Source organism: Lycium barbarum, chromosome 11 (assembly GCF_019175385.1).
Source record: "Lycium barbarum isolate Lr01 chromosome 11, ASM1917538v2, whole genome shotgun sequence".
NCBI classification, from domain to species: domain Eukaryota; kingdom Viridiplantae; phylum Streptophyta; class Magnoliopsida; order Solanales; family Solanaceae; genus Lycium; species Lycium barbarum.
The window spans coordinates 5,662,479-5,734,567 of record NC_083347.1 but is presented as its reverse complement, the minus strand read 5'-3'; the positions used below and the strand labels follow the sequence as shown (position 1 = coordinate 5,734,567).

Sequence of the window (72,089 nt, the reverse complement as noted above, 5' to 3'; positions counted from 1 at the left end):
TAGTGGCGGTCGGTGGATGTAGAGTACAAGCATCGAATTCACGTGAACCTAGTGTTCTCGACACGGAATCGATATACATATGTGGAAATCACTAAATTTTTAATACATATTAGATTTTGAACCCATAATTTCAGCGGGGAAAAAATGGTATCAGAGTTAGTTCTGACAATCTAATTTTAAACCCATCGAATTTAAAATCCTGAACGCACAAGTGTAAATAGATATTCTAAAGGGATCCCTATTCTAAATCAGTAAAATTTTATCATTAGTAGTGAATTTTTTATTTTGCAATATACTCCCTCTGTCCCAAAATAAATGTCACTTTAGCAAAAATTACGCCCATTGTTGATAACACTTCTAAATTTTTGTCTTGAATTCTTAAGGTAACACTAATTTTGAGAGTTTTTTTCTTCTAAGGTGACACATATTTTGATACGGAGGGAGTATATTAGTGTATAAAAAATTAAATTAAATTTGCCCCATACCATATAAAAGAAGTTGGGGAGTAGAGGGGGGCTAGCCAGCCAAAACTTATTAACCAAACCAGTTTCCAGCTGATTTTCTGTATTCTTGTACTGCTAACACACAACACATGACAAGTTGACAACACACACACACACACATTTCTCTCTCTGCTAAAGCTCCGAAACTGTAAAGCAGAATTTTCGTACCATTCCAATTACTCTTCTTTCTTGTTATTATTTTTATATACTTATATTATATAGTTCTATGATTAGCTGACTTTGATCAAATATAATATTTTGAATTTTGTGTAATGGAGAGTACTGATTCATCAACCGGCTCTCATCAGCAACCTCAACTGCCACCTGGCTTTCGTTTTCATCCAACTGATGAAGAACTTGTTGTTCATTACCTTAAGAAAAAAGTAGCCTCTGTTCCTTTACCTGTTTCTATTATTGCTGAAGTTGATCTTTACAAATTTGATCCTTGGGAACTTCCTGGTATGTGTACTCTCACTTTATAACTATTTTTATTAGGCTTACAGTCTTGTGGTATTGGCAAATGAAACTGTGAGTTCGGTTCTCGTAATTTTTTTTTTTTTAATTATTTCTTCTCCCCTTCTCCTCCTCTTCCTCCTCCTTCTTCTTCTTTCATGTAATAAAATGGGCAATTTTAATTTTTATCATGGCTTATAGTTCGGTGGTATTGACCGATGAAAGTTTTTCACGCGATAAGTGTGAGTTCAATTTTCGGTGTTCTTTCTTTGTTTATTTTTCCTCCCCTTCTTCTTTTCCCATGTAATAAAATGGCAATTTTGTCGGGGACTTTTGAGTGTTTTGAGATTTTTTTCACAAAATATGTGTGAATTCGATTGTCGCAATTCCTTTTTTTTATTGTCCTTATCATCATCTTCTTCTTCAGTCCCATGTTAAAAATGGCAATTATGATTTTTTCGGTGACTTTTGCGAATTTTTCACGCGATAGGTATGAATTCAATTCTTGTGATTCCCTTTTTATTGCTCCTTCCCTTCCTCTCCTATCCCATATAATAAAATGGCAACTTTAAAATGTTGATGAATTTTGAGTGTTGAAGAATTTTTTTCACATAATAAGTGTGAATTCAATTCTCATTGTTCCTTTTTCTGTTTCTCTTTGCTTCTTCCTCTCCTATTTCATAATAAGTTTGAAATTTTTTCAGCAGGCAGTAAGTGTGAATTCAATTCTTGTTATTTCCTTTCCCTTTTCGACAATTCTTGAATATTTGAGGTATGTTATTAAATTTTCATGTTCAGCTAAGGCAACGTTTGGAGAACAAGAATGGTACTTCTTCAGTCCAAGGGATAGGAAGTATCCAAACGGGGCGAGGCCAAACAGGGCAGCAACTTCAGGTTATTGGAAAGCTACCGGAACCGACAAGCCCGTGCTAACCGGCGGTGGGACTCAAAAAGTTGGTGTTAAGAAAGCACTAGTTTTCTATGGAGGCAAACCACCAAAAGGGTTGAAAACAAATTGGATCATGCATGAATATAGACTTGCTGACAATAAAACAAATAATAATAAGCCCCCTGGTTGTGACCTTGCCAATAAAAAATCCTTAAGGGTAAGTCTTTGTTTTTATTTTTATTTAGTTGTAAAACTTGTCCTGAATTTAATGTTTTCATAGCACACCATCTATTGGAATATTATTCCTTTTGGAGACGATCACATCTGGTAAAGGTTGTACCCAAAGCCCAAAGACAGATTCATATTTAAATTTAATTAGTAATTTTAACTTTCATATTCTTAAATTTGAACCGAATATACTTTTATAACATGGAGACATGTTTAAATATTTGTTGACTTTTTTTTCTTTTTTTAGATTTTTAACAAATTTATCTATGTTTTGAATAGTAATTTATTAGATTTAATTAAACTTATGATTATATATTATGTCTACCCGTTGGTGATATATTCAGTGACGTAGCCACATAGAGTGAAGGGTTGTCAATTGAACACGCTTCATCGAAAAATTATATTGTGTATTTAAAAATATATATATATATAAATCTTAACACCGTTAACTAAAGTTTTGATTTCGCCGCTAATACTACCTCATGTAGCCGCCACACACATGGCAGATTCTTGTTAACAAAAAGAAATAGAATGGAAGAAGAATTGACTTTTGAAAGTGCTACATTTGATTGGCTTGAATTGACTAATGAAAAATTACTTTTTTTTGGTTTTTGGTTATGCAGCTAGATGATTGGGTTTTATGTAGGATTTACAAGAAGAACAATACTCAAAGACCAATAGATCACGAGAGGGACGATTTGAATATTGATATGATGATGGGATCATCATCAATTAATCTACCATGCCATCCAAATTCAATGTCAATGCCAAATCCATTTGGTCAACCAAAAATTCCACCACTAAAATCCTCAAATTTTGGTACACTGTTTGAAAATGACCAAAATTTATATGAAGGAGGATCCCAATTTTCTTCAAAGAGACCATTGGCAAATTTGTACTGGAATGAAGATGGAGCAGCTAGTAACGACAATTCTCAATCAACAAAAAGGTTTTTAACGGAGAATATGGAGGACGGGTTAAATATGAATGCTCGAGCAGATGAACAGAATGGATCTATCGTAAGTCTTCTGAGTCAACTTCCTCAAACTCCGTCACTTCATCAGCAACAAGCTCTGGGGTCTCTTAGTGACGGAGTTTTTCGACAACCTTATTCGGGGATGAACTGGTACTCTTAGACATCAAATCAAAGAAAACAAATATTTTCAAGAAAAAAATTGATATTGTGAAATCATATTATATACCCTAGAAAGATGTTTCATTATTACAGGTTCCCTAACTAATTATTATTGGCTCAGTATTTTCGCAGATTATTAACGACGGTATTAAATTAGATTAGTGGGAATTGCTGGATTTGGGTATTGAGATTTTGTTGTAGTAGCTATATATATAGTAGTAGCTAAGTAAGAAGAATTTTAGATGATTTACAGTTGGTGAAAAAAGAATTTAGGCGAGACCCTGTACCTTTATTTTATTAACCGTCTGTCTTTACTTTATAGTATATAAAAATACATAGATCTCCAAGGTTGGTATGTGAATAGAGATGCATAGAAACAAATCTTGTAATCATATATAATCTATATCTTATTGGAAAAGAAATATTCTGCACATTGTTTTCTTGTTACCTTTCTCTTTTTTTTTTAAAACTTTTGTTGCCTTTAGATGAATTTAATTGAATAACATGATCAATTAGGATTTATATAATGAATCCTAAGTCCCATCTTATTTGAAATTGAAACCGAGTTATTGTCACAACCAGAAAGAAAAATCAGCCTGGTAATAAGTATTTCTATATATACATTATTATTTTTTTGCAACAATTTGTTTAAAGATTCCCAAACCCTAAATGGTAAAGCTCGAGTGCTGGATTAATTTGTATGTCTAGTTATTTCAGTAGGAGATTATATTTACTAATGCTATAATTAATTAATTATCTGATAAGTAGCTTGTAAGGTAGGTTGTTAATTTTGGTAAAGAATTGGTTTAATTTCCCAAAAGCATAAAGTATGATTAATTAAGCAGTGAAATTTGCTACCTTGAAATAAAAGAAATCCTGTTAAGGGAAAAGATAAGAATCATTTGTTGTTGTGAAAAGCCTAGTAAATGGTGACATATTCTAGATGGATCATACAACTAGCACATTGCATACATGACATGATTGTTGTAATTATTTATGGAGGAATCAAACATACTAGATCCATAATCTTAATGACTATTCGGTTGTTGTATCCAATATAAGTACACTTTACTAATTAGATTAATTTTCTTTCTAATGCATACCCTTCATAAAATAAATTAACAAAAGAGAAAGGAAAAAGGAATAAAATGCCCTTTCCATTAAATTTGGCATGATACTCTTTTAATTGCGATGATATCCGAGTTAATTTATTCGCATTTCAACTATTTCATAAAGTACTTATAAATTCAAAACAATTCATCCATTCAAAACTAGCTATGGGAAGAGGCATATGTATCCTTTTGACTATGGGTTTATTTGAACCTCTTATTTTTGACGATGAGTAAAAATTTCATATGTAAAGATCTATTGAATATATCTAAGCCTATAGTTTTAACAATACAGTGAGTTCAATACTAAAAAATTTAAAAAGTTGAACTCATCAAGTTTAAATTCTAAATTCGCCTCTAGCTAGCTATGAAAAGAAATCACCTAGATCTTCCATCCCTACCAAAATCTAAATCTTAATTTTTTAAGATTTTTACTCATTTCATTAATGGTCAGGTCACCATGATAATACTTTTGAGATCATATATAAAAGGATCTTTCGCTTTTGCACTTAGGGGAAAATAATAAAATTATTAAAATATGAAATTCCATCAAACTTTGCCTACATATAGTTCCTGGGATGTCATACTTTTTTCTTGATTATATCTAAAGTCTCAGTTTCTTGGATTAGACACGAGCAAAGTATATTCCAAGAGGCATAGGTCCTCATAATATTGACAACAAGATGCTACCTCACAATTACCTTTCTTTCTTTGCTGACTTGGGACCATTTCACTATCATCAAAGGGGAATCATTATCTCCAAAAACCAATAATCTTTTCTTTTTTGATTATTATTTTAATTGCATTTCCTTTTCAAGGAAACAGAACAAAACTACTTTAAAATTATTTCATTTCCCTACTGCTTATTTGAGCAACACATATTTAAAGGATACCAAATGCATGTATTAGAATCATGGCTTCACATCATTCTATCTACATACAAATGTGAACATACGTATATTTATTTGTCTTTTTTACTTGACGTAGGTTCAACGAAATACCTAAATTTAAGTATTATTTTTTTTGCATTCACAAGATGCGTTGTAGCATACGTATGTATAGGTATTGGCAAGTGTACGAGAAGAGAATATAATATACATATATATATATATGTATTCTTACTTGTTAGATTAAAATAGTTCATATAACGACTTAGAGAGTAAGAAATTCTTTTTTCAGTAAAAATTAAAAAATTGGATCTCAAAAAAAAAAAAAAAAAAATTAAAAGTTCATTTGCTGGAAAGGAATGGTCAGTCTGAATTTATGTGTCTTCAATAAATATGTTGAATTCTTGTTAAGTCCACAATTTAGTAGACGATAACAGAAGAAGGTGGCCTACTTGAAATGATAATATATTGTCATAAACTTTCTCAACTGATTTTAATGATATTGAGGTGAATGCACAATCTTGATAGATATATATAGTATATACTGCCAAAAAAAATATATTATAATTCACAATCACTAAGCCTATGACCAAAGATTAAGCAAAATAATAATTGCGAGAGAATTGATTGATTTGGACTCCTAATGGTAGTAGGTTAGAGAAAATTGACTATATCATAGCCGTTTCTTCTCACATGCATTTGTTATTGTATATACCTGGCGTTTTTTTTAAGAGTAACACAACTACTCTGATCCAAAAAAAAATTGTTGGTGGATTTCAGAATACAATGTAAACACGTTTAGTTTTAAGTGTTAATTCAAATATTAAATTCTTAATGTCTTTGAAATAACATATATTTTGAAAAACACATAACGTTCCATAAATTAATTATTTTATTATTATTAGCTAAATAAACATTTTTTTGATTTTTCCAAATAATTGTAGTGCCTTCTGTGTGTGTGTGTGTGTGTGGAGAGGGGGGGGGGGGGGGGGGGGGGGGGGCGTTTGTTGATGGAATATTTTGAATTGGATCAGTTGGCCCAGTTTAATCCTCCGAACTTAATTCATTGTGTTACTGGCCTCCTTTGGATTTGTAAGCCCAATCGTCCAAATTGTTTCTGTTCTGCTTTTACATTTCAAAAGATTCCGCGGATTGTTCTTCATATGGACTGGTCTTTAATTTTTGTCCCTCAAATCGGTAGTCTTTAATTTTTTCCCCTACTTCTCATTTAATGAAAATTTGTGGACCGAAGTATCCTTATTCGCTCGTCTATGAAATCAGAGATTCAAGTTCAAAAAAACAAACAATTTCACAAGACAGAATTTTCATAAAAACTATGCCTATTCGGGTTGAAGTTATGCCTTAAGGCATAACTTCTATAGAGAAACTATGCATTAAGGCATAGTTCTGTGGGATAACTTAATTTCTACAGAACTATGCCCTAAGGCATAACTTTACCCTGAATAGGCATAGTTTTTATGAAAATTCTGTCTTGCGAATTTTTGTTTTACACTGCTGGGATACTACAAAATTATGCCTTAAGGCTTACCCCTACCCCGAATAGGCATACTACGATTTTTTGTTTATTCAGTTGGGTTAGAAACCAGAATGTTAAGGTATTTCTGGTCACCTTTTTTAGCCGAAGGACAAAAATTAAAGACTACCCTGAAATAAGGCCATTCCTGCGAATTGCCCTTTTGATTTTCAATTATTTTATGTTAGACAGACCTCCCTTTAATTTGACTACTTGAGATAGAATAACCTTTTTTTTATAAGTGTTGGGGAGAAATAGAGTAGTGACTAGTGAGTATGATTTACCTTTTTTACTATACTCAACCGAAAAGAATAAACTCCAACAAAGAATGAAAACCACTTCTGTTTATCTTTACTCTACTTCACAATTAGGAAGTTCATTTTTTAGCAACGTGATATTTGTTTGCTAGTACTTCCGTTTTCCTAATAATCTTTCAAAAGGAACTTTTGAATTCTGAACATTTTGAGGAAGAAACTTGTTGTTGGGCTAAACAATCCATGATATTGTCCACTTAAGTTCAAGCCCATACAATTTTCTCCAAAATACCTCTCACCGTTAAAATTAGGGTCATTTGCACGATTGTCTTTCAAAGGCACTGGTCTTTAATTCTTGTCCCTCAAATTGTTGGTCTTTAATTTTTATCCTTCGCCTAATATCCCGAGGTTCTGGGTTCGAACTTCGGCTCAGTCAAAAAAAAAAAAAAAACGCAACGCGGAGATCTGTAGCAAAATTAGTCCTATTCGGACAAAAGTTAGGCCGTTGCCTTAAGGCCTAGCTTTTGCCCAAAATTAGGCCTGTTCGGACAAAAGTTAGGTTTGCCATAAGACAGACTTTTGCCCAAACTCTGTCTTATAAGGTTCAAACGTTACCTTAAGGTAGCGTTTGAATCCAAAACTCTGTCTTGCGATTTTTTTTTAATTTTTGACTGAGCGGGGGTTTGAACCCAGAACCCATGGGTTTTTAGGCGAAGGACAAAAATTAAAGACTTTGAGGAACAAAAATTAAAGACCAGTGCCCTTGAAGGATATTCCAACACACTTGCGCAAATTCGGGTAAGGACATCGTCAGCAAGCGGCAGCCTCGTATCGGTACTTTCCACGCGGAACTTTGTTCTCAGTTCTCACACACAGCTTCTTCATGGTATGAGAGGTTGACTAGTTGTTACATTTTCCAAGATGTGAGGGGCTGAAGGCTGTAGTATAATTTGAAGAACTGGAGGTGAAAACTTTAATATTTGTTGTAAAATTAAGCTAAAAGAGTAACAATAGTAACGGATGTAAACAATAGAAGTAGAAAGACAAGAGAGGAGAGATTTCTTATTCATCCAAATGTGTTCAAGTGTGTATTCATATCACATCACATACCTTTATTTATAATATTACATAGAGGTAGAGTTACAAAAGATGTCTTAAAGATGACATTAACGAATTGACATCATGGGATAGTTATGGGGGAGATCATGAGGTGTGGGAGTAATAACCACATAATGATGAGGAAGTAATGGAGGATTAACTATACATCATGGAGAAGAGTAGTGGGAGTTAATTCTTTAGGAGTTGGACATCCACCATATTATTCTAATATTTCATAACACTCCCCTTTGGATGTCCATATAGATAATGTGCCTCGTTAAAACCTTACTAGGAAAAACCCAGTGGGAAAAATCCCAGTGAAGGAAAAAGAGTACACATATCTTGTAATACGCATTGCTTGCTGCCTCATTAAAAACCTTGCAAGGAAAACTCAGTGGGACAAAACCTCAACTAAGGGAAAAAGAGTACAACGCTTATTATACTCCCCCTGATTAAAATATCACTTAATTCTTGGAGACGACACCTCCAAATCTTGTTTACTAACTTCTCAATTGTTGAGGTTGGTAATACTTTAATGAACACATCCATCAAATTATCAATCAAACATATTTGTTGAACATCTATTTCACCTTTCTGTTGAAGATCATGTCTGAAAAAGAACATTGACGAAATGTGTTGTATTCTGTCTCCTTTTGTTATATCCTTCTTTCAATTGAGCTATGCAAGATTCGTACAATATTGTTGAAATCTTCATTTCCAATAAACATCATACTATTGCAACATATGTGGAATTATTGATCTCAGCCAGACACGCATTCCTTACTTGCTTTGTAAGTAGCTATCACCTTGGCAGGACTTGAATAAGTATCAATAATTGATTGTCATAGAGAACGTCATAGTGTGATAGTATCCTCCTCACATGCAAATCGGTAACTTGTTTGAAGATCAAACTTCATGTATCAATAAAAATAATGCTCTGCATTTTACACAACCAACAAAACCTTGACAATATTTATTAGGATAAACAAATCTATATCAATAATCTATATAATCGTTCATGATCGAATATGCCCATCAATTTCATGAGGTCTAAATTATATTTATTATATCTAACGACATCACAACCATCGGGGTACCCAATGGAATCGCACAATATAAAGATTTGCTGAAGCTTTATTTTCGTAAACCTTTTATGCTTCAGAACAATTTAAATCCCTACGGATTTTCTTTCGTTTGACAACAATTAATTATACACATTCAAAATTTTCATGTATTGCCAGAATGATAAGAAACCCCATTGCATCCACCACAGAAGAATACATACATCTCCATACAATAATGTCAGGACTTTTGCGAAAAACCTTTATGCCACAAGACACAAGCCGTACTTTATATTTACGATTTTTATTTCTCATTTTACTTTTCGTACAAGAACCCATTTGTAGCCCCACTGACATTGTACCTTGAGGTCCTTGGACTATAGGTCCAAAACATCACTTTTCCAAGTGAAACAAATATACTTGAACTGTGTATTTTATTTGGCCAATCATTATATCTGTCCACATTCTTTGACAGATTTGAATTCAAGATCCTCATCGCCATTATAATGTTGAGCGCTACATTATTTCAAAGATACCGTCGACAGTCATTTGATATCGGTTCCAATGCGACATAACTTATCGAGATCTCTTCATTTTTTATCAATTTCAGGTACTTGAACCTTTCCCAAGGTTTTATGAAGGTTATGTCGTGGTGCTCTTTAAAATACTTGCCTCATTATATGACCATCTTGATCATTTGCTCCTCTCCTTCTTCAAGAAGTTTATATTTGGACCCGATCGGTCTATCGTCATAGACTCTGTTCTTCAAGGACATTAATTCTAATTGGAATTGGAGCATTTACGGCTGAAATATAATATTCACTTTTGGGTCAGAAAATGCATCTGACAGTTAACTTGAATTATCTTTTTAACGAGAATCATACCAGTGATAATTCATTACATATGCCTTATTTTCCAGCTGCTATCATCTCTCCCTCTAATGTTAGGAAATATAACATTTACCTCCCAACCCTCTTTGGGACCCATCTTTGTGCGTTGTGGTGGAGCAATTAAATCATATACAGCACATTCAAATTTTTAGATGGGAATTATTTGGTTCCTGACCCTAAACCAATTATGATAGGAGAACTTATTATAACTTGTTGGCTTGATGAGTACAAGTGCTGCTACATATAACATACCTCATCCCAAATTTCATTTTGGGAGTTTCTTTTCATAACCAATTGTTTAGCTATAATTGAGGCATACAATTTCTGTTAAACCAACTTGGATATAAAACAGCATTATCAACGTCATTTCATAATTTGGAATGGTGCTCTTAATCTAAAAATTTGAGCAAACAGCCTTGCAAAAACCAAGTTGCAAGTTGATACCAAATGCACATGTGACCATAACATAGATGCATCTATTAAAATCATATAATATTAAATCGGTCCACATGGCAGGTGATTGGGCCCATATATATACATCACCTTTTATACATTCCAAAATTATAGGATACAATCCCAACCTTAGCTGGTAAATTAACCAATTTGTCATCATGAGAACAAGCATCACAAGAGAATTCTTGAAGAATATTTTATTTCTTTAATATATAACCACATGAATTCTTAATTATTTTCGCATCATATTTGAACCGGATGGCCAACCTGTCGTGCCAATTTCCGTAGCATGTGATTCCATCATGCTTGTGTTTATGTAGTACAAATTCGGAGGAAAAAAGGGCAACATTACACATACATTTTATTTACCCGCTATAGTTGTAGTAAACTAGTAATATGAAGATATTAAATCTTCCCATAATTTATAGTCTCAATATAATTCATATTTGACCAATGCCTTTGAAACTTAAAAAGTTCCTTTTGAGACTTACTACAACACCAATATTATGAACAATTTCATTCCTCCGGGTAGTAACAAACTAATTTTTCCAAAACTCCCAATTAATTATGTACTACCACATATGTCATAATCCATATGTATGATGAACATCTCCTTTTATGGAGTAATTGTCATTATGGTCATGGTCAAAACTTTTATAAGCAAGACTTATTTCTTACTTTTACCCTTTGGTATTTCATGATAAGACATACCACAATATTTGTGATGTACTAAAAGTACGTGACCAATGACCATTTATACCAAAATAAATTTTTCCGTAGAGGTAAGTTGTGGTATTTATCCCATAATACATGAGCACGTCCTCTCAAACCTCCCGTAGAGGTGAGTTGTGGTATTTATCCATAATTTTACAAGTATTACTTTAAAAATGGGCAAGCATTTATGATGCTTATCACAAGTCACATTCTCTTCAAGGAATGGACTATAATCATATATACGTGCTTCATAATTTTCATTATAAGCCCATTATCTTTATCATATCCATAGACCCACCTCAACATCACTTTGAAATTGTATTTCTTTCTTTTGATAGAGGATTCAAAATTTTATCAAATTAGGTCGGACGACAACCGCGTGTGCAATGACCTTTTATACCATACGGATGACAAATATTACCTTCACCTTTTGAAGGACCATTTGGAGAACACATAGTATTCTTTCTTTTATAATTACCACAATAATGATTAACATTATTTTGTCCTCTGCCGCGCCCATGTTCATTCGTTTTACCACTTGTTTTCATTTAGACTTATTATGCACTGCTACCACATTCCCCTCACGGAATGGAGCATATCAAGTGGGAAGGGCTTCACAATTTTAATCAAATGCACATGCATCAATATAATGCATCGGAACTCAAACCCAACATCTTATCCATATAAAGGTGTATTTGCCATAAATCGATGGGGCTTGAACCCAAAATCTTATATTATCATCATAGCGCACCGGGACTCAAACCCGATGTCTTTCTCTCTTGGTGCAATGGGACTTGAATCCATCATATTACCCTCAACCAATGGCAAATAGGACTCGAACCTTTAAGAATTATTATCAATTTTTGATTAAAATGCATAAGTAAATTAAAAATGACAAAATATTATCAACAAAAACTTCTAGCATTATAAGGCAGTAGACTGTTCATGGGAAATAAAATTTCGAGTCAACCGCAATGATTCAATCGTTGACTGTTCACCTGCAACCACCAAAATATCCTTAACTAGATCTAACTCCATTAAAATCATCAAGTATACGGCCATACCGTTTTTAAAAATGACTTCAAATTTCATCAATTATTTAATTAGGTACTAGACAGAGACAGTTTCATATTTAATTTCTCATATACACAAGACCATTTGAGATTCAATATTTTTCGTCTCTCATGTTAAGTAAGCAAATTCACAATGAAAGTTGTGAAATGCGCAAGCCATAATAAAAATATCAAGAACGACATGTCAATAGCATATACTTACTGGAATCTCCTCAATTCTTGCTATCCACTTTTAGTCTCGACATCTTCGACGCACAATCCATTTGGTTGTATAATACTCACTCACAGTATAAAAATATGATAGGCAATTGGTATTGGTAACATCATTCATACGGGCCTTCAGATTTATTACTATAGTCTTATTTAAGAATTGGAAAAAAGTTAGAGACATGACTTACCATATTCCCAGTCATACCAAGAAAGCTTTTGTAGTTTATCATTTTTCCTGTAGCTATGTGGAGATCTCAATCTCAAATAATTAGACAAATAAAATTTTAAACATAGGCCCAGATGTATTAAAAGAGGAAAGAGTAATATACCTCAAACGGGAGCAAAAGAAAACGAGCTCGGAGCCAAAATGGGTTTTTTTTGCATACATTGAACAAAAATGGTATGCTTTTTTTTTTATAGACCCAAATGGGCAGTTCGTGATACAATCCACGAAATAGGCGATTTTTTTTATTTCGTGAATTAAATGAAGAAATTGATTTATTATTTTTTTTTCTTTGCATTTCGTGTATCAATTCACGAAATGCCTTCTTTTTTTATATTTTTTATTTCCTGAATAAAAAAGAAAGTAATTTGTATTTATTTATTTTTATTTTTTTGCATTTTGTGACACAAATCACGAAATAGGTTTTTTTTTTTTTTTTGCAATTCATGAAATAAATGAAAGAATTTTTTTTTATTTTTTTTTAGGCATTTCGTTGCATGATTCACGAAATGGCCCTTTTTTTTTTTTTTTTTTTTTTGCAATTCTTCAAATTAAAGAACGAAACTATTTTTTTTTTTTTTTTTTTTTGCATTTCGTGTAGCAATTCACGAAATGATTTTTTTTTTATTTCCTGAATAAAAAAGAAAGTAATTTGTATTTTTATTTTTTTTTTGCATTTCGTGACACAAATCACGAAATAGGTTTTTTTTTTTTTTTTTTTTTTGCAATTCATGAAATAAATGAAAGAAACAATTTTTTTTTGGCATTTCGTTGCATGATTCACGAAATGGCCCTTTTTTTTTTTTTTTTTTTTTTTGCAATTCTTCAAATTAAAGAACGAAACTGTTTTTTTTTTTTTTTGGCATTTCGTGTATCAATTCACGAAATCCCTTCTTTTTTTTTTATTTTTTATTTCCTGAATAAAAAAAAAAGTAATTTGTATTTTTTTTGTTTTTTGCATTTCGTGACACAAATCACGAAATAGGTTTTTTTTTTTTTTTTTTTTTGCAATTCATGAAATAAATGAAAGAAACAATTTTTTTTTTTGGCATTTCATTGCATGATTCACGAAATGGCCCCCTTTTTTTTTTGGCATTTCGTGTATCAATTCATGAAATAGGCTTTTTTGTTTTTGTTTTTTTTTTTTTTTGCATTTCGTGACACAATTCACGAAATAGCCTCTTTTTTTTAATTTCGTGAATATTAATTAACTTAATTTTTTTTGTATTTGTTGAATAAAAAAATAATAGGAAATTATAATTTTTTTTTTGCATTTCGTGTATTAAAAAACGAAATAGGATAAATTTTTTTTATTTCGTTCATATAAAAAGGAAATTAGAATATATATATATATATATATATATATATATATATATATATATATATATATATATATATATATTTGCATTTCGTGTATTAATGAACAAAATAGGTTTTTTTTTTTTTTTTTTTTTTTGTATTTCGTGTATTAATGAAGGAAACTTATTTGTTTTTTTTTTTTTTTTTGCATTTTGTAATCTAATGAACGAAACAGGTTTTTTTTTTTTTTTTTTTTGTATTTCGTGAATAAAAAAATGAAATAGGAAGAAATAGGAATGAATATATATATATATATATATATATATATATTTCATTCATATAACAATGAAATATGTTGAATATATATATTTTTTTTCGTATTTCATTTATATAAAAACGAAATAGGAAAATATTTTTTTTTCTTTTATATACCAACGATGTTTTGTTACATTTTGCAGGTATATAACGAACCCCCCCCCCCCCCACCCCCCCCCCCCCCCCCCCACCCCCCCTTAAAATCTTGGCAGAAGCATTGTACACTTATTTAATTTTGTCCAAGCATTAGGAAGCTAAAAAGGAAGCTAGTTAGTAGCTTTCAATTCATTTAGAATCTTGGCAGAAGCATTGTACACTTATTTAATTTTGTCCAAGCATTATAGCATACGTTAAGAGGAAGCTAAAAAGGAAGCTAGTTAGTAGCTTTCAATTCATTTAGAATCTTGGCATAAGCATTGTACACTTTTTAAATTTTCTCAGCATTATTGCATACGTTAAGAGGAAGCTAAAAAGGAAGCTAGTTAATAGCTTTCAATTCATTTAGAATCTTGGGAGAAGCATTGTACACTTATTTAATTTTCTTAGCATTATTGCATACGTTAAGAGGAAGCTAAAAAGGAAGCTAGTTAGTAGCTTTCAATTCATTTAGAATCTTGGCAGAAGCTACACTTATCTTTTCCATTGTTGCATACTTTAAGAATCATTGTTGTTATATATCTTTTATATTTCGTTGCATACTTTGCGAAATGCAGGGACAATTTTTTTAGCATGGAGAAGTCAAATCCCAATTTTTTTTACACGGATTCCTTGGTCTTGGCTGTTGAAAGAGCTAACATTTTCTTACAATTGCATTCATCCAATTTATAAATAATCGGACTATTTCAACCAAAAAAATATAAACTTTCAACCAATATTCATCGTATTCGATTATCTATATCTCAATCGAACTAACTTCATTAATGTCTAAAAAACCTTTTTTCAGCAGACGGTTTAAAAAATAAACATAAAGGAGAGGAAATCGCTCACTCGATAATGAAGATGGATGAGATGGAGAGGAAGATGAAGATGAATACGATAGCATTTCGCATAAAATACAAATTGAAATAACATTGAAAACTGAAAAGGTACAAATACAATACTTAACTAGCCAACATAACAATAGAAAATGCTTATGGAAAATCATCTTCATCAGACATTTCGCAGTCTGAGTTCCAATCAAGGGTAACTATTAACCCCAATCTATGTCCCTCCAAACGCAACCATCGCAAACGTATCCTATTATTTTCTTCGCGAATGCGGTTCAATGCAACATTCAGTTCTTGGGGTGATGTGAGCGGCATGCCTACTGCACGGCGTTTTGGACGGTGCAGGCCACGACTTCTTAAATCGATCTCAATATTATGAGCTTCATCCAGACGATAGTTCCATTCTCTCCTCATTTTGCTAATGTATTGTCTATTGTAGCGCTCGCTCAGATTAAGCGAGTACTCAAATTCACGTTCCAAAACCCATTTCCTACCCATTGACTCAAAAATGTCACCTGGTGATATGTCATTGGGCAGCGTTGCCAGAAGAATGGATTCCACGATGACATTTTGAAAGAGTTTGTTTTAGCGTGGTAAGATGAATAAGGTACTATGGAAGACTATTTATACAAAAATACATGGTGCAGAAAGGTCTAAACCCCACATGCAATTTTCGTATTTATTAAAAAAACAATTCATATAGAAGTCTAATTAGTCAGAAATACACCATAATTCATATTGACGGAATATATGTCGCTATAATAAGTCATATATAGTCATAGATACACAATAAATTTTCAAAATAAGTTGTTAAAGCTCCTCATGCATCCCTACGTGTGCATCTTTTCCTCCCACCAGTGCCACATTGTGTTGGCCGGCGATCCGTACGAGATCTGCGCGGAGGAACCCCCTCATGCATCCCTTCCGCACCCTATAAATATCATACAAAAATAAAAGTTACTTTTTAATGCGACACTTAAATTATATATATATAAATTTAAATTCAAAACGAACCTGTGCCTCTAAGTCCTGAACATCTGGCGTAGGTGCATATGCATCATTAAAACTGAGCCTCCTTCCATCACAGGGAAAATTAGCTGGAGGTCGAGATGAGGTACTAGTCTGAGGAACTTGGAAAAGGAGGTTGTCCAAAGCCTGTTGGCTCCAAGGTTGTGAGGAAGGTCTAAATGGATTGAAACCTTGTGGAGTGACCATATTAGATGGGTCGGAAAATTCCATCGACGGATAATATGGGCTAGATAAATTCGTATGTGGGTCATGTGGACTGGATGGGTTATGTGGGGTGGGTAAATGCGTAGGTGGATGAGAGGAAGCAGTCATAGATGGGCCGACATTACAACAGAATGCATGAGCCGGGTCTGGGTGTGGCTCTAGATCGTCAACTTGATCGTCATCAATAAGCTGGTGCGCCACCTGACCTCGACCCCGTGGGTTACCAGCACGATGTACATTTGCACGATCCCGACGACCAGTTGGCAACTTAGGCGGTGCCTCATAAACTGTTGGTGGTACATAATCGGGATCAAATGTCAACCTCGTCCCCATTGCAGCAGCATTCAGAGACTCGGTTGACATGTTAATAAACCTTTGCATCAATGCATTCATACCCTGAGAATCTGAAGACCACTCTAACGGACTTTCCTGAACACTGTAAGCCAAATGTCTAACTCCATGAATTCCACGAACCTACAAAAAAATATATAACAAACAGTGACGTAAGAAAGCCACTGATTGGCAAAAAGAAATTAATATGTATCATATACGATATAGTTATTACTATTACTATAATATTTAATACATATGATACACATGTATTTGCATGTAAATCGGTTCTAAATCCTTTATATGATGATTTAGTTAGAAAATATAATTAAATTACTTTCATAATCATGATCAATTTATTATTATACAGTCTTTTTGCTAAATAACAAAAGAGATAAAGTATAAAAATCGAAGCACCTAGGTTAAGATTTTCATGGTAAATTTGTCTGAATACTGGCATTGGATGAGTGTAGTAAGTCAAATTCTTAGACTATTTTTCAAGATATATAAATTAGTACTACCAGTAATTTTGTTTCTACTCAAATGTTAGAAAACTATATAGTACATCATTAACTGTCTATTTAACTTGACATGCACCAAAAGTTACGCACCAGTGCTTCATGCCTCCCTGTGAGGTGTTGGTATCCCCTATCCACGGTACGTTCTGGATTTCCTATCAAGGTGCGGGAGTACCTCCGGTACCATTTAAAATATTCAGAATCCGGTCCGGGAGCTACAGTAGTATATGGAGCTTCAACTATTAGTTCCCGATAGCGTTCCCACAAATATTCAACTTCCTCCAATTTTTGCCACATCTCCTGACTTATCTTAAATCGCTTGTCCAGTGAAAAATGAAATGGTTTATGTGGGGGGATTGGTCCCGGAACAGACAGCTCCTTACTAAATTGTCTGTTGACCCGACCCGCCATGTGCCACTCTCGGTAGATCCCACAAATGAGCGGCAACTGCACCATCCAAATGTCTTGACCACGTCGGCACCACTCCGGAAGTCCTTCATTGATGGCCTGTGTATAAGGCTCCCACACAAACTACGATAGCAAAAATATTATACAGTCATTTATAATTTATACTACAAATTATAAATTTTGTCATTACAACAAACATCGATTATGCATTTTCAGTTAAGTAAAGATTAGAACATTTAAGCAATTTCCTTCCTTCTAAATACACAAAATTTCATCATTTCCAAACCGTGCAAATGAAGAATAAAAAATACTCAATAGTAGAAAGCGTATCATGACCAAATCCTTGCTAGGAGTACTTTCTTTTTTATTCAGTTCCAAAGCATAACAAGAACAGGCTAACTTGAAAATTCCATAATGAATTTTGATGGAAATAAAAACAAAATAAAATACTTTAGTAACCTTCTAGCCATTAAAACAAACCTAGAAAAAATACTAATTATGCTAAAAGAATAAATGGGATCTAAAAAATATCACAACAAGTAGCAAGTTGTAGCAAATTAGCTATAACAAATTAAAATAAAATTAACCCATTATCATAGTACGATTAAGCAAAAAATGAACAAATCTATAAAAACTCTGTTGTTGTTGTTATATTTTTCACATTTCTTATCAAAAAAATTTAAAAGGAAAAATACCTGATCATCAGTTAGGTTGTCTAAAACATCCCTACAAACTACTAGCACAGCTCGTGCCTCGCTTTCACGAACTCCACGACGAGTCCACTTTGCGCAAATACAATATCTCGTTCGTTTACTCTTGGGGGCTGAAGTAATGGCTGCATCGGGATTATTCGCTCCCAAGCCCAAACCTGTATAAGTAAATTTAACTATATAAATATTTTTTGAATTAAATAAAATAACCCGAAAATACACATGAAAATTGTGTTGTTATGGTTGGGTTTCGATAATGCGCTAATATTGTTGTGCAAGCTATTTGACAATATTATAATCTTTAATGATTTATTATATAAATTATAACACTAGGAAATCTAAAGTATTATTTAAAAGATAGCAGAGAAGTTGACTATTTAAACTTGTATCAAGCAATACTTTAAAATTGTTAGCGTGACAACTCAAGGAAATATGGTTAGCTGACATTTAGAATTATACACAAATATTAATAATCCAGATTGCATTATATATAGTGGTACATTTAGTGTTTATAATAAAGCTCGACTTTCGATTCCTAATTTCATTTTTCAAAATTTGGGTAATGGTGGTTATAAGAATGTTGCTTCATCTCTTATTTCTACTGAAGTAGAGCAATATATTATTGAAATTCACGTACCTGTAACAAAGCAATAAATCCACAAACATCACGGCTATTGGCCATCGAAGCACGGCATAAACAACTGTACAAGTATGATAATGTTGCTGCTCCCCAAGCTTTCTCGCCTATTGCATCAAGGTCTACTATGTCAAGCAAAAAGTGTAAACTAAGCTTTGAACCACTATTATCAGGGAATATATTGCCACCAATCAACCAAAGCAGGTACAACCTGGCCCTCTTTTGTACCTCAGCCTCATCAGTGTGTTCATCAATAATATCATTATTAGCAATCAAGGTTTCCAAATGATTAGATAATTGTGTTATTACCAACATGCTATTACCTATAATTGCTTCTTCTCCGGGCAACCAACCAGTAAGGTCGTACATCAATTCCCGCCACCTTGATTTAGTTATATCTTTAACATTTCTCTGCACCAATGGGTCGCCATCCACGGGAATGCCATATAACACCTCGACATCCTGTAGTGTGATAGTACATTCGCCAGTCCGCATATGAAATGTATGCGTCTCTGGACGCCATCTCTCAATAAGTGCAGTGATGATTCCTTCATCATACTGCACATTACCTACTGCTAAAACTCCCTCAAATCCACACCTCTCAAAGTAATTAAGGATGCGATTATTTAAAGGGTATTGCCTCACGTGATTCCAGAATTCATGATCCACACGACGTATAGTTAAACACGCGTTCTTTCCAGTCAATGTTCCATCCCACACAGCCTGGGATCGATGCTCATCCTGGAGTATTAATAAATCATAGTTTTCTGGACCTGGATGTACAGTGACTTTGGGCCGATCCATATCTATAACATTGCAACACCAAGCCACTGCTATTAGAATAATGGACAACACATTACAGAATTGTTTACTATATATTCAATAGGAAAGTCAATAGAGGTCAATCTATAAGATATATTATCACGTGAGAAAAGAAAAAAAAATTAATAAGAGTACAACTGTCAGTTATCCAACGAAATATCCATTTTGGTATTAAAAAAAAAAGGACATGCTATTTTTGTCTATTAGCTTCACAAACAACTCCAACTTCCTCACAATTTCTTGATCTTCTACTTTTAATTTGAAAATTAAAAATTCTTCATGCTTATTAACATAAAATAATCTCCAACGACTATTCACAATTTGAACATAGAAAATGACCCAACAAATGATACAAATATATTTATGTTATATTTAACAATCTTACTTTCCTCACAATTTTTTCATCTTTTTTTTTAACTGTTGTTCTATGAAAATGACTAACTAAAAGAACATTTTATAATATAAATTTATACCTTTTTAATCAGTAGCTTCACGATTTTTTAAGTATTTTAATTGTAGTTCGTTAACCAATAAACTCTACTAACATTTTTTAAAAGCTTTTTTTAATTGAAGCAACGACTGAAATTACCAACTATTGATTAATTAAACTTGTAACTTTTATTTTCTTTATTACAGTCTACTACACTAAGTATAACATATAAATAAATCAAAAATATAAATGTGAACTAATTTATAATGACTAAATCAAAAAATATATGTAAAAACTTATAAAATTAATAAACTACCTCAATTTGAAGAAGATTATGGAGCAAAAGTTGAGAAATCATTGTGATAGGATTAGTAGAAGAAGAAGAAAAGAATCAAGAACGGAAGAAGAGAAAGAATGGAGGTAGAGGAAGAACGGAAAATGGAGAAGGGAGAATGGAGAATGGAGGTAGTCCGATTATTTATAAATTGGATGAATGCAATTGTAAGAAAATGTTAGCTCTTTCAACTGTCAAGACCAAGGAATCCGTGTAAAGAAAATTGGGATTTGACTTGCCCAAAAAAATTGTCCCTGCATTTCGCAAAGTATGCAACGAAATATAAAAGATATATAACAACAATAATTCTTAAAGTGTACAATAAACCTACTAAATAGCTTCCTTTTTAGCTTCTTCTGAAGGATGCAATAATGCTTGGACATAATTCTTAAAGTGTACAATAAACCTACTAAATAGCTTCCTTTTTAGCTTCTTCTGAAGGATGCAATAATGCTTGGAGATAATTCTTAAAGTGTACAATAAACCTACTAAATAGCTTCCTTTTTAGCTTCTTCTGAAGGATGCAATAATGCTTGGAGAAAATTGTTAAAGTGTACAATGCTTCTGCCAAGATTCTTAAAATGAATTGAAACCTACTAAATAGCTTCCTTTTTAGCTTCTTCTGAACGGATGCAATAATGCTTGGAGAAAATTAAATATAACAACAATGCTTCTGCCAAGATTCTTAAAATGAATTGAAAGCTACTAACTAGCTTCCTTTTTAGCTTCTGACTTGTATAATTATTTAGATTTGCATTTCGCAAAGTATGTAACGAAATATAAAAGCTTGGAAATTCTTAAAAAAAAAATGAATTTGACTTGTCCATGTAAAAAGAAAAGAACTAATTTCCAAGTAAAAAAAAAAATGAAAGCTATTGACAAGCTTCTGACAATTTTTTATCCTTGCATTTCGCAAGGTCAGCATCATCATATAAAAAACTTAAATTTGACAAGTCCATGACGAAAAGTTATTTATAAACTTGGATTACTCCAATTTTTTATTTTACATTTTCGGTGCATATGCAACGAAATGCAACAAAATTTACATTATAAATAACTCTAACCGGTCATTGTTATCTTCAGGTGAGCGTTTACAAGCAAGAGCCATTTTTTTTATTTTGCATTTCGCAAATTATCCAAAATCTTCGACTGAGACTTAAAAATCCATTTACTATCCAAAAAATGTCGAACAAAAAAGAGAACACTCCTGGAAGCTCTTCCTCACCTTTTGCTTGGGCATTCCCGGAAAACAGAAATGATAGCTCCAGTTCAGAGTCACCCAACAACGACTGGGGAACATGAGATCCATATGATTTTGAGATGGACATGTACAACCCGCACATGCTTGACGAACGAGAGGATGATTTTCGGATGCTGAAAAAATCAGATCCATGTGAGTACTACTGCGGATTACATCGTGAATGGGAGCATAGGTACCATGAGTCAAATATGCTCATGAATGAGCTTGAGCAACTGGGGGCACCCAAGCCACGTCGATTCTCTGTGTGGATGGAACGCAGGGATATGGTAGAATATGAGATAGCTGTGAAACAAATTCGAAAGGAGAATAATAGGATGTTGGTGAGACGTTGTAGGTACTATATTCTTAAGCTCGCTGAAGAACAAGCTGCAGCAACAAAACGAACGCTAACAGAACATGAAAGAGCAAGTGTTTTAGCACACAAACTTTACAAATCGGATGATGACATGCCTAACGAACTCCCTTAGACCAACTATGTGTTATGTTTTTTAATTTTCAATTATAATGTAATTTTATGTTCATTCAATAAAGTGTTGTGTAAGTTCTATCCAACAATAACTGTTAAATTAAAGACAAAATTAAACTCTACAATACGAACCGTTTATATTTTAAAGTAAGGACGACAACATATTATTGAAGGACGACAACATATTATTGAAGATTACATAAGATAACAAAGATTACATAAAATAACAATAACATAGAACTCATGAAAAAACTTAACAGTAAACAAGCAACAACAACTACTGAGTGCGATTGGGGCAACGATTTTTGTTATGACCGGTTTGCCTGCAAGTTCCACACCTCCTAGCCATGCGAGCAGGAGCAATATCCATTTCATTCCTCCTTCTAGTTGTTCTCTGGGCTCCAGAAGTTCGCTCGTATGCAGTGTTTGCAATTAAACAGAAGAGACTTGCAGGCCAATATGCCTCATCACCCAAGGGAGAAAACTTTCCACTGTATGTTTGCTTGTAATACCTACAACTGTAGTACTTGCTAACATAGTCCTTAGGATGAATTTTACGGATCCGACAAAATTTAATTGCATGGGAACATGGCATGTGGTAGTTTTTCCATTTCCCACACGAACATTTTTTTTCCATTGTCAGAGACTTTATGGACATTTCCACCCTTACCTTCGTGTGCAAATGTCAGAATCTCGAAGACCCCAGTCACAATGTTATAGTTCATCATATCAGTGTGCATAGCGGCCCTATCCCAATATTCATGGAACTTTTTATCAACACTAGGCGGCCAAGTCTTCTTATTTACCATTAGCAGAGCAGCAAGGGCGCTTCTTTTAACAAAATGATCAACAAGATTTTTAAAGGTCAAGCGAACCATGGCAGTAACAGGCAATCCACGGGCTTTCTTCAATAAACCGTTGTAAGACTCAGAGACATTTGTCGTCATAGCCCCCCACCTATAACCACCGTCCTTATACAATGTCCATTTTTCCTTCGGAAGCTCGCTTAACCACATATGCACTGCAGGTGACAAAGTTTTAATTTGTTGCATCCTCATTTGGTATTTCTTCTTCTGGTGCTCTGTAGCAGCCAACCACATTAGCTTCTCAAGATCAGAGTTAAGAAACTTTTTGTTAAAGTTGCTTTTTAAATGTCGAACACAAAATCTATGATGTGTGGTGGGTGGCTGTAACCATTCATGTGTCATTACACATTGCAAGATCCCTTGGTGACGGTCAGAAATTAGTCCAATGCCTTTTCTATGACAAACAACATGTCTCCATAATAAACTGAGAAACCAAGTCCATGACTCATAGCTCTCACGTGCTACTATAGCATATGCAAGTGGAAAAATATTTCCGTTTGCATCAATGCCAACAGCAATCAACAATTTCATCTCATACTTACCATAGACATGAGTGCTATCTATTGAGATGACCGGCCTGCAACTTTTGAATCCATCGATACTTGGTTTAAAGGCCCAGAAAAGATACTTGAAGATGTGTTCGCCTTGCATTGTAGTTGACTCGTGTGTCCACTCAACAATAGTGCCCGGATTGAAATGTTCTAGGGCAGCCATGTATCGAGGCAATGCCCTAAAAGAACCTTCGAAATCACCATACACCATCTCAAAAGCTTTCTTACGCCCTTTTTGCGCTTTTCTATAACTAGGAGTATAGTGATGGATGCCTTTTATAGTTTCCTGAACAAACTTAATACTGATTTGTGCATTGATCATAACATATGGTATCAACGAAGTAGCAATCATGTTGCTATTCAAATTGAAATGATCCTCTGTATAATCATCCGTATCACAATTATGTGGCTCAATCATTTTTCCTGCTTTCCACATACCACTTCTGATCAACGAAAAACGGATCATCCAACAACAACCTTCCTCATGCCGCTTGCAAATAACCTTCCAAAATGTACCTTTAGCTTGATCTGTTTTATATTCTTTTTTGTGAGCTATATTATAGAGCCTCACTGCACCTTTCATTTGCTTCTTGCTGTGAAATAACATACCTATTTACATGTCAAGAAAAAATATCAACTCCTAATTACACCAATTAAAATCACAAAATTCAAAAATAATATATTATTACAAAAATTAGTCGCACGAAACTAACCTGATTTGATAACTTTAGGATTACTAGAATTCCGAAGTGCAGCCCGAACAGATCCGTTATCTCTCATGTATGCAAAATCTTCCGGTTCTACTTCTTCTGTATTATCCAAATATGGGATCACATTTGAATGATAATTATCACTAACATTACTGGGGGCCGCAACATCTTCATCAGAATCGTCACCGTCAGCAGACGATTGATCATCGTCCGTCCCGTCATGATCTAATGGACTATCGCTATCCGACTCATTTATTATATCATTAGCTAAATCGTTATTGCTCACAATTTGTGTGAGTTGAGTCAACGTGGGGTTATCTTCAAAATCGTTATGCCTATAAATAAGAAAAATTCATAGAATTTACGAGTCAAATACAATTATACAATCCATGAATAAAGTGAATAAAATATGATTATATTTACCTATCACTGTCCAATTCACTTGGACCAGGATGTGAAGGGTGTCGTACATTACAATTCAAATTATGCAACTGCGTAGTAGCATTATTTGGTCCTCCCGTCTCACGATTCTGTCCACTCCAATCAAAGTCATGATCATGCGTTGAAGTCATACCATCATACTGTGTACCATAATTAGTTGTATCATTTGACTGACTACCAAATCCTACAATTGTTTGTTGTTGAACTACACCCCTTGAAAAACCAATATTCAAACTTGGGAGATAGGTAGTACCTCCAAAATCGAACTCATTGTCGGTCGGTACTTCAACCTGGGTAGAGCGTTGAACTGTAGCATATATGTCAAGCGCCGCTATGCATATGTGATTTTTAAAAATCTCAGGACAACAAAGAAATGACGATAAAGATTCATCTCCGTAATTGGCATCTCACCATAAATTGGTGAACCATCGGCTGTAAATGAACTTGGACATCGTCCGGTTATAACCACCGATAGTTCAGGATCATTTACGAACATTTTACTCCTTAAGACGCGTTGCAGACGATCATATTTTAGGAAAATTGGAAATCTTTGCCCTATTTCAGGACCACGGTTGTATCTAACCGAACCAGCTTCATACACAACTTCACCACCCCAAAATAAATACACTTTAACATGAGTTTCCGTCATACTTTATGAAATATATGAGAGAAAAAATAAAAGTTGAAGGATATGAAACAGATAAGAGAAAACAATAGATGAAAGATATGAGATGGATAAAAGAAAATTGAAAGACTAAGGATATACCATAAGTAAAGATAGGACAATATTTATAAATGAAGAAAAGTAAAAAATTTCGGAAATTAAGTCACGAAATGTAAAAGATATTATTTTGACAAGTATTCAATGCTCGTCTGAAACTGATTGAACCAACAAAAATGAAACAAAAAAATAAAATTAAAACCATAGCGATATGGAGAGCAGAAAAACGGTAAAAAAAGGGGGGGGGGGGGGGGGGGGGGGGGAGGTTTCGTTATATACCTGCGAAATGGAACAAAACATTTCGTTGGTATATAAACGAAAAAAAAAATATTTTCCTATTTCGTTTTTATATAAATGAAATACAAAATATATATATATATATATATTCATCCTATTTCATTATATATATATATATATATATATATATATATATATATGTATGTATGTATGTATGTATGTATTCCTATTTTAAAATTATTTTCCTATTTCATTTTTTAATACACGAAATGCAAAAATATATATATATATATATATATATATATATATATATATATATATAATTTCCTATTTCGTTTTTTTATTCACGAAATACAAAAAAAAAACTAATTTCTTTCATTAGATTACGAAATGCAAAAAAACAAAAAACAAAAAAACAAATCAGTTTCCTTCATTAATACACGAAATACAAAAAAAATTAAAAAAAAATAAACCTATTTCGTTCATTAATACACGAAATGCAAAATATATATATATATATATATATATATATATATATATATATATATATATATATATATATTCTAATTTCCTTTTTATATGAACAAAATAAAAAATAAAATTATCCTATTTCGTTTTTTAATACACGAAATGCAAAAAAAATAATTATAATTTCCTATTTCTTTTTTTATTCAAGAAATAAAAAAAACACCCATTTGGTTGACTATTTCACGAAATGCTAAAAAATTAAAAAAAAAAAAAAAAAAGGTAAGTTAATTAATATTCACGAAATTAAAAAAAAAAAAAAAAAAACAGGCATTTCGTGAATTGCTACACGAAATGCAAAAAAAAAAAAAAAAAACAGTTTCGTTCTTTAATTTGAAGAATTGCAAAAAAAAAAAAAAAGGGTCATTTCGTGAATCATGCAACGAAATGCCTAAAAAAAAATTGTTTCTTTCATTTATTTCATGAATTGCAAAAAAAAAAAAACCTATTTCGTGATTTGTGTCACGAAATGCAAAAAAAAAAAAAAAAAAAAATACAAATTACTTTCTTTTTTATTCAGGAAATAAAAAAATAAAAATAAAAAGGCATTTCGTGAATTGATACACGAAATGCAAAGAAAAAAAAAATAATAAATCAATTTCTTCATTTAATTCACGAAATAAAAAAATAAAAAAATCGCCTATTTCGTGGATTGTATCACGAACTGCCCATTTGGGTCTATAAAAAAAAAGCATACCATTTTTGTTCAATGTATGCAAAAAAAACTCATTTTGGCTCCGAGCTCTAACTGCAAATTTTACCTTCTCCCATTAAGGAATTTTGTGGGCAGAAAATAATCAACCAGTAGCATATACTTTTTGGTTCCTTTGCACACAGAAACTCAACTTGAAAATACCGAAATGATATTAGAGTCTCGTGCTGATAACGTGTTGTAAAATTAAGCTAAAAGAGTAACAATAGTAAAGGACGTAAACAACAGAAATAGAAAGACAAGAGAGAAGAGATTTCTTATTCATCCAAATGTGTTCAAGTGTGTATTCATATCACATCACATACCTCTATTTATAATATTATAAAGAGGTAGAGTTACAAAAGATGTCTTAAAGATGACATTAACCAATTGACATCATGGGATAGTTATGGGGGAGATCATGGAGGTGTGGGAGTAATAACCACATAATGGTGAGGAAGTAATGGAGGATTAACTATACATCATGAAGAAGAGTAGTGGGAGTTAATTCTTTAGGAGTTGGACATCCACCATATTATTCTAATATTTCATAACAATATTAAATAAAATACAAGGTAGCTCTGCAATTTTAGTGGTAGAATCAAGTTGGCTAACTCGGCCAAAATGAAGATTTTACCCTGCCCCCTAGTTTCTTCCATAAGCAATAGAAATCAAATTTTGTGAAGAGATGTAGAATGTGTTGAAGTAGTGATTTAAGTAAAGAGAGGAACAAACGAAGTATTAGGCTTGAACCACCATTTCCCTTTATTTCATATTTCATGATCCTTTAAGACAGTCTTATATAATGTTATAAGCTATAAGATAAGTCAATATAATGTTATAAGCTATACTTCTATTTATGGAAGTTTCAGTTGAAACTTCAGCACGAACATTCGAGCTCGAGATTGCACTATTTTACAATTATTACAAAAGAATTAGTGTACATACACGGAGAAAGCAGGGCTGCGTGCAGTATGCACAAATCATAAACGAGTATCTCAAGAGGATGTTTCCGAGAGCAGCAAGTATCCACAGCTATATCACCTCAAAGCTATACATTTCGCATTAATGGTCCGCCCTCTCAATCAAGATCCTTTATATTTCCTCGAATCATTATCGTGTCTTTGCTCTTCCGTTCATTTACTCCTACAGCACGCATCAAAATAAGGTGCTAGTATGTCAATACCACTTCACCATATATATACATCCACAGATCAGGCATCATATGAACAAGAAGTTATTTGACATACCTGTGGTGGACCTATTGAGGGAGGTTGCACATCTGCTTCTACTGATGCCTCAGAGACTCTAGCTTCTGATTTCTCATTTGAATAACTGATAAACAAAAACAAATGAAGTCAGAATGTGATGCACTTATTATCTTATCCGCATTCATTCCATCGTGCTTATAGTATTTCCAAAAGCTCAGACCTTGAATATCATGCACCAAAAAGTAAAAATTTGTGATGGAATTGGGATGCTTACGTTGAGAGTATTGTCACCCAAATGAGTTCTACACAGTCAACCCAAAGAAGCCTTTGTTCAACCGGAACCACACCATACGTAATTAGATGAGCAAAGGGCCACAGCTTCCAACCAGCCTGAAAATGAGCCACATATAGAGAATCTGTGTTAAAAGGACGTCATGTGCATGTGTTGCTACTAATCCACATTTAACCTCAAACATCATATTGCAGGATAGAAGCATGCATGCAAGAAACAGAAAAAAAAAATGATGTAAACCAAGAAACAATAATGTTTAACATAGTAATAAGAACCACTGTTTGATGTGAAAATAAGTTCAATTATGTATAAGGTGATACTGTAATTGAAGCAAGAAGTAAGAGCAGAAGGTCTTCTTACAGTCAACATTGGGAAGAATGTAGCCTTCAATTCACTGAAAATGGCAAGAGGGGATTCAAGACGTAAAATTCCCAAAACTGTGAAGTAGATGCTGTTCCAAATTGCTGACCAAACAGTTTGATCAAAGGCAACCTTGGCAGGAACCACCCACCAATCTTCGAACGGAAACAGTGCCTCACAGAACTGATAATAATAATGAGAGAGGGATCCATGTAGCGTGAATCCAACTAAGCCTGATCTCAACATACGTCCACGATCAATGTCGAAAAGAGGCTTCCCTTCATAGCACTGCAATAAGTAATAGGGACGACTAATCAATAGCTATGGCGAATAACAATTTCAAGTGATTCATGTCATTTGCAGGAACTTTCTATTCAATCCTCACTAACCTGTGCAATCCAATCTCCAACAGAGTAAACCACTCCACTGATAACCATCTTAGCCAAAACTGGATTTCTTTTAAGGGCTTCCTCATATGCAACCCAGTTGTGCTGAGGTGCATATCTCAATATCTCAAATAAGGTCCAACCCTGAAAGAGAAGGATAATTAGCTATATTCTCCTCGAAACTATGTATTTGAGCAATTGCTGAAGAAACGAACAAGTTTCAATGTGGTGAACCCAGGTAAAAGATATACAACTATAACAAAAAAAGTTGATACAAAGAAAAAAGCAAACTTGTCACTACAAGTATATGCGACTCCTTGCCAATCTATTAAAGATAAAATAAAAATAAAAAAAGTACCTCAATTCAAGGAAGTGTTAAGACCAAAAAAGGCTGTTGTGATTCAAGAGGATAGAAAGAACGCTTTTCCAATATTATCTTTCTTCAAGATGACAGACAGCAGACATTTAGTTTTTAACAGCAAAAGAGCAATTAGGATATACTAACAATTTTAATCTACAGTTCTATTTATTGAATGAAATGAAATATGCAATCATCACCCATGACCAAAGAAACCTAATACAAATTAGACTGCATAGAACTGCCAGATTCTACCGGAAAACCTCTCAACCCCACAAATGTAAGGGTAAGGTCTGCATACATCCTACCCTCCTCAGACCCACTTGTAGGATTACACTGGGTATGTTGTTGTTTTCTAGAACTGCCAGATTCACCCTCCTCAGACCCCCTTGTGGGATTACACTAGGCATGTTGTTGTTTTCTAGAACTGCCAGATTCTCAAATCAGACCAAAAGCAGATCCAAAATAACTATCATACCCGAACCCTGTACACATGTATTAACTACAATGATATTCTTGACTAAGCTGCAAATGATTTGAATCACAGAAGACTGAATACATTCAGAAATACAGATCATTAATCAAGAACGAAACCTCTGCATAAGGATTTTTGCCCTTGGATAACAGCACAGCAGGAAAAACAGCACGTGAACATACCGATCCTAAAGGCACCAAAATTTATTGGGTTATATTTATCTACGCGTGCTCGCGCGTGTGTGTTTTCACCTAAATGAAAGGTACTTGGATACTCATGTCGTACATAATAAACACATCTTTTTAGCTTAGGGTGGAAAAATTTGTCGTACATACTTTTTTTGATGACATGGGAACCCGCAGCCGCTACCCTTTGGGTGCGCACAGGGTAAACCAAGCTCCTATGCAATAGCTCGCAAACCACACATCTTTTTAGCTTAGGGTGGAAAAATTTCTCCTTTATCCTCCTTCATTGTCTCTTAGCACTATTAACCAAAAAGCTGACCTTTTAAGAGAATTATTCAATTGGAAACGAATGAATCAAAATTTTAAGACGAAAACCAAATGAACAAAGAATCCTGATAGCAATTCTCTTAAACCAAGATGCAAATGTTTATGCTTAAAACAAGCTATTAGGATTTTTTTTTTTAAAAGATGCAAGCAACAAGAAGGTTGAAAATATTCTTAGACTCTTACTACCAGTGTTGTCAAAGGCGCGCTTATAGCGCGTTTAAGCCCTGAAGCGAGGCACAAAACATGTTGAGTCTTTCGCCTCTGAAGCGAGGCACAAAACATGTTGAGTCTTTCGCCTCGCTTAATATGCGCTTCAGTATCGTCATCAATGCTCTAAGACATACTTTTTCTTGCCAATGAATGTCTCCTGAAGAGACAACACTAAACAACTGATATTTCACTTTATCGTAATCTTTTTTCAATTTCTTTGTTCATATATTTGTTATTCGTGCTTATTGTTATTACTCTTGGACTAAACATATATATTTGTATTTTGTTTTCCTCTATTAGAGCCTTTTTTCATTAAATCCCACACTTAAATTGAGCTTTTCGCTTTTAATAACACTGCTTACTCCAACAGAAAAAAAAAAAAAAAAAAAAAGGAAAAAAAAAACTGAATATTCTAGTAAATTGTAACAGTAACAAACAGATGCAACATCCAAGACAAGCAGCAAGAAAATGTAAGAATCAAATTTTCAGACACCAAGTAGTTCAAATACAACATAACTAGTGAGCATAACTTACATGCCAGTAATCATGGTCAATAGTGAGCAACTTAGTAATAGCAAAAGATCCAGCAGCTAAAACAATAGTTGCATTTATAGCCCTATCAATTAATTTCTCCATATCCTCTTTATCTTCCCCATTGGGCCCACCAACACCACTTGAAGAAGCAAATCCACCAGCACCTTCAAATGATAACATCCCTTCATTTCCAAACCCACTTACGACACCGTTTTGTTGGTCTATAGTGTCGTTACTTTGGACCGGAATCAAGTCGGTTTCGTTACCCACCGAGCCCACTACAGCCCAGTCCCTCTGTTGTTTTAGACCTTTGGATAAGAATAAGGGCTTTGGGTTGGGCTTTGGGCTGGGCTTTGGTAGAGAGAGAAAGGGCTGAGGTGAGGTCAAGCCATTGATTGTAGCCATTGATTTTTAGATCACAAAGCTCACTTCACCTTTCTTCTTTCTCTCTGTTGAACTAATTGGAGAACTAGTGGGTTTTATATGAAAGAGGATGTAATTTGGTGATCGGGTATATCGCGGCGTAGGGTAATGAAAGTGATACTCTAATTTGATGATTCGGGTAGGTTGAATAGTGAAAGGTGGTTTTTGATTGGTTGATTTGTGGCGGTGCAGGTTATTACGGTGGAACTTAGATGTTCTGTTCCTATGTGGACTGCGCCAGCCTTCAGCCACGTAAGAGTGAACATAGCCAATAATTGAGCATAAATAGTTTATGAAGTCAATATTTTATCTCGTATATGAATGAAATTGAGTTCAAAAATATTTTATATTTATCATAAATATGGAATATTGTAGTTAAATGGTAATATGCAATACAATAAAAATTATCTGTATCGAATATTTACACGAAGTTAATTTAATTTATCATAATTAAATAATTTATTTATGAAGTAAAAGTATGCATTGTTTAATTATGTTTAAGTGATAAAAGTGTACGTGTCAAACATGTATTTATTAGTTTTATATGGACACTCGTGCGGATAAATTTTTGGCAATAGCAATATGGTAATTTAAGTATGAATACAAAAGCTCATTTCTAATTAATAATAAGATGTTAACAGATGAAATTGTGTTCTAAATAAAATTTACTGTTAATATAATTTGGACCTTAAAATGAAAAATATTAAATTAAAAGTAATAAGATAGTGTATCTTTCTGTTGACAATACAAGCTTAATCGAAAAAGCTTATCTCCATTTGAGATATCACCTACTTAATTAACTCAGCCACCATGCGGGTTAATTGAGAGTGATTAAAAAAAACAAAAAGATAAGGAGCGCGCAATTGGTCAAGTTGGCACGTGAACTTTTCTTTAATTGAACTTAGCACATGAATGATATGAGAATCAATCAAGCATTAAATAAGCGAACGTTTAATTGCTCTCTTATTAAGCATTCACCAACCTTTCCTCTATTTAAGTTTTCTATTTCCTCAAAAGTTGGCAAAGCAACAATATTGTAAATATGCTTTTAGAATTTTTCTTTTTATATAAAAGTTCTGATTGAAATTTTTTGACATTTTCATGGTAATTTTCTTTTATTTGATATTTATTGATTTGTAGTGATGCATGTTTGCAGGTATATTTTTCCTAGTCAAGAGAAAAAAGAATTAAAAGAAAAAGGGAAATAACGTTCTTGTATTGTAGTCTTGTAGATTGAGTGGCAAAGTCATGGTCCGTTCCACTTGTCGACTCGTTTTGGTATCTTCTTCTCTCTTTCATATGTGGCTACGTTCGCACGGAATCTCTTTGTGGAGCATAAAAATTGAGAAATTAAGAAAATGCTATGGACCAAGTTTCACATAACATATTGCAAAAGCAGAGCGGAGTCAAAAGTTAGAGTTTATGATTCTAAACTTGCCATCAAAATCATAGTTATCATAGTTATTGGGTTTGCAATTAAATATTTATACATATTTAATGAACTAAATAAAAGTTTGTGGGTTTGTCCGAACCCGTAACTAATATTCTTCCTCCGCCTCTGCGTAGAAGTAGCATTCATTGGCCATTTTTTTGGCTTTATCTTTTAAAAATAGTCGCTGTTATTAAATTTCAAATTCCATATATTATAAAATTTCATGACAAATTCTTCGGCTCTGTTTTGAAATACCAGAGTGTTAATATCCTGAAATTTCATTAAAATGTGGGGCAGAGATGGGTTCAAAATAAGATCTGAGAAAAGTTAGGAGAGCATAGTTCATACATTTATGCTGGTGGACTCGTAAATACTAAATACTTCCCCATATTTGTGGATAAGAAAGCATGTCATTCACAGATTTTTTTTTCTTTTTCTTCGAGTGTCATGTTCAGAGATTTAGACCATCAAATAATTGGGAATTTTTCCAAATAATTATGGTCATTTATTGTGGGCAAGAAAGCTACAAATCTTTTATCTACACATAGTCACATACTATGAGATAATGAGACAATAATAACAGTTGGCTGCCCCTAAAGCCATGCAAAAAACTCTAAAGTGTTCTACTAGTATCCTAAGTTGTTTTCATTGGAAATTTCTTGAGGCATAGGAGTTTCAGAAAATCATGCATCAGTAGGAAATGCCTGTCTTTTTCATTCTTCAGTCAAACTTAATTACTTCTATAATTCATCAACTTTTATTCTGCAATGCCTATATCCCACATTAGTGCATTGTTAATTGTTTGTGGAGTTCCTTAAAGACTTATATTGCCTTATTATCACAAGAAGTGTAAATATAAGTTTCTAAGTTGAATATTTTCTAGCCAACTTGACTGGTTTAGGTGTAAGTTCCTCTGACATCGAATTATGGATCAAGTAAGGGTTATTTCGTTTATGAACAAGTTATACTATAATTATATTACAAAAATTTATTTGTTGGTACATATTTGATTCATTAATTGGACTGCAAATCCGTTACATAGGGTAGAATACAATCATGTGTTTGTTTTATTAGATTAGATAAACTTCAATGACCTTTTATGTCTAATTTTAAGCTCAACTTTCTCAAAAGACATTAGTGAAGAGCTTTAAAGAAAAAGACAGATGGATCATTCGTTGTTGTTTACCAATATATGAGGGATCCTCCTCCTAATATCTTTCTCCTGCTTCTCTCGTTTGGCATTAATGTGCCAAGACATTTTGCTAATTCCATACAAAATTCAGTGAAGTAGACCTGGACGGTATGACTTTTCCTTTTTAATCATTATTCTATGAGAAAGTATAATGGGGGTGCTATTTCTAAAAATTTAGGGGAGAATATTGGGTCATTTCTGCATTTAATCAAGGATAACATTTGATCTATCCTGTGTTCAATAATTAAATGAATGGTGCATTTTCAATTAAACGAGATGACTGAATGAATTAGAGTTTTCAATATGGGGCCTAGCCCAACTCACATGGGTTTTGGAATTTGACAGGTTGGGCCGAGTCAGCCCACCATTATAAAGGACCTTCAAATGTGCAATTTGCGCGATTGACCTCTATTCAGGACCGGTCTTTAATTTTACCCCTCAAATTGCTAGTTTTCAATTTTTGTCCTTGGCCTAAAAACCCTTAGGTTCCGGATTTGAACCCACCCCCCCACCCCACCCCCACAAGTTAAAAATTAAAAAAAATTAAAATTGCAAGCCAGAGTTTGGATTTGCAAGGCAGAGTTCGAACCCGGAACCTCAGGGTATTTTCGATCACTTTTTAAAGTGAAACGCAAAAATTAAAGACCAACAATTTGAGGGGGGAAATTAAAGAACGGTAACTTTGAAGGAAAATCCGTGCAAAAAAAAAAATGCCTTGAAATGGCTAGCCAACCCAATCTCTCACGTGAGTCGTGGGCTGGGCTGAGCCGACCTCTTTAGGAAAATATTTTTCTTAATTTTTTATTTTAAATTCTAATCTAAAAAGGCTCATATAAATATTTAGTGAAACTTTTTATTCACAATAACACAAAAGTACATAATGTGCCATCTGATAAGATTAAGAAAAATAATGGAGAAATATGAAGAATTTTGATTTGAGGAAATAATAAGGGTGAAGATTTTAGAAGAACATTCAGGGAGGAGTGAATTTGACTCTTTCATATATAGTGGTGATGAAAAAGAACATTAATTTGTGAGGATGAATTTTAAAATTTATTGCTGCTTATAGGTCGTCTTGTTCGTGAGAGAAAGATGGTGGAGGAGATACACTCATGGTTGTTTGTGGGTAGTTTTAATCTTAAGTTATATTATTTGATTTAGCTCACTAATTATGTCATAGGTTATTATTAAGATATTTTCTTATATCATGAATTTTTAATTTAATAAAAAACCTATTTTATGCTAATTTACATTTGAAGTGAAGTCCGTTAGTGGAGATGGGTATATATGCTTCATTTGACTATTGGTAAGGGCACTTTGTGCTATAACACTATAATGAGTTGGGCTGGGCATATTTCGGATTGGACCGATTTTTTTTTTAATTTCGATTTCGGTTTGTTCGATCCGATTCAGTTTTAATTTATGGAATTTCCAGAATTCGGTTCGGTTTTCGGTGAATGCAAATTTTAATTCGGTTAAATCGAAAAATCGAATTTTAGCAAGCCATATTTTTCATGAAACATTTTATATGTACATAATAAAGATTGCATTTTATTACCATGAAGAATGAGGCCAATACAGAGTAGAAAAGGGAATTCTTGGAGGGTGGTTGCTTTCTCTGGGTTGTTGTTGTTGGTTGCTTTCTCTGTTTGGCCTATGATTTCCTTGCCTCTATCAAATGTACTAGCAGTCTAGTATTGTTTCCCATTTCCTGTGAGCTTAGCAAACATCGCTCTAGACTTCCTACTTGTGGTCGTGGGAAACTTTCCATATCTAAACCGAAGACACCGAACTGAATAAATCGAACCGAATTAGCAAAAATCGAACTGAACCAAAGTTATTTCAGTTCGGTTTCGGTTTCCATTTTTTACAAACCGAAAAATCGAACAAAATTTGTGAAACCGAACCGACCGAACGCCCAACCCTATTAGCGAGCATGCTTGCTTTATTTCAAATAATTCAAGAGCATATTGGTTCCATTTAACTAATAGTAGGGATATTTTTTGCGCCAAAAAGCAAAGGCAGGGACGTAAAATAGTTTAGGGTGAAAATGCAACTTTTCTTTAAAAAATTACACTCGTCTGTTAACTTTGAATAGTAGACATTCTCCCCCTTTATCCTATGCAATTACTATTTTACCCTGGTGAAATAATCCTTTGCAATGACCATTCGCCCAATAGTTTAAGAGCATTTTTTTATAGTACTATTTTTCAAAAAAAAAAAAAATGAATTAAGAGAATAGCCAAAATAGCCAAATTGACAAAAGGGGGTAAAACATAGAGGTAAAGTCCCAAAATGGGAATATGGAGCAAATCTACTGAGTAGCGGAAATCAGTGTCCACAGTGAGCAGTTAAAAACTTCACTGAGACACAACACCCTCCCAAAATCTCAACTTTAGCCCCTAAATTCCCCTCCATTCGGCTGAATCAATCCAGTAATTACAGATTAGCGAATCATAAAGAGGCGATTTATGCAGATCGGTAATGGCGAACTTCTTAGCTCAGTTCCAAAGTATTAAAACTACTTGCGATCATGTCGTCATTGCCGGTAAACCCTACCTTCATTTGCAATTTCATTTATTTGTTTAATTAGTATTGTAATTTGAATTATAGTTCCACAACTATATTAGCAATGTGATGGATCACTGTTTCCTAGTTTTAGATCACTTTGAAATGCTACTAAATATAGACAAAACCAATTTAAGATGAAATTGCAGAATTTAGCAATGCTATTTTAACCTAAAATAAATGTTTTTATCTTGTAATTTATCGAAAATAATATAAAGTTAGTGGAACAAAATGGAGGCAAAGGATCTAAATAGGTGATGCTAACTAGTCTTCTAAATCACTTTGAAATGCTACTAATATAGACAGCCAATTTAACACGAAATTGTAGAACTTGATTTAGCAGTGCTTATTTAACCTAAAAATAAATGTTTTCCTTGTAATCTATCGAAATTAATGTAAAGTTAGATAATAGCGGAACAAAATGGAGGCAAAGAATCTAAATAGGTGATGCTAATTAGTCTTCGAAATTACTTTGAAATGCTATTAGTTATATGACTGATGTAGACGACCAATTTAAGACCTAATTATAGAACTTGATTAAACCTGCGATTTTTTTCATGTGATCTATTGAAATCAATGTAAAGTTAGCTAATGGTGGAACACAATGGAGGTAAAGGATCTAAATAGGTGATGTTAACTAGTCTTCGACGGTGTTTTAAAAGGCGAGGGCGTAAGGCGGGTCATTTTACGTCTGCCTCAGTGAGGCGTAAGCCCCATGGGGTTTTAATTTTTAGTATTTTATAAAATGATATAATTATAATAGATACTTTTAAATAGGTGAAATAGCGTAAAAAATTGAAGAAAACTATAAATAAGTGATATATATATGCGCTCCACCCCCACAAAAAAACTAATTAGAACAATCTATTATACGCTACTTACAAGTACAAGTGACTACTCGTTACTTTTTTGAGATAGTAGAAGACAAGATAAATAATTGGAAAAGAACATATATTAGGCATTCTAGCAATAAAAAAAGGTCTTGACTTTTAAATTTAATGTTTCAGGTCCTTTTTAAAACATTTGAGTAATTACATGTTGACTTTTGAGAATTTGGGCATTATACTAAGGACTTATTTAACAAATTTCGTTTTAGTTTGAAGAAGTTTCCTGGGCTTAAGCCCCAAAACGCCCCAACAAAAAAAACTCGCCCCAAGCGCCCGGGCACACGCCCCGAATTGCTGGGCGTACGCCTTTTGGGACTTTCGCCCCGACCCATTGCCCCGGGGCATTTTTGGTACGCCCTTCCCAGGGCTCGCCCCAAAAACGCCTTTTAAAACACTGGTCTTCGATTAAGGCTCAGTTTTTGTAGTTACACTTAATATTAGGTCCAGGATTGAGTGAGATTTAGGGAGCATGTAGTTTTTGACAACTCCTAGTTTACCTTAAATGACGAATTATGTAGTATTGAAATGTGAATTGGCTAAATGGATCTTAGAGAATTTATATAGCAGAACCAAACTAGCTTATGATTGAGTACTGAGTATTAGTTGATTGGTTATTACGTTATTTTCCTTGCATATGAGTGCGTTTGAATTCACTATGTTGCGCCGTCTGTTTTGTATCTTGATATTTTGTTGTCTTATTTTTTTTGCAATCCTGCATTAACTACGTCCTTTTGAGCCAAGGATCTATCAGAAACAGGCTCTCTACCCTGCAAAGGTAGAGGTAAGGTCTGCGTACATCCTAACCTCCCCAGACCCCGCTTGTGGGATTACACTGGGTATGTTGTTGTTGTTGTATGAGTGTGTTTGAATTAAGTTGTACAACTGTGTGTCGTAAGTCTGTTGTTGTCCAGAATAGTGCCGCATTACTGAAGTTATGGTCACTTCGGAGATTGAAAAGGTATAACGTGTCTATTTACTAAGGCGGTAAGTTTGGTAGTTGCTGTTATTCTTGACTTGTCTACTTCAGGCTCATGTGAGGGCCTTTGTTTGAAGGGAGATTCTATAGCAGGTTGTTAAATTTCCCGACTTTGATGCTGTAATTTATTGTACCTTTATATTATATTTAGTTTCTAACTTTCTAATAGTTTGAACTTTGCATCAAATATGTCTGAGCTGCCTAGAAAATTGTCTCTAGTTGTGCTATTCCTATGTACTCTATCAAAATCTAGTACCTGTACTTGAATAAGTAACCTCTCTCCTTTTCTTTTGAAGGGGAGACATGTTACTACTAATATCCTGTGCCCATTTTGCCTCTACTAGTACTGCTAGAGTATAACCTTAATTTGGAGCTCTGTGAGACATCAGTAGACATAAAAGCACATAATATGAGAGCTGTACTATGACTAGTTTGTCTTGTAACTTTTTTACTTTTGTGCATTATCTTGTACGGTCCAGTAGCTGAACTTCATTTTTCCTGTAAATTACTTTGCAGTTGAAGATGTCAGTGATTTATGGCCCCTTGTAAAGAAGGGGTTCGAAGACCATTTGCCATTCAAGAGAGCTTTTCTAAATAACAAGACCCGTAATCCGGTGCTTGTGGATGAACTGCCAGCTGAATACATATTAACAACAGATTCAAGACTTCGTAGTCGATTTCCTCAAGAGCAATCATTATTTTGGTTCCGAGAGCCATACGCCACTGTGGTTCTTGTCTCTTGTGAGGTAGCAAGCGTACTTGACTTCTTAAAGTTGAATATTCTATCTTGGCATCGTTCTTCAATATATAAAGGCCTTGAATGAGTTGTTACAATAAAAGATGCAGTTTAGAATTTAGAGAGAAGATGATGTGTATTGCAACTGATCAGAAAAAAAGATGTTATGTAGAGAAAATAACATGTACTTATCTTTCCTATCAAAAAAAAAAAAAAAAAACCCTGTACTTATCTTAATCTATGCAATTGTCTAACTTTATAAATTTCAAGCATTATAACTGATAATGCACCCAAGGTTGTGACATAGTGGTCAGGGGAGAACCATGATGGCTTTAGGTTCAAATCCCAGCAGAGACAAAACACACTACATGATTTCTTCCCATCTACCTAAACTTTGGTGGACGGAGTTATCCGGTACTTGTGCTGGTAGGAGGTAGCAGGTACCTGGTGGAATAGTTGAGGTGCTACAAGCTCGCATAAAAAAATTCATGATGGAAGTTTTTCCCCGGTGGCAGACAACATGATCTTACATTTAAGTTAGCTGCTTATATTTCAGCATTCATCCGTTGTAGAAGGAATTGAAGTAGACAACAAGTTCCAGCTATGCATAAAAAAACTTTGGCCTCTTCAGTGAGGGAAAAATTGGCAGTTAAGGGACAACCCTGAAGTGCTTTTACCGTGGTGTTTCCAACTTTTGATGGTCCTTTGAGTTGTTTTTATTTTGATAAGTCAAGTTTTTTTTTTTTTTTGACAGCCTCTTCTCGCTTAAACTGCTTAATTAACGTCTGATATTTTTTCTACTTCTGCTTCTTTTATTTTGAAGATAGTTTTTTTTTTGTATACAGTAAAAGTTGATGATTCTTTTGTTTTTTTCTTGTTAGGATCTTGATGAGTTTAAGACTATTCTCAAGCCACGCCTAAAGTTAATAGTTCAAAATGATGAACGGGAGTGGTTCATCGTGTTCGTGTCTAAAGCAGCATCTCACAATGATCAGGCCACCAAGATGGCAAAAAAAGTATATGCTAAACTTGAAGTTGATTTTAGCTCCAAGAAGAGAGAAAGGTGTTCCCCTGCTGCAAATTATATGAGTTCTGATGCAATTAATAAGTGTGCTGATTCAGTGCCACCCACACATCTCAAATTTTATGCAAGTCCTGAATTTTCTCTGTTTCCAAAAGAAATTGACTAAATGGGAAATATTTAAAAGAATATTTTATTGCATGCTTACAGAAACCATTAGCGCATCTTATGAGAGGTACAAGGATCGTACCCCACATCTCAATCTTAGTTCTTACTTCTTGCAGTCAATAGAAACCATCAGTGCATCTGCTTTCTGAATATCATCATGAAGGAGAGTTATCTTATGGTTCTAATAAGAAGGCTAATTGGATAATTACCAGTCTTCCTCTCATGGATTTTGGCACTAAGTTACCTTTCATTTGACAGGTTGTCATGCTGCCAACTTTCACTGCATGTGGTCTATTCCATTATCTGTCTTGAGTTACATTAGTATGTTCATATCTCTATGGTATTCATCCAGTTAAAGCATCTACTTTGATGACATGTTAAAATTACTTGAAATCAGAGAGATGTAATAGTCTTGAGAGGAGACAGAGCTGTACCCAACTAGTATTTTTTAACAACATACCCAGTGTAATCCCACAAGTGGGGTCTGGGGAGGCGAAGATGTATGCAAATCTTACCCCTACCTTTGTGTGGTAGAGAGGCTGTTTCCGATAATCCAACTAGTATTTTTTCTTTCCTAAAATAACCTGGATTGTAAAACCTGAAATAAATTCTCTCTCTAACCTACTTTGATATATGCTTCGTATAGATGTTGCAAACTAGACATTAATGGACCTGATACAAATTTCTGGGATGACTTGGAAGCCAAGATCATGGAATGCATCAGAAATACACTTGATAGGCGCATTCAGTTTTATGAAGAGGAAATACGGAAGCTCAGTGAACAGCGCTTCATGCCTGTGTGGAACTTCTGTAACTTCTTCATTTTGAAGGTAGTAATGTCGAAAAATATACCAAGTAATGGTTAAAATTGTTTCTTCGTCATTAGCAGGATTTTCATATGCTAGTGCCTACTCTCATGGATATAGGAAAGTTTCAATCTTTAACAATCTACACATGTTTTTTAGAGATTAGCAAATCCTGTTTGGGAACACATTTTAGTGCAATATATCTTCTCATGCAGATTATTTTACTTTCTTGGTAGCAATGAGGTAGCTTTATGCTTTATATCAGTTAGTAGGTTAGCTTTTGATAATCCAAGTGATTATATTATGCTATGTGGAGTTGCCTCAAACTATTACGTTTATTGCTCAACATTAGATTTTGTCAAGAGGAACCATGTTCTATGGATTTTCAGTAACAATTTCCCTCTCAATTAACAGGAAAGCCTGGCTTTTATGTTTGAGATTGCTCATCTCCATGAAGACGCATTACGTGAATATGACGAGCTAGAACTCTGCTACTTGGAAACAGGTCCTTAATGGCTGACTCTTTTGTATTTTCCTCTTCATCTTCAAGATGGATCAATGTTAATTGTTTAAATTTATTGTTGAAAACATAATCACCCTCCTTGTTTGCTTTTGACCTCTTTACTTAGCCATCTTTACTAGTTTGCCTCCTTTCTTATTATGCTACCGTATTTCAAAAGAAGTAGCATTTCTGGGTGTGATTGGTATGAAGGAAAATGTTTTTCATGGAAAATAATTGGATTTCTTACTTATTTTCTAGTGTTTGGTTAGCAAAAAATATTGTGCAAGAGCATTTATATGGAATCCAAAAAACACTATGCGGGTGGGATGGGGTGGGGAGTGGGGGTAGTGGGGGTGGCGGGGGGGTGAGATGTTCAAGGGGTGAGGATTGGGGAGAGGAGACAATGAGCTTGATATGCCACTATGGAACTTGTTTGGCCTACTTCCACTAGGGAGGTCACTTTCCTCATTTTTAAGGAACTTGTTTTCCTAGAGAAAGTGTTCTCCAAAATATTTAGACCAACCAAACATGGGAAAATAAGAAAGTGTTTTCATTCATACCAAACACACCCTCTATTTCACCTTGTTTTCTTCTTTTGGTCAGTTAAGAGCGTTTCTGTTTCAACTTAGTTTCTTCGCTATTAGTTCTTTTCTTCTATTTTTCAAATATTGAGTAGATTAGGGAATTCTGATCAACAATTTCAATTACTTGTCCGAGTCAAAGGATGGGGGCGTGTGAGCATATTTGCGTAGCATAGACACAGTCTCTTTATTTCAATATGTCGGTTAAAACATTTCAATTTTATCTAGAAAAGAAAGGTCCTTTTGGCACAATTTACAAGAATATGCTAGCTAGTTTTCGACTCTTCATTTCTTCCATTTGATGCTTGTTCGTTAGTTGGAGAAGTGTCTGGTGATTGGTGTAATTGAAGAGCTTTTGTGTTTAATTGCTAATTTTACTCTAACCTTTGGTAGGTGACCTTTTTTCTCAATAAAATACAACATTATCAACTGAGAGAAGCCTATCTCCACCATGTGCTAGTGCTTGTAGTACATGTCTGTTTATCAAAGTCTGAAACAGATTGCCTGATCAAGGGATTTTTTTCCATGAGATATTCTCAAATATCTCTTTAGGGTTCTCTATATTCTCTGTGGCGTTGGTCAGACCTATGTATATGTGTCAAATTATGTCCTACAATACTAATGCTCTTCACAGGTCATTGGACCCAAGATGCTGGCAGACAATCCTTACTATATTACAATTGATTCTGCCCCAGTAGTTCTTTTGACAGTAGATACTTTTTTAATTAATGAGCATTCTGATTTATACTGGTACTTTGTACTATGAAGTTTGGTGTGAAAGATTACATTGCTCAATAAATTTAATTTGATGACACAAGATCATCAGTTGCTTTTCTTTCTTGTTTGGAACACCAGAAACCACTGTGATATCCTGTGTTAATATCTATTATGCTTTCAGTGTACTATTTGGCTAACTTGATTTGCTCCAATTGTCTGATTTCTGGTTATGAAGATGCTAAACCTGATAACTGACCTGATCTTCACATGTCACTATTGAATAGTGAAACATAGGGACTTTGGAGGAATGGACAGCGGTGATGATCAGGCTGCATTGCTCAACCCAGGAAAAAAAGCCCTTAACCAGATTGTTCAGGATGATTCATTTAGGGAATTTGACTTCAGGCAGTATCTATTTGCATGTCAATCAAAGGTGAGTATGGCAAGACCTATGATTAATATAGGCTAGTTTTGGATAAGATAAGAATCTTTTCTTGTTCAGTCGAAGGAAAAATACTGCAGTGTTCCTTTGCATTCACCATCCTCTCTTTCGGGACATGCCAAAAAAAGTTGCTCACAACAAAGGTAAAAGGAACTCAAGCGCAATTTCTAGTAATACTTCAAAATGTAATGTTTGGCACTGTGATAGTTGCACTTGCAACCCTAGCAAGTGAAATCAATTTGCTCATTCCTAATCCATAACGTGCATTATCAAAGAGGGTCATAAAAATGAGAAGAGGAAGCTCAGCTGATTAACCTGCTAGGGAATTTATCACTTCAACCGTGGATGGATTATTATCTGTTACATGATCTTTTGATACTTCTTCTGTCTGCCTTGTACTTCTGCGTGGTCCCAGAACATAATAAAGCTGTCTATGGTCCCACAACATGATAATGCGATGATCCTTATAATACTTAAGTAAATGTGTGTAGGTCGAAAAATTATAGAACTTCTCAGATACCTCATATATCTGATGAGAATAAGTTCTGAATTATGAGGTAACATCAACTCTTTGATGTCATCGTTTTTCATCTGCACCTTTGCAAAGAGCATTTAGTGCTCAACTTTGAGAAAATGTGTTTGTTAATCTTAGGAGCAATAAGCATTTTGTCACAATATCTTTTCCTTGTACAAAAAAAGTGTTAGGATCGGGAACCCGGGTAATGCGGAATTTAGCCAAACAATGTTATAATGGCCATAACAAAGACAATAGTAAGTTGATAATAACGGCAAGTAAAGCAAATAAATGAGGCACAAATTTAACATGGTTCGGTCAGTGTGACGCACGTCCATAAGCGGAGAGGAGCAATTTCACTATATCAACAAGAGTACAATAGAGAGTACAAAACTAGAGTAAATACTCTATTTACCCCAAAAGTATCCCAAGAGAATAACCTTACAAAATCACTCCAAAAGAAGGGTTCACTCAAGTATTTCCCAACACCCAACTCTCTTACAATAATACTCTAAAAGAAGAGAAGAAGACAGAGAGAAAGAGAAGCACTTCAAATTGTTTGGTGTCTCTTCAACTGGAGAGAAATGCCCTCCTTTTATAGGGGCCAAACTTAGCCTCCAAGTTGTGGAAATGAGAAAATGAGAAATGATCAAAGATTTCTCATCCACGTGTCACATTTATGACTTATTCTTTGCAGCTATTGAAATACCTTTATTTGGCTACTATTCTGTCATCTGTATGTTCAAGAACTAATTGGGATAGAAAGGTACTGCGTTCTGAAAGATTGTATCATGCTCATAAGTTCAACCCCCTAGAACTCAACAAACAATAATTATAAAAAAAAAAAAAGAATAAAGAAGGATCACTTTTGCTAGCACTTTAGCACTTATATTATCTTAAGCATTTGTCTGATGATGTTTAATCAAGATTTATTTTTCCACTAATACCTGCAGCTTCTCTTTAAGCTGACCCGTCCATTTGAAGTAGCATCAAGGGGGCATTCTTTTATTATTAGCTTCTCAAAGGCGTTGGCACTTCATGAGGTAATGATTTTTTTTTTAACTGCTTCATTATTTCTATTACCTGAGAGGATTGAATTGTTTTTGTAATTTTATATTCTCCTTTTTATTTTTCATTTCAATCCTTTGCTTTAAAAGACAGCTTAATTGCCAGTATGGTCTGAATGGAGTGGAATATATTATATATATAAACGATTCATATAGCTCCATCTATTTTGGGATTGACGTGTAGTTGATTAATTAATTTTTCATATGCGCTTCTGTTGTTCCAGAGTATATTGCCCTTCTGCACGCGTGAAGTATGGGTTATAACCGCTTCCTTGGCTTTAATCACTGCAACTGCTTCTCAATACAAAGATGGACAAGTGGCTCCTGACATTGAGAAAGAGTTTTACCGTGTTCAGGGGGACCTTTATTCTTTATGTCGTACTAAGGTAAATTAAGCTATGCCTGAGAGGTATCATCTGATGTAGTCAAATGCATCTACTGAAGACTTACCTTAATCTTGACCATCCTAAGTGAGGTTTATTGTCTGATGAGTTTTGAGATGCTGGTCATGTGCATGTAGCTTTGAAGGGCTGTCATTTTGCACAATTTTTCAAATAATTTTGATTCTTGATTCATTTGTTGTTTCTTTAGCTTTACTTGTAACAAATTACTCTGTGCCTTCCATTGAAGCTTGTAATGGTTGTGGCAGTTCATGCAGCTGGCATATTTAATTAGTTTTTGAAATGCTGGTCATGTGCATGTAGCTTTGAAGGGCTGTCATTTTGCACATTTTTCAAATAATTTTGATTCTTGATTCTTTTGTGGTTTCTTTAGCTTTACTTATAACAAATTACTCTGTGCCTTCCGTTGAAGCTTGTAATGATTATGGCAGTTCATGCGGCTGGCATATTTAATTGGTTATGGATTATATATTGAAAGAAGTCCTGTGAACAGGTACTTGTGCTGCTTGCTCGTTACAACACCTTTTTCTTGTATTGGGGCATTTATTTTTAATCAACCATCCTACTGGAGGATAATCCTAGTCATACAGTAAAAGTTGTTTAATTTACGGAAAGCTCATGTATATTTTCACTCTTTTGAGCAGTGCCGCACTTAGCATGCTGCCTTGGCCTAAGCCAGGAGTTTGGCCTTCTCTTCCTCCCGATGCTTCATCCGAGGTGCTTGTGAAAGAAAAGGTGTGTTTTTACTTGTGGTCATGGAAGAGAAGTCAGAAAAGCATTCCACCTGAAAGCATACCATTCTTTTGGGGTGTGGAGAATGCATGAAAAGAGCTGGTTTTCTCCTATAGCGATTACCCAACTGAAAATTTTAAGAATACAAAAGAATGGCAACTGCTAAGTTAATGAAAGTAGATGCATATAAATGGGTGTGTGATTCGTAAAGTAAAAGTCCTCCCTTCTAATCAATTGTCAGACGTTTTTAAAAACAGTTAGGACTCATTCTGTAGGGTAAAAGATAAGCGTAGGAAGGAATATGTAGCGTATAGGCAACCCACTGACATATACAAACTGAAAAGTAAGCAACTAAAAAAGTTAAGAGGTTTGGCAGATCGTTGTTGTACACAAATAGCTAATATTTACTTGAGTTATAAGTAGAAGAGATAAAAAAATTCACGTTCTGACCTCTGATCTAAGTTCATGGTGCCATTGACAGGGTGAATACTTTTATAATAGACTAACTGACATTAACATTTGAGTTTTCTCTTGGGTACCTGCTTTTCCATATTAATCATGTTGGTCCTTGGCACGTTTCAAATTTTCAAAGGTCTGCTTAGCCAACACTAATGGGTCCAATATCACTTTTGACATCATTTGCATCTATGTTTACAATTGAAATGCCTTCTGATACCATTGGCTACAATTCTTTGCAGATGATGTTTGAAGAAAGTGTGCGGGTTAAGCATTTCGGTATTCAGAGGAAGCCTTTACCTCTAGAACCATCTGTACTTTTGCGGGAAGCAAATCGCAGAAGAGCTTCTATTTCTGCTGGGAATGTGTTTGAAATGTTTGATGGACAACCAAATGCAATTGATGGGTAATGGAGATTGATTAAGATGAATGCGTTATATGTACTTTTTTATTAAGTGCATTTCCATAACTAGATAAAGGTTGGGTGATTGGGCTGTTTTGAGATTATCAGTTCTCATGATTTCAAAATTTTAGAAGTTCAATAATCTCTTGTGAAAAAAAAAGGAAAAAAAAAAAGAAAAGAAAAGAAGTTTGATAGTTTTCCTATATTGCTGGTATTGGAAGCGACAAGCTTACGGCATCTCTTTGCCTTCTTGACTTTTAATACGTTTCCGCTTCACTTATCACTATTGTGCAATTGAAAATTGCTTTATTTTCAAAAATAGCAACATATTGCACGAACAACCAGTAAGGTGAATAATATATGCTATTTATAAACATACCTGTGCCAATTTGAGTGAATTGCTGGAGGATATAAAGCTTAATAGACTGTTTTGGTTGATTAGTCAAAGACATCTTCAAGGTGTAATTATATGGATGCATAGACAAAGACTATGGTTTACATGAGAGTGTCAATATCTTTTTTTTTGCTCAAGAATTATCTCCTGGATACATCATTAAGAGAAAGCAGGGCACATAAAAAGGGATGACTGGTCTATGTCGTTTTCATGGATTTCTTACCTATCATTTGACTACAGGATGTTTTCCTACCATATGGTAAAAAATCCAAAATTAGATTAGAACATTAGTGTTAGTTTCCCAAAGAGGCTTCACATTTTCATATGTTTTATTTTAACCTCAAAGACTGAGCTCTTACCTTGTCGTCATCTGCCGACAGCTCAGGTTCAATGTCTTCACCAGCAAAAGCACAGTTGATATCAATGTCAAGAACTAACTCTTCGCCTGGAAACTTTGAGAGCTCAATCAGCCGACCTTTGAGGCTTTCAGAAATTTGTGTTGCTGCTGAGCATGCTTTGCGGAGTACAATTTCTGACGCAGAACTGTGGAAATCATTGTCTTCTGTCCAGGAATTTGAGGTTCCTATCTTCTCTAAGTACTATATGCGTACCTGTGAATAGTAATGGTACTTAAAAATAGAGTTCTGTATACTACTTGTGAATAGGCATGATACTTTGAATTTGAGTTCTGCATGTATCTTTTCTAATTGCTCGTGAATGGGACACCTTGACACGCAATCTTTAGTGTTTATGTAGAGTCATGTTTTCTCTTATCTTCTTCATTCCTTAATGCAATTCTAATCAGTTTTAATCTTAGCAAAAATACCTGGAGCTGTCAAAAGGTGCTGCCAACAACTATCATCGTTCATGGTGGAAGAGGCATGGAGTTGTACTTGATGGCGAAATTGCAGCTGTCTTCCATAAGAATGGAAATTATGATCTTGCTGCAAAATTGTATGAAAAGGTTTGTGCTCTTTATGCTGGTGAAGGATGGCAGAATCTTTTAGCTGAGGTTCTTCCCAATTTAGCCGAGTGCCAAAAGGAACTTGGTGATCAAGCCGGCTATCTATCTTCATGTGTAAGATTGCTCTCATTGGATAAAGGATTGTTCTCCAGCAAGGAACGTCAAGCATTTCAGTCTGAAGTTGTTCGTCTTGCTCATAGTGAGATGGAGCACACTGTGCCTCTAGATGTGTCCTCACTGATAACATTTTCTGGCAATCCTGGACCACCGCTGCAGCTTTGTGATGGTGATCCTGGTACACTCTCCGTTACTGTATGGAGTGGATTTCCTGATGACATTACTCTTGAATCTCTTAGTCTAACTCTCACAGCCACAACTAATACTGATGAGGGTGTTAAGGTATTCTGTTTTACTCTATCCCGTTTCGTCAAATAGTTTTTAGAAAGTGTATCTTCTAGTGCAATAAGCTTTTATGAGCTTTTTCCTCAGGCAATAAAAAGAGCTGGTGCAACGATATTAAAGCCCGGAAGAAATACAATCATGGTCAATTTACCTCCGCAGAGACCCGGTTCTTATGTTTTGGGGGTTCTTACTGGGAAAATCGGTCTACTAAGTTTTAGATCTCACAGTTTTTCAAAGGGTGCTCCTGCAGATAGTGACGATTTTATGAGTTATGAGAAGCCAACAAGGCCAATCTTAAAGGTAAAGGATCTGTCATATAAATGGAGAGACGAAATATGAATTGTGAAGGTTGTGATGTGCATTCCAAAAGGATAGTGTCATCCTTCGCTTCTATCCTCAAATATTCTTAGTGATTCTTTTGTATGCAAATGATCTACAATTAATTATACAGAATGATTATCTGAAAGGCCTTCTCTATTTCTTTCACTTTTTTGAAAGGTGTTCAAGCCAAGGTCTCTGGTTGATCTTACTGCTGCTGTTTCATCTGCTTTATTGATGAATGAACCTCAGTGGGTTGGAATAATTGTAAAGCCAATTAGTTACTCTCTTAAGGGTGCAATTCTGCACATAGACACTGGTCCTGGGTTGACTATTGAAAAATCGCATAAGATTGAAATTGAGAGGCACATGAATGGGCACGTAGATGAGTCAGACCATCCTGAAGGTTCTAAAGATGATGACAGTTCTGCAGCTAGTCCCGAAGTAAAGCAATTGTCTCGTCACGATGGAATTATTGAGCTGCCTGATTGGGCAAGCAACATAACTTCTGTTTTGTGGATTCCTGTGCGTGCTACCAGTGATGAACTTCCTAAAGGAGCTCCTGCAGGTGATGATTAATAAACTAGTGGTGGTTCAAACAGCATAGTCACAGCTCCATAAATCTGTGTTTTCCACTGCCTAACCACCTGCTTTATCTGTCAGGTGCAGTTGTTCCCCAGAGACAGAACTTAGTGGAGGGATTAAGAACAATAGCTTTGAAACTTGAATTTGGGGTGTCGCGGAACCAAATATTTGAAAGGTTAACCTTCCTCACTTTTTCATATCATACTTCCTACTTTTTGAATCTTTTCTATGCATATTCTTGTTAGTAGGACTAATCTGGAATCTAACTTCTTTGCAGGACAATTGCTGTGCACTTCACTGACCCCTTCTCTGTAAGTACACGAGTTACAGACAAAAGCACTGATGGAAAATTGCTTTTGCAGGTAATCTTTTCTGTCTCTTTTGTTTGGTGGTGGTGGTTTGTATGTGTGTGGGGGAAGGAGGGGGGGGGGGGGGGGGGGGGTTACAGGCTAGCAGTCATTATTTGTGCTGTCAGTGGTTCTTTATAAGTATTTTTGGATGTATGGATTATGTAATAGAAATAGAGAAGAAAAATAAATGACTTGAAGAGAAGAAAAGACATAGGGAGATGCAAGAAGCCATCTGAATTTGCATCCTTTGTGTTAGGATCACTGTTGCTAGATTTCCCTTGGGTTACACTAGCTGGAAATGCAGACAGTTGTCTCTGATGTCTGTACTTCTATATTTTCCGGAATTGTGTCATTTCAGATTCAGGAAATTGCATGACCTGCATGAATGCCAACTCTCTCATTGTTACTGTTTCCTGCTTTTGCCTAGGTGATACTCCAATCACAAGTACAAGCTACATTGACCATCCATGACTCTTGGCTTGATCTTCAAGAAGGCTTTGCTCACACAAGAAATGGTGATAAAAAGCCAATCTCTGGCTTCTTCCCCCTAGTGATCTCTCCGAAATCTAGAGCTGGAATTCTCTTCAGTATATGCCTGGGGAGTGCACCAGTAAAAGGTATGCCCTGTTTTCCCTCTTACTCACAGACACATATATTTTATCCTTATTAATGTACTGACGCTGATAGTAGCGAGCCCAATTATGGCATATCATCCACTACATTTGCTGCAATACTGGGGAAATCTTGGACAACATTTTTCCCTGCATGCTTCTGATTAGCCATCGACCAAAAGCAAATATCTACTGGAGTCTGCCAGGGATATTCCTTTTTGGACAGCTTATAGGGGTTAATTTGAATTGCATGGAGGAGGAAATTACATGCTATGTATTTTTTTTCCGAGAACCTTTTTAAGAAGCACCTAATGATATTTCATGACACTAGTTTTAACTCTTCGCCTTTTCTTTTTTGTGGTCTTTTTAGGAGAAGCTGAGATCCCGTGTCCCGAGAGCATTTTAAATATTAGATTTGGTATTTTGGGAAATAGAGCTGCCGGTGCCCATGACCCTAATGCTGAGGAACCTAGTGGACCTGATGGATCGACCCAAAGTCTGATTTTCAAGAGCTCTCTGCTTTTACAGAGACCTGTGCTTGACCCTTGCTTTGCAGTCGGTTTTCTGCCTCTTTCTTCAACTGATCTTCAAGTAGGACAGCTTGTTAGCATGAGATGGAGAGTTGAAAGGTTAAAGAGTTCAGAGGAATATTCAGCTTCTGAAAACAATGTTAGTACTGATGATCTGCAATCCTCTTTTTGGCAAATTGGCAATTTTAATTTTCAACTTAGTTGATCAATCCTATCTGTCCATATAAAATTGCTCAACCTTTCAATACTGCAAAGCTGTTTCTACTGTTGGGATTTTTCCTTTCTCCTGCTAATCAGTCATCTGGCTGACTTACTGGATAACTCAATCGAGTTTCCTGGCATCTACTTTAGACTCGTGAGGAAGCTTATCCTTTCCTACCAAAATTATGATATAAGGAAAGTGATGTAAATATTCAAAATCGAACCCTGGCTGTTGATGCACATGTATATCTTTTTTGATCTGTTTAGTCTTGTGAATTTCTCACATCATGTACAAACTAACTTGTAATACTATAATGTCAAAATGGGACAAAAACTTCCTTTAGATGACAAGTGCCTCTTATTTTTTGCTCTTGCAAGGATGATGTTCTATACGAGGTCCATGCAAATTCAGATCACTGGATGATTGCTGGGAGGAAAAGGGGACATGTCTCACTTTCTTCAAAACAAGGTTTCTTCAAGATGTTTCTCTTTTTCATTGTCTGGCTTTCAACTTGTATTACAAGTACTTCTGTGCACTTATATGTACTCTACCGGTACTCATGTTGTTCTGTACTCTTGACAGGATCGAGAATAACTATTTCAGTATTATGCTTGCCGCTGGTTGCGGGATATGTTCGTCCTCCTCAGTTGGGGTTGCCAAATGTTGACAAGGCCAATATTTGTTGCAATCCTCCTAGTCCACATTTGGTGTGCGTCTTCCCTCCAGCTTTGAGTTCTTCTTTCTGTATACCAGCCTGAAGCACTTTGGTCATCGTTCTGGCCTTTCTTTACAATTGGATTGATCGTCCTTTCTCGTTAAAAGCACGATGAGTTTCATGTGGACGGTTTAAATTGGGAACTTCAGAGTCTGCTTGTGTTTGTACAATATGTATTCTTTTTCAAGTTGCAACAGTAGAGAGAGCGAGCTTTTTTAGTGTCAAAAGATGTAGACCTAATGTACAGAGAACATTTTTGCTTGTACAATAGAAGAGATTCTGAGAGATATTTTCCTTGTACACGGAACACGGGAACAGTAGTCGGGAGATAGATGAATTAAGACGTAAAGTGATTGGTTTTACAATATGATGTGCTTGCTCTGACCGACTGCGCTATATGCCTTGTGCTTTTGGATTATAACCAGATGGTTTACAGATCCTTTTCTTTTTGTATCGTTTTTGGTTGTGTTTGTGCTCCTCCTTATCGAACCTTTTGGTTGAGCTAGATGTTCTTTCGGTATTCATGTATTTTCCAATTTATTTTGGCACTTTTCGCTTAGTGAAGATCATTTCGACTGACTTTCACAACTTTATCATACTTGGACACATAAAACAAGAAGGAAATATGATAGATTTGAAGTCCTAGCCAAAGTAAATTAGCTTCAATATGAGCAGGGAAAGGCTACATTTTCGTAGGGCGTAGATTGCAAAACATCTCAAGTGAAACTATCATTGTTTGTCTATAGTGAATAATCACCATACGAGATATAAAGAACTTAAAACTAGTACAGGAGTTATTATTGATCAAAATGTTTCGTTTTGCTGCTCGTTTCTTCCAGATTTTTAGTATTTCTTTATCCTTGACGTCTCGTAATTAGTTTTCTACAGAACAAATTTATAAAAGGTTGCAGATATTATATACACAATTAATATACCTAATCATATATCTAAAAAAATTACTGATGAGTTGTCATCATGAAAATACGATACAGAAAGATACTTCAGAAAAAAAAAGTTATAAAAGAAAAAGAGGAAAGGTCCTACCGAGATTTGAACTCGGGTTACTGGATTCAGAGTCCAATGTCCTGACCACTAGACCATAGGACCTTGTTGTTCTTTGAAAGGAAAACTAACTATAATGTCTGTATTCTGCCCACCCCCTCCCCCCCCCCCCCCCCCCCCCCCCCAAAAAAAAAAACCAAGGTAATTGATCATGTAATAATAGTTCCTTTTTTTTCTTCTTGAAGGAAACAATGTAAAGAGAAAAGGCAGGGAGAGAATTTGAAATCAAAAAAGGTTTACCAATCCAACATTAACCTTGGATTAGGCCCTATTTTAAGGAACCAAATATTCCTGTAAAATGTAATGCAAAACAAGGAATATATTAGGTGGTCTCCATCAACTCTTCCACGTGCTAAGCCTATATTGATAGTTGAAACGTCGTTAGAAATTATAACTTTCTCAATTGATAATTGTCACAAATCTGTGTTCATTCCTTTTTTTTTTTTTTTTTTTTGGTGTAATGGCATTCGCACAAAGTTCACTTTCTACTGCCTTATTCATCACTTAAAGAATGCGACATACCGGTGTAATCTCACAGGTGAGTATCCCTGTTTAACTGAATGATTAGTGTGTTTAAACTTTTGGATTAAAATTGGCATTTGAATTCGTTCTTCTATTTTATTTATTTTAATTAATCCTAAATCAGCATTTTGATTAGGATCTCATTATGGATCAAAAGTCCAAAACATCCTTGGAATGGACGATACAAAACTAGAGAGAAGAAATATCATAGGTTGTTTGGTCTTAAATCAATTTCATAGGTTGTTTGGTCTTAAATCTTAATCAACACATTAATTTTGGTGGTCTTCTAATATTCTAAGTTAGACAAGCCAGATCTGTTTCTAGTGATAGCTGACAAGCACAAACATTGTCCTACTCTGGAATGTAGTTCAAACACCTAAATCATGAAAACTTTCGTTAGCAAATCCCTTTTATCCCACCAAACCTAGCTATGAATTACGGGTTCGGCAGAACTTGGTAATTTTGTTTGAAAACTGTATATGTACTAAAAAGCTCATTGAATATGTATAAGAATGTAAAGAAATGAATTTTGGGTCTAACTCAACTCCAAAAACTAGCTCATGAGGGAAGAATTGGCCCAGTCCGTATAAGAAGACCAAGGACCACTTATCCCCATGCGGGAGAACTCAACAAAGAATTAAATTTTAAAATCGAGTTACTAGCGTTTGAGATCTCATCCTACGATTCAAAATTCATAAAATTTAAATTTTGAAATTTGGCTCTGTCTTATGAAAATTCTAGCCCAACTCACGATTTTTGATTTGTTATAAAGCGTCATGAGTGATTTGTATTTTGTTTTTAATACAAAAATTACTTTGTTTATATTGTAAAGATCAACAAATTTAAATTGTATCTACTTTTTTCTGTCATTACAACTTATTACTACTACTTTCGTTAACATACATACCAATGGAAAGAGGCTACTAAACAAAGTAATTATATTGAACTTATGTTTTATGCCATGCCTATTAAAGTTCCTCTATTCAAAATCATTACTTTGAACTTTCTTATGGAGGAAAAGATATAGGGTGTATTTTATTCTTTTGTTGCTGTAGGACCAGTGTGTAATATGTATGCATTAGTCATTCGTTTCTCTTGCCTTCACATGTCACTATAATTTATCAAAATTTTCTGTGGTTATTTTTCTCTAATATTTGACTTTGTTATATAATGTGTTTTTAAGGTGTATGTATTTCATTATTTTATGTTCTTAATTTTTATATTAATTAACATTATCAAGTGCAACCTACGTGCATACCACTTGAATAAAAGGAGTAATAAACTTTTGTGCTTGCATCAACAGTTAGGTTGGGAAAAGTCTTTCCATCCTGTTTTTAAATTGCAAGTGTCTACTAGTCAAATGTTGTCTTAAACTATATATAGAGTATTTTTAAGCTCGATATTTTATTGTTACTTGTTTTCTTTTGACGGACACTTAGTTCTATTTTTGTTTATTTTTGTTTCTGGTACATCAACTTGCTAATATATATTAGCGAGCAAGAATGAGTTTGCTAATTATTAAAATGGCAATTATATTTACATAACTATGCATTTTTTTCCTGACATGAATTCGCATAATGATATATGTTTATTATGTAAATTCAATTTTGAGAGTCGAATGTGGTCCATACATATTATATAGAGTATTTCATGTTGATTGTCCCTCCCCACACCGACGCCCACCCCCATCCCCATGGTGTCTGTTTAGATTATATACAGATACTTTTGAGATAATACTTTTTTTTTTACTTACCAAACAGAAACTAAATAAGAAAACCATTTATTTTTCAGGAAAATATTCTCCTCACAAAAGAATTTCCTTCGTGCCAAACACACCCATTGCTACCATTCAGATCCAGTTCTACAAAAGGAGTAAATGCAGAAAAGACTTTTGAACTAAAAAAATGTTCCTTATAATATCTAATATGTCAAGGATGGAAACTTGACAAGGACCTCAATTGCTGTATCTCTTAGCTTCTTTCACATCTTTTTCAACTTTTATCCAATTATTCAAATACCTAACCACATGTTATTGTATTATAGAAAGAGGTCCCAATTCTCTTTTCCTACTTTGCTGTTCAAGTTCATTTTTCACCATCCACATGGTTTGCCTAGAAAATGAAATTGTGTCAATTTTGTTGACAAATGTTTTTCTTTCGTTTAATATTTGACAAAATTAACTAGCCTATCCCCAAATTAGTGAACATCTAATTTTCACCACAATGTATGTGTGTATATATATAAATATATACACCACCAATCAAATAGGCTATCTATAACTTAGTTACATACGTGTGACGGTAGCTTAGCTTAGACGAAATAGATTTGTCGAGTTAGAAAGAGACTGCATTGGAACAACATAATTGTGTTTTGTTACAAATATAAAAGCAATTTCTGAAAGTAGACGACAAGTTTTAAATCTTAATACAAACAAGATAAGCTCAATGAATCAATATGCAGAGAATTTAGTGCACAGAGGGTTTGTTTGAAATTGTGAAAGTTTCGAGTTTGTGTTGAGTTTTTGCAAAAAAGTGTTAGGTTGACTACCTTAATCAATATATTTTGCTATTAAATTGGTTTGAGTTTGATTTGATTACATTTGAGAATTAGCTGAGTGTAAATTTCCGCAACATTTATAAAGTCATTAAAAGAAAGTAACGGTTAACCATCAAGGGTTATGATGGAGTGCCAGTATTTCTACATTCTTAACAAAAAGTCTCGAGTTCGAGTTCTGAAACAATACGCTTTTGATAGGAAGCGCTTTACTTGCCTGGGTGATCCACAGAAGAAGAAAAAAAAAAAAAACAGTGGTTAATTAATAATAGAGAGAATATCGGATTTTTAGTATTTTCAGCTTTAACTATCTTAGCAATATTGGTTTATTTGTCCAGATCTTACGCAAATTAAGCAAGAATTAGCTCAGTATGATGAACATAAAAGTCATAATAAGGTCAAGATTTCAACTATAGAATTATTCAAATGCCGGTAGAGAGAGGACAAGTAGAATTTAATACTCAGAACTAACTTGTTTTCACGTACTGTTCTAAATTACCAGTAACGATTTGCACCACACAGGTCCACCATAATTCAAAATTGTCATTCGTTACTTCTTTTTCTACTGTAATAGCGATAATGACATCCCAACAACTCCAAGCCTTACTTATTACCCCAAAACAATTATCCAATAGATATTCAAATTAAAGTAAAGTTTAGATTCTAGCTTGACTGTTGATATTTTAAACCATTTTGTTAAACACCTTGCGAAGGACATGATCTGCCACTTGCAATTCGAAAAGAGAAAAATGACTTCATGAAAATTCCATGTGTTATTTTTTACTGACCTCCTATAAGAAAAACTTTAATGTAATTAAAATAACATTTGTAATAGACTAACACATAATCACCCCAACTTTAAATAGAAAATATACTCCTATTGTTCAAAGTAATTGTTCTACACTTCCTACTCCTTCGGTTTTATCACAGCGGCCTTTCTCAAATGAAAGTATTTAATAATCCTCCGTTCGTATACTTATCATGTTTGTCAAATATAATTGTTCTAAAATACTTGTCGTTTTAAAACTAAAAAAGAATAATATTTTTCTAATTTTATCCTTATCGTTAACAGAGCGAGCACATATTGGAGAGATTAATGTGTGAAATATCAAAGAGTAAATTAGACGAATAATCCTTATTATTAATCCTATGTGCCTGATGGCTAGCAATAATCCACCTTCATTTGCATTTCGCCTCATGAAGCTTGTTATATTTTCAGACAAGATTATCCTACTAATACTGTAGAAAAATCTTCAATTGTATCATAAACTAGTAGAGATTAAACCAGGAAAAGAAAAAAGAAGCAGCAGCACCAAAGCTAATTAACTCTAGTAGCACTATTAATTAGATTCATATATCAAAAACATAATGTACAAATTACAAGCTAAATAAGAACAAACTTAACATCCCTCATTAAAATGGGGAAAATAACATTCCCTATACATGCCATTCTCTGCAGTCTGCATTTCCAAATCTGAACTAACCATACTATATTCTTATCTTCTACTGTAGTAGATATTATACTTATCATTTATTCCATCTGGTTCCACTTCGCTTCCCCAGATTGCCATAAAGGCCCCTAAAAGATTTACAAAACAGTACCCATAACTTATCACCATATTGACTTTCATATGCTACTATATTTCCTATATTACCCTTTTTTTCACGGGAATATATTTCCAGCAACTTTCATTGCAGTCTGAGCCGAGAATCTTCCGAAAATAGTTTCTCTATCTCCATGAAGTACGGGCCAGATTTACGTATACTCTATACTCTTCGGATCCCATTTGTTAATTAAACGAAGGTATGTTTGGTCAACAAAGATTGTTGAGTCTCCAATCCAGTCTAACTTCATTGGCCCCCACAAAATGCTGACTTGGCTTAGTAAAAGACACCACGTGGCTATTAACCATAAAAGCAGTGACCCGCTCCGAAACCCGAATATCTTCCACCTTCAATTCTTGCAGTCTCTTCACATACTCAGGCACATGCACTAGATCCCAGACCACCCCTACCCCACCTGGTTTCAACACCCTCACCACCTCACCCAACACCCTCATTCTCTCCGCTGCCGCTGCCGCCGTCTTCTGCCCGAACTCCTTACCCACTGTATGCACAAATGCCGCCGACGCCACCACGTCGAAGTAGTTATCGCTGAATGGAAGCCTTCTTGGGTCACCTGACCGGCACGTGACGTACTCCTGGACACCTTCAAGTGGAAATGACAAAATTAGCTCATCAAACATAATCCATTAAAATTAGGCTAATATGTAGCTCAAAATGAAGAAATCTTGTCAAATGATTTTCAAAAAAAAAAAATAAAAAAAATCCTACTTGTTATATATATCCATAGTAAGAAAAAAAAAATTATTAGATACTACTCCTTTTGTTTCGATCTACGTGACACAGTTTAAATTTCGAGAGTCACTCAGCTTCATTTTAATGTAAATTCGAGCAAGAAATTTTTAAAAATAAAATTTATGTATTTAAAAGCTACGCTAATGGTATTATAAGTCACAATAATTGACAATTCAAAATATTTAAAAGATATATAAAAAAATTACGGTAAAAAAATAACTTGTTTGAATCTGGAAATCTAAAACTGTCACATAAACTGGAACTAAGAATTCAACGGGGGGTCAGGTTGAATGACCCATTTATTAACTCAGCTCAGTTTGATCACTCCAAATTCAGCCTAACCTGACACCCTTACCTTCAAGCCCAGCAGTGCGGAGAGTGGATAGAGACCGTGTCGGTGTTGGATGTAACCCGACAACCCGACCCGACGACCCGGATTTCTTCAACTGTAGAGCAACAGCGTTGAGGAGGATACCACGTCCACAGCCAAGGTCAAGTGCATGCTTAACGGAAGACCAATCACTAACGGCGTTGACCATACGTTGTGCCATTTCCCAATGAAGTGAACCGGAAGAGTAAAATATATTTCCGGCGGCGAAGAAGAGGCACACGGCGGATAGCGCCGTAACGGCGCCGGTAAATCCGGCGGCGAAACGGGCGGCGCTAGAACTCGGTAAGAAATGTTGGAAGAAATAACATATGTGTTCGAAATATATTAGGAAAAGGAGAGAAAGTATAGAGAAGAAAATAGCATGGATTAGTAGGAATATTGGCGTGTGCCAATCGTCGATTCCGTATATTGAATAGATCTGTCCCCAATCTCTACCAGTTTTCCCCATTCTTTGCTTCAATTCTTCTCTGTAATATTATTTCTAGATATGGAAACTGAAGAGAGAAGGAAAAAAAAAAACAGACAAACAACGTTGAAGAGAGTGAATAAGAGCAACGTACGAGTGATTTTTATTGAGATCCGAGAGAGGGTGTTGTAATTGATGATCCCAAGATAAATGGGGTCAAGACAGTAAACAAGTTGAGGCAAAAGAGATAGTAGGAAGCACGATGTCAGAAAAAGTATTTGCAAATTCTCAAAATTTTCTGTATGGATGTATTAATAATGGGTGATGTAATGCCGCGTTTGTTTGTTTTTTGGATTCGTCAGAGATTATGGAGAGTTGTTCTCTGATGATGATGATTATAATGGTAAGAGAAAAGAGTGAACAAGTAACCAGTGTGTGGGGTTTGGTTCTAATTCATACTGCATTTATATATGCAGGATATGAGATGAGAGTTGTTGGGTTTTGGGTCGGGTCGGGTCGGGTATTGGTGGGGGCAGGAATATTAAAATAATGACCCGATCAACTGACTAACTCCATAGTTTTCCCAAGAGTCGTACAAATGGAATGGAGGAGTTGGATCTTTACGCTATCCAAATCAATTTCCATTAGCGTAAAGGCCTGCCGCCTCTTTTTTCTTTTTTATATTTCAAATTTTTTACTAGTTAAACTGTTTTCTTTGATACGATGTTTAAAAGTAAATTTATCTTTGTTAGGGAATATTATTCGGTTGATTTCATTTATAAGAGGTGCTAATTAACTCATAAATCAATTAATTAGTCCTAAACGGTTCGGATTTTGAGTTGCAAAGGATTCCCGACGAACGGTGAATCTAGTTGTATCATGTATGTAGTTCGTCCGCATCATGAGAATTTCGTATGACCAGTGAATCAAGCCATAGTTATATCAGATCGGCTTTCGCACAGAGAAACCTACAGTATAAATTTTCTAGACTAGTATTTACATTTTACAAACTTATTTTTTGCTATAAAATAGTGATTTGTAGTATGCAGTTGTCTGTCAATTTTACTTTTGAAAAAAGGAATTTAAAGTTCAATTTCACATTGATAAGTAGGTGAATGGGACCCATGTACGTCAAATCATGTACTAATTCTTTTTTCTTTAAAAATAAAAGCAGAAAGAGTAATTATGTTAAAATGTAGGAAACGATACTAAACTTCTCAAGTGATAAATATAAAGTAGAGACATCTGTTCATATAATTATTAGAGGTAATGAAAGCCTAATTGAATAATACTATATATACAGTAAGATTTTAACTCAGTATATTGTAAGTTGAATTGTAACATCTTGAATCTTGATTACTGAACTGTATCATATGGACACTGCATTTTCGGTTTCGTTGATTTGTTTTATCCATTGTATTATATTTACATGGATCAGCGCCTAACAAAGTCATATATAGCACATTGATATAAGTCAATGTTTTGTCGTGTTATGGTACTATTAATTTAAATATTTATACTAAATAAATGTTGTTAGCAACTAGTCAAAGCAATAGGAGAAGGTGAAATTCCATTGTGGGGTTTATTAAGTATTTTTATGAAAATAAAAATTGTGGACTTGCGCCAATCAAGGGATTGTTTAGTCAATAGGAAACAAGAATAAACAAGCCTACTGTGTCATATTATTGCAATCTTCTTCAACAATGTGCTTTAGGAGCCAAGTCAATAACCTTACTCCTATTTCTAGATGGGGGTGTTAAAAGTTGCGAGTCGAATTGAATTTGGAAGGATTAATATGAATTGAGTTAATAAATTAAGGGTTAATGATTCAATCAAAAGTTATTGGATCGAAATGAGATGAATCAAAACGAGATAAAGATTAAATCTAAGTCTAATTCTTATTAAGTTTTAATTAATTAATTAATTTATAATTTATTTAAGTACCTAATATTACTTTTTTTTATAGCTGTATATAACATATTCAATAAAAATATATTTTTTAAAATATTTTAAAAAGTTTTTAATGAGTTAATTTGAGCTACATATCAGGCTAATTTTTAGATAGATTGAACTGGGGGATCAAAATGCATTGAGTTAATATAATTAGTTCAAACTTGAATGGTTTGAAAGAATCATAATTTTATGTAACTAAAATATTTCTCAATATATGTATTTTCAAAGATTAATGTTATCACCCTTAATTCAAACTTTCAAACTTCAAAATATTCCTCAGTTCTTTTCTTACTTTAAAACAGTGATATATGCTGTAAAGCACCTTTAGGATCACTCGGTTTCTATTTTGTTGTCTCTTTTCTTCTTCGTTAATTTAATTATTTATGAGTAGAATACTCTTAAGATATTTTTTTTCTAAGATGCCACTTTTTGCAACACGCATTGCGCCATAAGACAAGTTCACCCTTCCTTGCATGATTCGTGCAATATATTAAGGAGCTCGTTCTAAGGGTTTTTTTCGTCATTTGAGGAAAAGCACCTTATGATTTATTTTTTTCTCAACATTTATTACTCCATCCATCTCAGTTTGTATAATATACTTTTCTTTTTAGTCCGTAAAAAAAAATATTGCAATGTGTAAAATAATTTAACTTTATATTCTCATTTTGCTTTAATAAAGTGATTATAACCACACAAATATCTTTCTTCAACTTTTAACCACCAAGAATTGTGGTAGGATAGAAGATCTCTCCGCCCTTAACCAAGACTCAGGGGTTCGAGCCCTAAGAATGAATTTGTTTTAGTAGGGAGCGTTTCTCTCTTTCATGAGCCTTATTTTTCGCGAATTTGAATTAGTCGAGGCCTTAAATCAGGTACCGAATACCATGTTGGAAACCAAAACAATCAGATAAAATTTATAATTTGTTTTACACTATAAATATTACAATTTTAGTTTTATTTTGTAGCTTTCACGTTCAATCAAGCATTAAATAAAATGGGACTGGAGGAGTATTTTCGTAATTATAACTACACTACGATTTAAAATTAGATAATGGATTCCAAAGGTGAAGGAGTCGGTAATGGCTAAAATTGACCTAAGGGTGGATGAGGATAGTGACAGAGTAGGTCATATTTTTGTATTATATTTTTTGACGGTGCTTTAATTTCCTAGTAAGATATTATGCATAAAATTATCTTTCTTCCTTTTTCAGCTCTTGTTTAATCAGAGTGGAATTTTTTTGCAGTACCTTTGTATTTGGAGTGTAATGAGCATGGGAGTAGTATAGTTACGCGTTCGATAGAACTTAATAAAATTAACTTAAATTGCATATTTATTCTATAAATTAGTAGTATAAACAAACAATAACAACAACAACAACCCAGTGAAATCCCACATCGTAGGGTCTGGGGAGGGTAAAGTGTACGCAGACCTGACTCCTACCAAGGTAGGACGGCTGTTTCCGAAAGACCCCCGGCTCAATAAAAGCATAAAAAGAAGTCAGATACGGTTAGATAAGATTAAGAGATTCGGATAAGAAATTTAAAGCGATATGAAAATGAAATAATGCAAGAGACACAACAGTAGTATAAACAAACAAAAATTGTAATTAAAATGTCTTGTACCGCCTCTAAATTTATGAGCGAGGTGACAATAAAAAAGTCTTAAAGTGAATTGTACAATCCTATCCAAGACTTTGAACGTTAGTTGATAGGAAAACACACACAAGAAGACATGAGGTTGCCTCTCTGTATCCCAGTTTGTGTAGGAGTCCAATCATCCACTAGTAAGATCTCATCTTTAGTTGAATTTGAAAACAAAAACAAACAAAGAGCATGTTGCAGTTGCAAACACTGATTTTCAGTATTTGGAAATTTGAAATAATATATGATGCTTACACTGGTCAAAATCTTCTATTACTAAAGAAAACAATTACTCATGTTATTCAAGTTGATTTCATTAATATAGGCATTTTACCTACCTATTAAATGTAAACACGTGTTTTCTTATATTCTTTGTTCACTTTATCAATATAGAATCTCTTTTTTCTTTTTTTTTTCCGGACAATATATAGAATCTCTTCAGTAATACTTAAACCTGTGAGAGAGAAACATCAAATTATATATTCATCATAAAAAGCAACGAATCCATAAACGACCGTAAAAAGGCCGAATTATATCTAAATGGAACATTAGAAATACATCACATACTCTTTTCTTCTTCCCCTACTTTGTCATTTTTTTTTTCATATTCTCATCTTAATTTTTTACAAATCACTACTAGAAATAGAGGTTTTTCCCACCGACATTCGGTAAGATATTTGTGTTACAAAACATGATTTTCCTACCTCATTCTCACTGAACCAACTCACTGGGAAAACGCATGGTGAAAAACATATTTTCATTGAAACGCAAGGAAACTTCCTAATTTTTCAATGTGAAAACAATAATTTATAGATTTTTCCCACCGACATTCAGTGAAAAATAGCCTCTCTGAACATTTTTCAGTAAGAAATTTAGTAGGAAAATAGAGATTTTTTTAGTAATGAATCAAATTTCGTCACTTTGCTTGAAAAGAATAATAACGTGTACGCATTTTGTCCTTCAACTATGATTTAACGTAATCTCATAAAGTTATAAGTACTATATTTGTTTTATACTGGGAGTAATAATCTCATAAATTTATAAGTACTATATTTGTTTTTATACTGGGAGTAATCTTCTCTTTTGAGACAAGTCCACACAATTTTTCCCAAGAAACACACTCACTTATCCGCAATACATCATTCAAACATTTGTGGCCATCAATGTTCATAAGCTTCTTCGTGTGTGTATGCATTTTCAAGCTACCGGTAAAGATAGTAAATTGGAATGTAACGTACTCTGTCAATTCCATACTCGCCTCGCCGAACTGATTAGTCTCTCTCGTGTCGTCTGTTTTAAAAGAAGAAAGAAGGAAGCAAAACCCATATTCGTGTGAACACTCTATCTAGACTAAATTAATTTGGAAACAGGAAATGTGCATATGAAATAGTTTTTCCTTTTTCTTTGTAGGGAAGTGCCAGTAACAAGCACTAATTCGGGGAGATAATTAATAAAAATCTTGTGTTAGAAGAAAATTTTCAATAACTATGATGACTAAATCATAAGGTCGGCATGCTAGCTATGAAACATCTTTAATCAATTAAAGAAATGATGCTCTTAAGAGTCCAGAACCATAATACCCCTAGAAAAAACATTTTGAACCAAAATATCCCTAACAAAAAAAAAATTACAAAAGTACCTATAGCGCAGTATTTTACTGCGCTATAGCAGTAACGGAGACGGAGCCGTTAACTACTCTAGCGCAGTAAATTACTGTGCTATAGTGTCCAGCGGGACGTGATATAGAGCAGTAAATTGATGCGCTATAGGGCCTTTGTTTTTTTTTTCCAGCCCTTTTAGTTAACCCTTCTTCCATTATACTTTTTAACGTATTTTGACCATAGATTAATCATGCTTCGCGACCCCGAAACATCAATATTTTATATAGAACCCTACTTATTTTTGTGCGATTAATAAGGTAGGATCAATACATCAAGGATACGCAAAAGTTCGGATGGCCGTTTTAGTGGCTGAAAAGTGCTCGAACGCCATTTTCGTTTGAAGGTTCGGCGACATTATCTTGAAGTTCTTTGCGAATACTTAAACTTGTTCATCAATAATTAATCAAAAGTTTCTCAAAATGACAACATTCATACAAAAAAAATAAACTTAATTAAATTGCACCATTCATTCATAACCTTGAGTAGATGAAAATACTAAACATACTAATATTCTTCAAAATAACAGCATAATCATAAATTAAACTTAAAACTAAAATCACAACATTCTTCATCAGAGTACAAGTCCTCAATATCGTCCTCAGAAAAATATTGGCGGTTTCTTAAGACACATCTTTTTTCAGTAGCAGTTAGTTCTCTACCAGTTGATGATGCTTGTTCTTCGGCCAACTTTAGCATGTAAAATCTACAACGTCTTGCCAGCATTCTGTTGTTTTCCTTTCTAATCCTTTGCATGGCAAGCTCGCAACTTTCTGGACCTACTTGAGGCATGGTTAAGGAGTACCTTGTTGGGATTGGAGTGTTGAGATTTTCCAAGTCACGAACAAGACGTTCTGATTCGGCAAGCCGATGTGACCATTCTCGACGTAAACCGCAATAATATTCCCGCGGATCAGAATATTTCACACTGCATAAATCATCATTACGCTCTATAAGAAGGTGGGGATTTAGCTCATCTAGTTTGAAATCACTGGTATCGCTCAAAAAACTGCTATGATTTGAACTTTCATCATCACTGCTATTTGGTTATTTTGGAAGGAGTAAAGACCAAGGTGAGTTTCTACTGCTTGACATTGAATAATATGGTGTAGCCTATTAACAAAAGAAAGGGCTATTTATATAGTTGCAAACCCGCAAGAACCCTCCGGGGGGGGGGAGGGTCTTAATGACCCTACCTACTTACCTTGTTGTAAGAAACATACTAATCTTCATCGGATATTCGCAGTCCGAATCCCACTTCGATCTAAATCTTGTGCTACCATGTATACCATATTGTACCCTATGGTAACGTATTTGCATCTGATTGTTCTCTTCGCGAAAACGATTAAGAGCCAAATTAAACTCTTTTGGAGTTTCGCGAGGCATTAACATAGCACGTTTTTTTGGGCGTTTAAGCCCTACTGACGCTAACTTGTGCTCCAGTGCTTCAGCTTCCCTAACACGCCAATCCCACTCCTCTCTCATTTTATTATTGTATTCTCGATTGAATCTGTCGTTAGGGTTATTTGAGTAATGAAAATCATCATCACCTAGTTTCCAGGTCCTACCCATTGCTTCAAAGATGTTTGCTGGAGTGAACGATATAACACGATTAATATCTCTAAATTGGTCAAAAAAAGACATCTTAACTCAATTTTGTGTGGAATGTTGTGTTTGTAACAGTTATTCGTCAAATTACTTTATATAAAGTCTGATTCGAATTATTTTGGCAGGTGAGGTGATGTTGGAGCAGCCGTATAGCGCAGTAAAATCATGCGTTAAGTAGTAGAACGCATGATTTTACTGCGTTATTCTGACTCGATGCCTCAATAACGCATTAATTTAGTGCGTTATACCAGTATAACGCACTAAATTAATGCGTTATGCAGTACTACTCCTATAATTTGACTTGACGTAACACTGCAAAACACTGTAATTGCATGCATGCGTTAGTCCTATTAATATCGAGTTCGTATAAGGCAAAAACATAAAATTCTAAGTTTCAACTAGTTTTATCATTCTGTATTCCTCCTCAGTTATTCAAAATATGACAGATGTTCCAAGAATTAAAGTTTCTTTATTCTGGGACGGACAAATTATATTCGAGGAAAATAATTTGCGCTACGATTCTCCCCCAAAATACCATGTTAAGTTTCCACTTGACTTAAAATTCTCAAAACTACTACAAGCCTTGTATAATAGACTACAAGTTAGTAGAAGTGATTTTGATCTAAGTATAATTGGAAAATATCCAGTGTCATTTACGCCGCAAGGTGTAACTAGTTATGGACAGTGGTACATTCAAGACGATGGTACATAACTTTAAACGTCCTTGAAATGTATATAGAAAAGGTGCCCATTAATCGACTTGAATTCATGGCTAGGGTTCCTCAGGAAGCCCGAAATAGACCTCGTCGGGAAGCCCCGTCTATAATTCAGGCCGAAGTCACTCAAGCGGAACCTACTTATCAACACAATTACCCTGACATGAGTACCTATGAAAGCATCTTGACTAGCCAAATGCCTCTGGATAGATTAAGTCAGCAATTTGACGGGCAGTGGTAAATATTCATTTTTTACAATATTATTATTATTATTATTATTATTATTATTATTATTATTATTATTATTATTATTATTATTATTATTATTATGTGTAATGGCACTTGAATGCTGCTAATGATGTCGATTATATTATTTTGGGGTTATACACCTGATATGGATCATATCGGACGGTCTCCTCAATCGGGATGGAGGAATCAGGTTGGAACATCCTCAGCCTATCCAACAACTCAAAGCGATGGACCTTCCTAAAGTTTCAGAGCAGTTGATTACTATCGGTACGTCTATTTTTTTAACATCAATAGTGTTATTTCATGTGTAGTAGTTAAAACATCCTAATTTCTAATGTAGGGAGAATGTGGTGGTTGCACCAAATTATAGGCAAAGGTCTGCTATGGATGGTCCGGATTATCCGAATTATATAGTGACATCACCCAGCGATAGTGAGGAAATACCTAATGCGGAGGAAAGTGACGATAAGCAAAGTGACGATGAGATTGAGGTTGGAATTAATTCTCAACATCAATTAGAACTGTTGCAAGACATGATGGTTCAGCCGCAAAGCCAATTTCAACAGCAAGAGTCGACGCCGATTCAGTGGCATTCCGATAAGATCCCCTATCTTGATCATCTTCAAGATCGCCCAGATGCCTTTGTCTTTACTAGGGATGATGATTATATTCAGCGAAGTTTGTGGAAAGAGCCAGTGGATCTTTTAAAACATAAGGTTCATATTGAGAAAGGGATGATTTTCAGCTCAAAAAAATCATTGCAAAGGGCTGTTAAGATTTATTGCATCCAGGGGATGAGCGAGTTTAAAGTTGACGATTCCACACGAAAAGTTGGAGATTGGTCTGTAAGCGAAAATATCAAGGCTGCGAATGGATGCTTCGTGGTAAGGAAACTGCTGAAAAGATGTGGACTATTTCAAAGTTCTACACAAAGCACACTTGTGATATGGGTGACCTCCCAGATGATCATTGCAATCTAGATACTAATTTGATTGCGCGTGTATTAGTTGCCGACATTGGAAAACACCCAAGGTATCCCCTTCGCCTAAGTTTATTTTATTTTTGGTGTTAATATAATGTTCGTCGTTGTTATATGCTGATATTTTAACTTTTTCAGGTTCCCTATTAAAGATTGTATTACAGCCGTCATGAAAGTATATAGCAAAACTGTTACTAGGAGGAAGGCGTATCTTGGGCGTAGGCGTGCACATGAGATAGTCTACGGCAATTGGGAGGGCTCTTTCAAGAAGTTTCCGAGATACATGGCCGCTGTACAACATTTCAATCATGGTACTAAGCGAAACCTGGTGTGCCCGGTAATATTTTTGATTTTGTGTTTTAGGCATTCAAACCATGCATTGATGGTTTTGCTCATTGTCGGCCTGTAATATCAATAGATGGAACACATGTGTATGGGAAGTATGACATAAAGCTGCTAATAGCAGTTGGAATGGATGCAAATGGAGTTATATTCCCTCTAGTTTTTGCAATTGCAGCTAATGAGAGCATTAGTACGTGGGGTATGTTTTTGGACTACTTAAGGCAACACGTTATTAAGGATCGCATGGGAATCTGTGTGATATCAAACAGAAATGCTGGCATATTGCACAATATGTTCAATTTGCAGGGGTGGCAGCCACCTTTTGCCTACCATCGCTATTGTTTAAGGCATTTGAAGGCAAACTTCCAAAAGGCATAACACACCCCAGCACTTTACAATTGGATATGGGCGGCTGCAACAGAGCATCAGGAGAAAAAGTTTAACCTGCAGATGGACATTATTAGGCGGGCGAATGAGGAAGCCTTTCACTGGTTGAATGCAATTGATAAAGACAAATGGACATTACACCAGGATGAAGGCAGGCGATGGGGTATGCTGACAACAAATAGCTCTGAGTCATTCAATGGTTTGTTAAAATCTGCACGCGGACTACCTGTCACCGCAATGGTGAGAATGACATTTAAGCAGGTTGTGGAGCGGTTCGTCACTAGATCAAAAGAGGCCAAAGCATATGCAACAGAAGGTCTAAGATGGTTGCCAAAACCGTCAAAACTGTTCGAGCACCACAAATATAAGGCTCAGAAACATGATCGGATGGAGTACAACCCTGCAGAGCGCATATTTGAACTCACAACAAGTGTACACAAAGGTAAAGGAGGTAACGTCCACACAATTTGTGAGATTCCAAGAACATGCACATGCGGCAAGTGGCAATTATATCACATGCCATGTTCTCATGCCTTCAAGTGTTTCATCACAATGGGAAAGAACGTCTCCTCGTACATGGCTGAGGAATATACAGTTGAAAATTATGCAAGAACGTATGCTGGAAGGTTCTACCCACTTGGCAGTGACAGTTATTGGCCACCGGATCCATTTTCAATAATTGCAAATAAAGCATTTATCCGTAAATTCAGAAAGAGTGCATACTCGCGTATTCATAATGAAATGGATGTTCCACCGGGGAGATACACTCGAAAATGCTCATTTTGAAATTATGTTGGTCATGATAAGCGCAAGTGTCCCTTACGACATGGTGGTCAAACTACATCTCGCGGTGGAAGTACCTCTCATGGTGGAGGAAACTTTCGTGGTGGAAGTACCTCTAGTGGTGGTGGCACGTCTAGCGGTGGTGGGGAAATATCAACTCAAGGGCATTAATTGATGAATATTTTTTAAGATTTTTTCTTACTTTGATGATTGTATTTTATGCTGTTATTTTGAAGAATATTAGTATGTTAAGTATTTTCATTTACTCAAGGTTATGAATGAATGGTGTAATTTAATTAAGTTTATTTTTTTTGTATGAATGCTGTCATTTTGAGAAACTTTTGATTAATTATTGATGAACAAGTTTAAGTATTCGCAAAGAACTTCAAGATAATGTCGCCGAACCTTCAAACGAAAATGGCGTTCGAGCACTTTTCAGCCACTAAAACGGCCATCCAAAATTCTGCGTATCCTTGATGTATTGATCCTACCTTATTAATCGCACAAAAATAAGTAGGGTTCTATATAAAATATTGATGTTTCGGGGTCGCGAAGCATGATTAATCTATGGTCAAAATACGTTAAAAAGTGTAATGGAAGAAGGGTTAACTAAAAGGGCTGGAAAAAAAAACAAAGTCCTATAGCGCATCAATTTACTGCGCTATATCACGTCCCGCTGGACACTATAGCGCAGTAATTTACTACGCTATAGTAGTTAACGGCTCCGTCTCCGTTACTGCTATAGCGCAGTAAATTATTGCGCTATAGGTAGGGGTGTACATGGACCGGGTTGGTTCGGATTTTTTAAACACCAAACCAAACCAATTGCGTCGGGTTTTAAAATTTATACACCAAACCAAACCAATAAAATTCGGGTTTTTCAACCTCGGGTTTTCTCGGGTTGTTCGGTTTTCTCGGATTTTTCGGGTTTTTTTCGGAATAGTCTTGATACAAAACATATAACTTTTACTTTAAATATTTCTTTAGTCCTAGTAAGATACAATTATATAATTAAGGTGTTTCTTAAGAAAATAACACAAAATGTGAGAAGAGTGATGACATTGTATTAAAATATTTAACAAAAGCTAATATAATCGGTTAAAATAAATATTGCTAATTAACAAGCCATAAAAGAAAATGACCATAATCTAAAAATATTAAGTCATGCTAAAATAAGTATTAATTATATGACAAAGAAAAAAAACTTAAGTTATGTATTTTTACTCTCTAAATCAATTATGCAAAACTAAAGAATAGATATCCAACATTATTGTCATTTCTAGTGGTAAATTGAATTTCTTTTGTTAGTATTAGTATTGAGTTGGTTTTGGTTTGGACTTTATTTGAGTTACTAACATCCATAGGATATAAAACTTATTGACATTCAAAATTCTAAGTTCAAGCTTGAATAATATGATAATAGATAAAAAATTACGAAAAAATTTAAGAAATATTTATAAATTACTTTACAAATAAATATTTTTATGTATAAAATATTTTAAAAATTGAATACATGTAATGTCGGGTTGGTTTGGTTCGGTTTGACTTTTTTTAGTTAAAATCAAACCAAACCAACTATGGTCGGGTTTTTTTTTTTCCAACACCAAACCAAGTCAAACCAAACCACTAGTCGGGTTTTTTCTCGGTTTGACTCGGTTTATCGGTTTGGTGCGGTTTGCCGGTTTACTTTGTACACCCCTAGCTATAGGTACTTCTATAACTTTTTTTTTTTTTTTGGGATATTTTGGTTCAAAATGTTTTTTCTAGGGGTATTATGGTTCCGGACTCTGCTCTTAATTAGAAGAAAAAAAAAGTTCTAGATTTAACAGTATGCATCGAGTTG

The 72,089-nt window shown here is 34.5% G+C and overlaps 5 protein-coding genes and 1 non-coding gene across 7 annotated transcripts; 2 read left to right on the top strand and 4 right to left on the bottom strand.

Annotated features, from left to right (window-relative positions):
• Window positions 1-516: 516 nt before the first annotated feature.
• LOC132617090 (NAC transcription factor 56-like) lies at window positions 517-3,639 on the top strand. Its single transcript, XM_060331984.1, has 3 exons — window positions 517-962; window positions 1,755-2,062; window positions 2,697-3,639. Exons 1-3 carry the CDS (start codon window positions 776-778, stop codon window positions 3,207-3,209), a joined length of 1,008 nt encoding a protein of 335 aa, XP_060187967.1. The 5' UTR covers window positions 517-775; the 3' UTR covers window positions 3,210-3,639.
• An 18,994-nt stretch (window positions 3,640-22,633) lies between these two features.
• Window positions 22,634-25,707, bottom strand: LOC132618064 (uncharacterized). Its single transcript, XM_060333118.1, has 4 exons — window positions 25,285-25,707; window positions 25,014-25,171; window positions 24,594-24,925; window positions 22,634-24,489 (listed from the first exon to the last, which is right to left on the bottom strand). Exons 1-4 carry the CDS (start codon window positions 25,345-25,347, stop codon window positions 23,036-23,038), a joined length of 2,007 nt encoding a protein of 668 aa, XP_060189101.1. The 5' UTR covers window positions 25,348-25,707; the 3' UTR covers window positions 22,634-23,035.
• Window positions 25,708-28,041: 2,334 nt separating this feature from the next.
• LOC132616925 (uncharacterized) lies at window positions 28,042-32,011 on the bottom strand. The gene is made up of 6 exons (XM_060331698.1): window positions 31,544-32,011; window positions 29,458-29,598; window positions 29,069-29,356; window positions 28,691-28,806; window positions 28,456-28,540; window positions 28,042-28,351 (listed from the first exon to the last, which is right to left on the bottom strand). Exons 1-6 carry the CDS (start codon window positions 31,946-31,948, stop codon window positions 28,346-28,348), a joined length of 1,041 nt encoding a protein of 346 aa, XP_060187681.1. The 5' UTR covers window positions 31,949-32,011; the 3' UTR covers window positions 28,042-28,345.
• A 4,841-nt stretch (window positions 32,012-36,852) lies between these two features.
• Window positions 36,853-53,075, top strand: LOC132619341 (trafficking protein particle complex II-specific subunit 130 homolog). Of its 2 annotated transcripts, none has more exons than XM_060334276.1 (21): window positions 36,853-37,138; window positions 39,538-39,767; window positions 40,639-40,820; window positions 41,593-41,776; window positions 42,167-42,257; window positions 43,837-43,985; window positions 45,462-45,551; window positions 45,800-45,961; window positions 46,408-46,469; window positions 46,621-46,711; window positions 47,407-47,570; window positions 48,342-48,540; window positions 48,779-49,324; window positions 49,415-49,627; window positions 49,826-50,213; window positions 50,315-50,405; window positions 50,508-50,592; window positions 51,008-51,197; window positions 51,562-51,860; window positions 52,301-52,391; window positions 52,506-53,075. In XM_060334276.1, the coding sequence occupies exons 1-21, from the start codon at window positions 37,075-37,077 to the stop codon at window positions 52,679-52,681; spliced, it is 3,747 nt and encodes a 1,248-aa protein (XP_060190259.1). In that variant the 5' UTR covers window positions 36,853-37,074; the 3' UTR covers window positions 52,682-53,075. The 2 variants fall into 2 exon arrangements, with proteins under 2 accessions (XP_060190259.1, XP_060190258.1); XM_060334275.1 differs by having other exon boundaries at window positions 36,856-37,138; window positions 50,309-50,405.
• Window positions 53,076-53,673: 598 nt separating this feature from the next.
• TRNAQ-CUG (transfer RNA glutamine (anticodon CUG)) lies at window positions 53,674-53,745 on the bottom strand. The gene has a single exon. It is a non-coding gene; the product is annotated as a tRNA-Gln (tRNA).
• A 4,349-nt stretch (window positions 53,746-58,094) lies between these two features.
• On the bottom strand, window positions 58,095-60,410 carry LOC132616992 (uncharacterized). The gene is made up of 2 exons (XM_060331829.1): window positions 59,489-60,410; window positions 58,095-58,984 (listed from the first exon to the last, which is right to left on the bottom strand). The coding sequence occupies exons 1-2, from the start codon at window positions 59,970-59,972 to the stop codon at window positions 58,590-58,592; spliced, it is 879 nt and encodes a 292-aa protein (XP_060187812.1). The 5' UTR covers window positions 59,973-60,410; the 3' UTR covers window positions 58,095-58,589.
• Between the last annotated feature and the right edge of the window lie 11,679 nt (window positions 60,411-72,089).

Coding starts and splice junctions, on each gene's coding strand:
- LOC132617090 (XM_060331984.1), top strand. CDS start 776: ATGGAGAGTACTGATTCATCAACCGGCTCTCATCAGCAACCTCAACTG. Junction 963..1,754: donor TGATCCTTGGGAACTTCCTG/GTATGTGTACTC, acceptor TTTCATGTTCAG/CTAAGGCAACGTTTGGAGAA. Junction 2,063..2,696: donor CCAATAAAAAATCCTTAAGG/GTAAGTCTTTGT, acceptor TTGGTTATGCAG/CTAGATGATTGGGTTTTATG.
- LOC132618064 (XM_060333118.1), bottom strand. CDS start 25,347: ATGCTACAGTTCAACGCTCTACCCAGGTTGAAGTACCGACCGACAATG. Junction 25,172..25,284: donor CAATGAGTTCGATTTTGGAG/GTACTACCTATC, acceptor TATGGTACACAG/TATGATGGTATGACTTCAAC. Junction 24,490..24,593: donor TCCTAAAGTTATCAAATCAG/GTTAGTTTCGTG, acceptor ACATGTAAATAG/GTATGTTATTTCACAGCAAG.
- LOC132616925 (XM_060331698.1), bottom strand. CDS start 31,948: ATGGCTACAATCAATGGCTTGACCTCACCTCAGCCCTTTCTCTCTCTA. Junction 29,357..29,457: donor TTGGAGATTGGATTGCACAG/GTTAGTGAGGAT, acceptor TACTTATTGCAG/TGCTATGAAGGGAAGCCTCT. Junction 28,807..29,068: donor CATTCTTCCCAATGTTGACT/GTAAGAAGACCT, acceptor GCTCATTTTCAG/GCTGGTTGGAAGCTGTGGCC.
- LOC132619341 (XM_060334275.1), top strand. CDS start 37,075: ATGGCGAACTTCTTAGCTCAGTTCCAAAGTATTAAAACTACTTGCGAT. Junction 46,712..47,406: donor AGGTGCTTGTGAAAGAAAAG/GTGTGTTTTTAC, acceptor AATTCTTTGCAG/ATGATGTTTGAAGAAAGTGT. Junction 49,325..49,414: donor ATACTGATGAGGGTGTTAAG/GTATTCTGTTTT, acceptor CTTTTTCCTCAG/GCAATAAAAAGAGCTGGTGC.
- LOC132616992 (XM_060331829.1), bottom strand. CDS start 59,972: ATGGGGAAAACTGGTAGAGATTGGGGACAGATCTATTCAATATACGGA. Junction 58,985..59,488: donor CCGCACTGCTGGGCTTGAAG/GTAAGGGTGTCA, acceptor TTCCACTTGAAG/GTGTCCAGGAGTACGTCACG.